The sequence below is a fragment of the Triturus cristatus genome, chromosome 6 (genome assembly GCF_964204655.1).
Source record: "Triturus cristatus chromosome 6, aTriCri1.1, whole genome shotgun sequence".
In the NCBI taxonomy this organism is placed as follows: Eukaryota; Metazoa; Chordata; class Amphibia; order Caudata; family Salamandridae; genus Triturus; species Triturus cristatus.
In genome coordinates, this window is record NC_140589.1 from 1,325,861,568 (window position 1) to 1,325,933,656 (window position 72,089).

Consider the following 72,089-nt stretch of genomic DNA (forward strand, 5'->3'; position numbering starts at 1 on the left):
TAGCTATGGTAAGTTTTAAATGAGGAATACTTAGAGGTGGGCATGACTAGATAATTTGGCAGAGCCATACCTAGGAGTACATAATACTTGCTTAATAAACTTTATAAAGACTACAATGTGTTCCTTATAATCAGGCTATTTTTGTATGAAATTCGGGAGTGGAGGGCCACCTGGTTATATTCCTTTTCTTGCTCCCTATTTGAATACTGAAATCCTGAAGAGACAAAAGGGAACTCTTGAGTATGGCCTTATAATTTGCATTCTCAGATGCAGCCGCCAGTGAATGGGGAACAACCCAGAACACATTACACAAAGGAGGGTCGGACAGGGATTTGCCTGACAACTACTAGAGCCCCGACCTCAAGGGGAATTGTGTTGTTGCTGGTCCTTTGCCTTTGTAGAGTTACAAATAAAATGCTATATTTTCATATAAAAGCAAGTATTTGGCTGGACACTGATTTATTGATCGTACTGTCTGCATTTTTAAGTTATGAGTTGTGTTCACTGACCTGTATCTGCATCCCCCCAGAGGAAGTCATGACTGCTTGACCATAGCTACCATTGAGAGTCAACTACAGAAGAGGTACTTGGCCCAGTTGAGGGAGATCCATCGTAGGTCAGGCCCCAGGACATTAGGAGTAAAAGACCTCAAAAAGCACAGTTGGGCCCAGTATACCCTGCGTGTCCCGTGGCCTTCTGAAAGGGGTTCTGGCAACACTGATGCAACGAATTTGGAATCAAAAAGAAAAAAGCTTTGTTATTTGTGGAGAAGTGTAAAAATGACTCCATCCCAGGAGATGTGTTAGGAGTGCATTAAATTCATAAGTTGTTTGCACTCATATATATTCCATGTGACTAATGTTATTAAAAGAGTAGGGGATATAGCATACTTAAAATATCCCTGTAACTAATGCAATTTATATGTGTGTTCATTGACATAACAGATAGAATTATAATGCTTACGTATTGGCATTTCATGTAAAAAGTTTGTGAACGTGTCATGGATAAGTAATATAATAATTTGTCTACTAAAGGAGCATTCATGTGCTTAGAATCTCTGATAGAATAATCATGTTACTACTGTATTAATTACTAAAAGTACACGTTTAAAATGTTGATTTATTTATGTATAGACTAGAGAAATGCACATATGTAACCCTTGCACGTAACTTAGCCTAACTTGTGGGCCTGAGAGGTATTTGGTTTCAAGCTTGTGTCTCAGTTTAACATTTGAATTCATATTTTCTTCTTGCAGTAGAAACGTTGCATGTATTTTGTGGTTAGTGTGACTTTGTGCTACTTGACTCATGTTGAAGCTTCTTCTTCAGAGGACTCTGACGGCTGACACCTTTCGAATTGACATTACCTTTAAATTTCTGTTTTAGTTTAGGGCTGCCACTTTAGAGTAGTGTAGGGACAAACAGGAGGTTCATGCTTATTTCAATGACAAATTTATGCAATCTAACACTAAATTTGTTTCGTCATTACTTACGTAGCTATAATTAATCTGTATTTAAATTTGGAATAAATTTACTAACTCGAGGCTTAGCGGCCGATTCCGATGTTGGCCGGAAAGGCTCCAAACTGCATTTGTTTCGTCCGAATCCATGTCGGAAGCCTTGTTTCCTACCGACTCGGAAACAATTCTGACCAAACCTATTACGATGGTGGGAAACCATTCAGACTGTCCGACTCGGTTCCGACTCGTGTCTGAATGGCATTCGGAGACTCTGAGTCGATCGGAGCTGACTTGTACGCCTCTACAGAACACGTTTCCGACTGAGCGATTACGATGTCGGATTCGGACAGTCTGTCTGACACGGATTGGCTGTCGGAATCCGACTTTGGGGGCACATAGCAGGCCCCCCTTCACCCGGAGGCCTCCGGTTTGGGCCTGTGTGGGTACCATTGGAACCCCTCTTTCAAACCATGCACTGTGCGGCAGGCACCATAGGGTGCCCGCCACAGGTTGCAAGGTTTTCCGGAACCACCCCTTTCTTCAATGGTAGCCTGTGTTGTCGGTTTCAACACAGGTGTACATAGAAAGAGAAAGCAGCCGGGTAAGCTTTAGTAACTATCACATTTGTGTTGTAGCCATGCTTACTTCAGGCTACAGACATTTATTTTTCTTTCTATTTTCTCTACTTTCTTTCATTTAAGTTTGATTGTGTATTAAAAGAATTTTTTTTTTTTTTTTTACGCTTTTCCTCCATATTTGCTTTGTTTTCACAAGGGTGTATTCACGTTATTTCTTGAATTGCGTTGATCTGGGGTCACTTATTTTTTAAGCATCTTTCTTTCACACTGGTGTGATACTTTCGTATAAGGTTCTTTTTCTGACCACACACATGTTCCTGAAAAGTGGTTTACTCCTACAACCACATGGTCAAGATGGTTGTTTTTTCACTTCTTCCTCTCAGTTCATCATTCATGTACATTTGGTATTTTAGAATGATTGTCTGTTTTGTTTACTTTGTTTGTTTTTAAAGAACGGTTTTGTATTATATGCCATTTCAGCCCTGAAGAAGCCCATGTTTGGGCGCAACGCGTTGGCTGGCTGTTTTTTACGAAGTACAACAAGAACAATAAAAGACGGAAGATATAAAACATCTCTATGTGATCTGTTCTGTGTTGTATTTGACTCATCTGTGCTATTATATTGCCTCTCATTCAATTCATTTCCAGGTTTCAACACAGGCTCCAATTGAAGTCAATTGGAGTCTGAACGAACGGTGTTCGGAAACATCGTAATCGCTCGGTCGGACTCCCCGAAACCGAGTCGGCCAGAATGCTTTCTGACCAACATCGTAATCGGCCCCTTAGTGACGAACTTGGTTATTTTGTAACCACATTGGCTACACTGTATTTGGATATTGATTTGAAAGTAGTTTACCTTTACCTCTCATGCAGCACAAAAAGATTGTCGACTAATTGTTACTGTATAAGTGTGCCCAAGCTCTTTCATTTGTTTGGACAAAAGGTGTTTAACAATTTACCTGAATTAGAGCCACCACATGAAGTATTTGGTAAAGGGGTGGTACACAGAGAAAGGGTGGCTAGAATGGATAATTCGTACTCGAATGTTGTGTTGTTAGACAGGTAGAATTTTGTTAAAAAACAACAATTCTGAGGTTAGTCTGTCAAAGACTACATGGTAGCAATCCCTATTTTAGCTGCTAACTGTGAATTTGGTGAAATACGTGAGACCTACTTAAGACATCGGTTGTTTTCAACTTTTTTTCTAAAAAGGATCAGGAAAAACTCTTGGGTTTTTGTAATCTTATGTTGCATAAGTGGTAAATATTGCGAAAGGCATTGAGGTGTCCAGCACTTCTGTTAAAGTTTTAGCTGTTGAAGATTAGAAGGGGAATGGGGCTGTGTGTGCAACTGTGAGTCGGTAGTGAGTAAAATACATCAAATGGCAAGGCTTCTGGAAAAAAACTATTTTCCTACAAATGTGCATCTAAAAATCACATAGAAAACAGTAGTAATTATTCTGTCATCAGCAAGAGATACAATAAGTGCAAGAAGATTGAGAACTTTTATAGTACATGCAAGAGCAGCAGCACTAATGAGACAATGAAAATTAGTAGTGTCACGGAAGATAGCGAAGAGGTCACAATGAGAGTGAATCTTGAATGTGAGTAAGAGTGAAACAAAAAATATAAAGGGCCCATTGTCTGAGATGTGCATTCAGGAGGTTCGTATCGGTGTGATGCATAGCTCTGATCTGCCTGTCACAATTTTATCAGCTATTACATTTGCAAACAAGTGGGGTGGAACATATTGAAGGAAGCTGAAGGAAATCCAAAAGTGTATGGGGATTTCAATCCAGAAATGTTTGGTTATTTTGACTAAACTTTGGAGTTTTTGAGCAGCAGGGTACAAACTAAAGTGTACATAGCTTTACGTGGTAAGAAAATTCTAGGTTAGAGAGACCTGGCCAAATTAGGTGTGGTGCTAAGGCATGGTACTAGTTGTTTAATCGTTTTCTGAGAGTTTGTTTTCTGTGTTTAGACTGGAGTTTGTGGGTAAGGAGATGGGATCTATTCTTATAGAAAAAACTGCTATTCCCATCACACACAATTTAAGACTACCTTCCACTAAGCGTAATGGTGAAATTAACAAAAATGTCAGAGCATGTATGGTGTGAGGGGAATATAGCACCAACAGACGCATTCTTATGGATTTCTGCTAGGGGTTGATGGCCAGAAAAAATCTGCAGAGAGCGGATGTCAGCTCTTTGAACTAGAACCTTGTTGTGGATACTTACCCTCATCCCTAGATACACAAAATGCTGACTGCTAAAGAACTAAAAAAAAAATGTTCACAAGGAACTCATTTAAAACTGACAATATACGCTTATACAAGACAGTTATAACTTGCTCGAGTTAATCAAAAAAGCAAAACCGGAAAATACAGGATGTGATCTTTCAAATGATTCTGTAAATATTTAAAACATAGAAAGCCCACACAACAATATATCTCAATCTGGCTCACTTCAGCCGGAATGAGCATGATTTATTTCATAATCACAGTAATGATAAACGTACCACAAAGTGAATAAAGAGAAAGATACTTTTCAAAGTATATACAATATGTACATGAGTGATTTTAGTGAACCCCAGTGGAGCGACCATAGCCTAACGGTGGTGCGAGGAGTGTTTCTAAGGTGACTTGGAAAAGGGAGACGGTTATTGGAAGTAAAAAGAGGAGCTTGGAGGAGTGGATAATATTTATGGTATTTTCCGGCTCTCTCTTTATGAAGTCGACGACGTTTCAACCCTCTCTGGAAAAGGTGAGGGTCTTCTGGAAGAAGGTAACAATTGCCATATGGTCCAGGAGATAGGTATAGACCCAAAAATTCAACTACGGCAATCAATGGGTGCAGTTTCCACTGTGTGAAGCAGGGAATTGTGCAGTATTTAGGAGAGTCTTGGCCGGTCCACTCTACTCAGTTATCGGGAACGCCAGACTGCTTAGGCATGTATATTGTAAATCGATAACTTCCGTGATCCGAGGTAGGCTCTCGATAGTCCGTAATTAAATTACGTGGCAATCAGTCACACGAGTCGATCTTCGTGCGGCGCTTCGTTGTGGGCCCGGGTCCTGTATGGCCCGGGTCCTGTATGAGTAAAATTTTCGGGTATATCCCTATCTCCTGGACCATATGGGAATTGTTACCTTCTTCCAGAAGACCCTCACATTTTCCATTCATGTCTGACTAATAAGAGAGAGCCTGAAAATGCCATGAATATTATCCAATCCTCCAAGATCCTCTTTTTACTTCCAATAACCGTCTCCTTTTTCCAAGTCACCTTAGAAACACTCCTCGCACCACCGTTAGGTTATGGTCACTCCACTGGGGTTCACTAAAATCACCGCAATATGTACATATTGTATGTACTTTGAAAAGTATCTTTCTCTTTATTCACTTTGTGGTACATTTATGATTACTGTGATTATGAAATTAATCACGCTCACTTCAGCTGAAGTGAGCCAGATTGAGATATATTGTCGTGTGGGCTTTCTATGTTTTAAATATTTACAGAATCATTTGAAAGATCGCATCCTGTATTTTCCGGTTTTGCTTTTTTAATTAACTCGTGCAAGTTATAACTGTTTTGCATAAGCGTATATTGTCAGTTTCAAATGAGCTCCTTGTGAACATTGTTCTTTTGTTTAGCATTAATACCCAGTTCACAAGGACGTATGCGGCGGTCTTGTTGCTGTATGGACTGCTAAAGAACAGCATTTTTTTTTTCTCCAAAATTGACCGTAGATCCGCATATATCATCAGGTGAAGTTATCAGAGGAACCTCAAACACTTATTAACTTTACTACATGTATACTACATTGATTACATCATTTTTGCTGTATGAATATTTACAACTACTGTTTGGGGTCGCATCAACTGTGAGTGTTTTTCAGAAGTTAATGGATACCTTGTTTGGTTACATCACAAGGGTTCAGGCATTCTAAGATGATATTCGGGTGTTTGCTCCTACAATTGAGGAACACAACCACATAATGTTTAGTGTTCTAAAAGAGAGAGGAATGACTGTAAAAAGTGAAAAATGTAAATTCATGACTGAGAGTGTGGGTATTTGGAGCACACTCTTTCATCTGAGTTAATACGACAAAAGCAGATTTGTCTGAAGCTATAATAGTATGTTTGTGTAAAAGTAGAAGAGGTCATTAAAACAAGTGGAGGGTTTGATCATGACTATGTCAGTGTTGAAGCCTTATTGAAGCGGATGAAAATGTGCATTGATAGCGTATTGTACAGAGGGAGGCGCTTGCATGCATTTGGGCCAATGAAAGTGTACAGCTTTTATGTGGGTGTCTCACAATATACACTATTGGGGACAAAAATACCCAAAGAATGCACAAACACAAAATACATCTCATAGAAATTATAAAGCCTTGAGTGTTAAGCGTAACAATTTTAACACAGGCTAACTATGCACAAGACCTTTCTGGCTAACCCTGGAGTTCATTCCCTTTTCCCTAGTGTTTGATCTACACAAGAAGGGGTCCATTTGTGAAATGGAGAGTGCTTCCGAAGTTGGTATTTTGGGTGGTGTGACAGCTGGGGTGCCACTGTGTGCCTGGGCAAGGTTAGTGAGAGTAGACACAAACAGTGCAGTATGAGTAACTTGCTAAAATGATGAGCAAGAACAAAGAGATAAGCATGTCGGTCCACGCAATGCACACCATCAAATAGGTGAGTGGGTAGGCAAACTGTGTCGCTGAGCAAATATTAGGCCCTCCATGACAGCAGAGGAGTATTGGAAAAATCTTAGTTATCATTATTGTGATGTTGGCAGGCTTGGTGCTGTGTGTAGGGGTGCACCAGCACTTGAGCATTGAGACGGTCTCCTTGCACCAGTGATGATGAGGGGGGGGTATAAAGACATTTTGCTATAATTCTACCTCTAGTGGTCTCTCCTCCCATGGTCCTCTCTCAGAGGGTTGTATGATAGTACAACGCATGCCACGACAATGCATGCCTGAACCACGTGTCTCAACCATGACTGCGTCTTTACCACACATGCCTTTACCACGAGATTTCGTGATAAAGACATGATTGGTAAAGGGACATGTGCTAAAGATCACACCTCTGCCACCAGCCCTGCAAACTGTCCCTTTTCCCCCACCCTGCCCTGAGCCCTAAAAAGTTACCCCAAGCCGTAAAACTAGCCCAAACCCAGCCCCCCCTGCCCTGAGCCCTAAAAACAGACTCCTAACCCTGTAAACTACCCCGACCCAGCCACCTCCAACCCTGAGGCCTAAAACTGCCCCAGCCCTGAAAATTATCCCTTCCCCACCCAACCTGAGCCCTAAAAACTGACCACACGCCCTAAAACCTACCCCAACATGAGCCCTAAAAACTGACCCCTGGCCCCCTGCCCTACATCCAACCCTGCCCCCCCCTTGAGCCCTACAAACTACCCTCACCCCAAAAAACTACCCTCCACCCCCCAAACCCCAACCCCAGGGCCACGTACCTGTACGCGTCCTCTCCCAATCCATCCTCTTCCTGCCGACCATTCCAGAATCTAGATTGCGCCCTGCCTTAACCCCACATATGCGTGGTTAAGGCAAGTGTTGTTCGGCTTGCGGGGAACCGATACACTTGGCTCAGCTCGCTTTCTTAAGGTGGTTTCCCCTCTTAGAGAAAATAGATCATTGGCTGAGTAGATCCTTCAGGTCTTACAGCTATTGCTTCAGCATCTGGGTAATCTCCTTTTAGGAAATCTGACAGTAACAGAAAAAGACCAAGACCCTCCTCAGAGAATAACCTGTCAATGCTTAAGGTTGTCTCATGGGATACGTGCATATCAAATTGCAACAAGGGTCCAAGCAGCACACCTGCCACACCTGAGCTCCTTTCCCGCATGTAGAAACTCTATCCAACTTCCAGAGATCAATGTGGGGTGGGTTACCAGTCCTAATTCCTGTGTCAATGCACAGTACGACCATGAGGCCTAGCTATCCCTCTACTGTCCTTGAAGACATGGACTCCGATAGTGCCCAATCTGCTTGAACAGTGACCCTCCAGCTTTGTTGGCTCTGCATATTGCAGCGGTAAAGGAGCACATTGCTCACTCACCAAAACCATGGGCAGACTCCCGAATCTCCACAGCCCTGTCCTGAACTCAAGAGTCTGGAGAGTCAATGTTCAATGTAGAAGTATAGGTATTTTGATATGTATGTCGATAGCTTACCCATAGGGAGGGGGAAAGATATTAAGTCCAGGGAACGTAGGTCAGGTATTTTCAAACAAGCCCACCTGTGCTGATACGCGGCTGTCCTTGCACCGGTAAAGCATAATGCCTATGTTTATCATAGTCCTACCAAAGTCAGACCTCAGTCTTAGCGACAGAATGCAGAATTGTGCCCTTCTTACCCTTGTACCAATTTGAATTCAATCACTTGCCTTCACAATGCAGAGGAGAACAGTTGTGAAACCTGTGTGTAATTGGCTATAGGGATCACTGATCATCCACTCATCCAAGAAAGAGTCCAGTAAAACCTGTGTTATTATTATTTTGGTGATTTAGGAAGATGCTCCCTGACAGGCATGCCTACAGTTATTGTCTGCCTGCCATTTACCCTGCTAACAAGTCTGTCTTGATAATAAATTACTTTTATGCCTTTTTGGATGTGTGTAGGCTCCCCTTATTTTGTGTATTCAGTCCCTCTATTATAAGTGTATTTAATGAAGTACTGTGTGCTGCAGGACCCCAAAAGTGAACTGCTTTTCCATGATTTGGAGATCTATTTCCTGTGTCTTCTTTACGTGCAACAGAGAGGGAGGATGAGGGGCAGCGGTTGTATGGTTATGCGCTCAGGTTCTGGGGTGCACTAAGGTACCTTAAGGTGGTTTGCACTGGAAGCCCACAGAACAGGGCATGGATATAAATAGCAAAAAATGTCACAAGACAAAAGGGGATAGAAAACAAATAGCACAGTCTTGTTTCGCAAATTTAGAGACATAACAGCTGTGACAATACCAAAGAAATACAATAAACAATCTAAAAACAGGCCAACTTTCTTCTGTCACTTGCGCCATGTTGTAAGGGTGCCTGCACTGCAGGGATTTTTGTTCATGTGCAGAAAGGGACACATTCCCGCACATGAAACTTTTCACCTCGTATCGCAAGCTTAAGATAGCAATATTTTCGGCTCTGCCCAATAACCTGTAAATATGGGGCAGCGTCAAAAAGCAATGGGTGTTGAGGCGGAACTTCTGCCCACTGCGGCACCATTTCAAGCCCCTTTCACGCTAAGTGCTGGGTGAATAGGGGCATTATTTATGAGGCGGCGTTAAGCCAAGTTAATTCTCTTAACACCACCTTGTAAATAAGGTGAAGGACTTAACGCCACCAGAACATCGGAAAAAGTGACGTTCGAGTGGCGTTAACTTCTTGTAAATATGCCCCTAAATTTCTACAATGGGGTGAAGTACTTGTATACACTGTAATCATTACTGTCTTATTCTCCACCACTTTTTTCTCATAGCTACCCCTAAAAGACGCGGTCCATATGTACTGTATACTTTGCTCTGTACAGCGCTCTCAATCAATACTCGAATAGATTTAACCTTCAATTTCGTAGCTACGTTTCGCACTCTTTCGCGGAAGCGTAACACTGATTTTCGCAAGGACATGCCCCCTACCGTGACAGTTGATTTTAGCACACTTCCTGTCAGTAGCCCTGGAACTAGGAGTGCGGGAAGTGCTGAGGCATGCCCACAAAACTTGAAAAAAATGTGATGGAAAATAAACAATGGAGGGGCATCGAAATGTGTTCACCCCGGCAGAACTAGTGGTGTTTTCAAAGACAGACTGCTGCATATCCCCTACTTCTTTAGTGAGCCCCCAAACATAAAATGTATTCCAGCACCACTGCTTCCTGTGAGGTAAAGAAAATTCACACTTGGCATTGGCTCCAGGCTGCCGGTTGCCTGCACACGGTCTATCCTGCTCTCATTGTCAAGAAGAAGAAAAAACGTTCCCTCGAGGGGTGGTAGCTCGGAGCAGAATATTTTGTTTTCCCGATAGCAGGGCCGTTTCTAGATGTTTTGCCGCCCTAGGCGAGAATTGAAAAATACAGCCCCCTCCCTTTTACTACCCTCACTCTCTCCCCGTCATCCAGGCTAGAAGAATTAATGCATTAGATAGTCCCAAACTCATGTCTTTTTCCACCCTCCCCCTTTTGCCACCCTAGGCGGCCGCCTAGTCTTGCCTAATGGTAGAAACGACCCTGCCCGATAGGTTACAGAAATATACGAGGGCATATAATGTAAGTGGTCTACTTTTTTTTACATTTCTTTATTATAGTGACTACAGTAAGTTATTGATAAATGTGGCTGAGGTATTTGTAGCTACCACATACATTTGTCAAGTCTTATTACAGCCTGGGAAGCTATCAAGGTGAGAAAGGTGTGGTTGAATGTAGTTTTGCCACAACATTTGCTTGTGAAAACATCTTTGCTTTGCTAGCACTGTTTTCATTTGCTGGTGGAGAAACATAGTGTTCTGACGCGTCTGGGACATTTAAATGACACTTAATTATACACCGATCGCTTGCTACCATGGCAAGGTGGCAACAAGATGTTTGTCTTTATCAGGCTGTTCTATAAATAATTATAATTTCTGGCTCCTCCTGACATCGGCGTTTTCAAACCAATAATGACAGTGACGTCCCACGGCTCGGTTTGAGAATTCTTGTTTCACCACAAAACACATAAAACAAAACCGTAGAATGAATTGGGGGTATCAAAACGTTTGGGGTGGTGGGTGGACTTTTTTTCCCACTCATTGTGATTAAGATGTCAAATAATATACGCAATTTCTCAAAGAGGCTTTGACTGCCTACCGAGAATGCTGTGCTCCGGTTCAGGGTCTCTGTTCAAAAGTCTTTATGCATTCTGGAAGTTCTAATCTTGGCTAAATTACCCGAAAACAATGATTTGTACAAGAAACGTCCAGGACTGCAGCACTGCGTCCTTAGTGACGTGGAGTCATCTGGTAGCCATGTTGGAAGGACCTCTGTTGTTAATCCAAATGTGGAGGCCATTTGTTTTTCTGCCGATCCTGTTGCATCATAAGTGTTTCTGGTTTTCGGATTACATAAAGCTGAAATGTATACTGGTTAAACAAAAATCCAATGAAACGAGATGTCCCTATTAGAACACAATAACCAATCCCAAGATGCAGCGGGTATCCTCTCCACAGGTGTTTGCTTGGTGTCCACAAACTCTTATGGCAACAACTGTTTGCAATTGGCCAGTTCAAAGTGGCACCACAGACGGGTGAAATAAAAGTGACAAATGTAAAATGGTTAATAATTTAATAAAATATGATTATACAGATAAATGGTAAGGACCTGGTTGCTCATGTGCCAGGGATCAAGTATCTTGATCATTCTTCTATGTAGCTTCTGCATTTGACAGTAAACACTTTACATTGTTTTAAATGAAGGGCCTATCCTGTCATCATTTTAATCTTTCAATCTACATATAGGGGAATTGATTGCATCTCTTCATGGTTCAGACTTGTTTGTAGCACTTGATAAAGTTGTCTTTTTCCTTCCTCCCCGTGCTCTGGTGATATAGTATTCTTAATGAGAAAAATATTGTTATGTTTAAAGCGAAGACATTTTGACTCGATTAAATTAAAGTTCACCTGTTGGGTTCTATCGGCGTCCTTTAGACCCATATGCAAAATCAGGTGCAAAAACTCTCCAGGGCAAATCATATATGAGCTGTGTCTCTGCTGTTTTGGAATCTGACTTACACTTGACCACGCTCCAACTTCTATTGATGTGTCATCAGGCCTGATTTGGAAGTCGGTGGAGGGAAAACTCCATCACAAGCGTGACGGCCATCCCGTTCTCAGTGTTACAATCCCCATTGGATAAAATGTGATCCTCATATGGTGGATGGGATATACATCATGTAAATTAGGCACAGCATCTTAGATGAGGGGAATCTTCTAGTAATTTAATGGGTCCTTTCTTCTTCTTAGTGACAAACCCATGGAATATCGAGATGAGCCATGCTCCCCGCTCCAGACTGACGATTAGCAGAACACCCGCAATTCTAACAAACTGTTCTAGCAGGATGTATGATGTTACAACGCATGCTTTTACAACGCATGCTGTTACAACGAAATTTTTACAACGCAAATGCAGTGACAACGCAAGTCTTTACAACGCAAGTCTTTACATCGACTTGCACTAGATGGCGTGCTAACATTAAAAAAGTGTAATTTACTATTCTAACTCCAGTCCACGTAACAGTAGGGAAGGTGTTTGGATAGTAAACTACACTATTTTTAATGTTAGCATGCCATCTAGTGGAAGTCGATGTAAAGACTTGCGTTGTTATGGCATGCATTTGCGTTGTAACAGTTTCGTTGTAATGGCAGTGCGTTGTAAAAGTTGCGTTGTAAAGGTTGTTCCCCGTTCTAGCACATTGGTTTTGTCATTTTAGCTTGTAAATTTCCTGGACAAAATTGAATTGTATTACAGGTACTAGAAGACTGGAATTCATATACTATATATATTTTGTTATTGTTTAGCCCTGATGAAGCAACCAAATCATTTGCAAAACAGGTTAGTTTTGACGATTCATTAAGTAATTGTTAGAAATGGGATTTCTGGTTGGCTAGGGCTTGCGCCAAAGCCAGGCAGAAACCACCACTCTAGTCAGGGCAAGGAAGTTACACGCCAAAGATAACCCCTGCTCACCCCCTTGGTAGCTTGGCACGAGCAGTCAGGCTTATCCCGGAGGCGATGTGTAAAGCGTTTGCGCGCGCACCCAGCAACAACACCCAAGGCCCACCACAAAAGAAACTCCACATAAGGTATTATATAAAAATAGCCTTTGTATTATACCAAAACACATTAGATAAAAACACACACTTTACAATGTGCCAACAGGCACGGGCAGAATTTACAGGGGATATGTACAAGACAGGGCCACCTGGACCACTGTCAGGAATAAGCACTTTTGGAACTAGAACGTTGTAGAAATAACACTTTTAGAACATAGCACATACAATCACTGTAGCACCAATTAGAAGATATAGCGCACAACCAGTAACCACTGGTAACAGGTAAGTACCACCTACGCAACCCTAACCACCTTAGGAAAATATTACGCAGGGAATCATGAACACATCAGCATAACTTACGCTAGGGAAAACCCTCTCCTACGCATAGGTATAGCTAGAAATAAACACAGTACAAAGGCATTGCGCAGGCACAAAAGTGCACAGGTAACAATGATCAGGTACCCTAGGTGAGGGCACAACACAGCAAAACTGTCCCTAGGCCAACCTGGCCTATCAGGGGCTTCAAACGCCCTTTGTCCAGCAGAGTCAGGGCAAGACTGCGCAGGCTGCGCAAGCCAGGAGTAAATGAGCACAACCTAAACGTCGCAGCTGCCCACTAAGTGCTGGGCAGCTGGGGAAATGCTGGGGTACCACTGTGCCTTCTCAAAACAATATACAGCACTCATGTGGAGCCTCTCTGGGCTCTTACAGCAATGAGGGGGCCAGACGATGGAGCCTCGTGGGCTCAAATGGAAAGAAATGTGCCCCAGTCACGTGGAGCCTCGTGGGCTCTTTCACCACCAATATGCCCTGTGACACGTTGGAGCAGCCCGCTGCCTTCCGGGGCCGCTCTAATCACTAAGAAATGCCCCTGTCTGCTGGAGCCTCCAGGGGCTCGAAAAGAATAATGCCCCCGGAATTGGAGCGTACTCGCGCTTTGGTCACCCAAGAAATGCCCCCGACGTTGGAGCCTCTCGGGGGCTCTAGAACAATTGCCCCCTTAAACGTTGGAGTCCCCCTCGGGGGAATCGGCAAGATAAAAAGGCCCCCTCTACATTGGAGCCTCACGGGGCTCGGGAAACAACAATGCCCCCAACGAGATCCGATCGGAACCCCACTCACCGGGTTTTCCGACGCACCGACTCTGCTCCGCTCCCTGGTGTCGGCTGCAGCATCCGCGGGGCTCTCCTCATGGTCACGGGAGCCCCGCCTTCAAACCAGCTGCTGGCTTCTCCGGAGTGGCACGTCCCAGAGCGGGGTGGGCTCCCGCCTGGGCCTCTTGACGCGGCGCTCTTCAGTCACGGCGTCTGTCTCCCGGGGCTCAAAACAGCCGCGAGTCTTCGGTGGGAGGCGGGGTAGGCTCCCGCCCTCCTACTTCCGGTTGTCCCGGAGCCCCGCCCCCAGCCTGCCTGACTTCCTGGTCGGGCGCCGGAGGGACGATTTCGCGCGATTTGCGGGCAACTGCCGGGTAGGCACCGGCTTTTTTAATATGCAATAAATCGAGGTGGGCACTCGATATGGGCGGCAATGTCCCTGGCAGGGTGGGCACCTGCCGGGGGACTTCAGGATCGGCCACGAACGGGGCAAATGCCGGGTGGGCACCGGCTTTCAGAAATAAAGTGCTCCTAGCGCTAAGAGTAAAAGTGAAAGCGCTCTCAGCGCTAAAGGCAAGTCCAGCGCTTCCAGGTGCTGGAGGCTTCAGCAAAGCACAAAGTAAAGCGCTCCTTGACGCCGGGGTCCCAAATAAAGCGCTCCTAGCGCTATAAGTCAAATAAAAGCGCTTCCAGGCGCTTAGGGGAGAATAAAAAAGAAAGTCCAGCAAAATTCTCCTCTGTGTGCAGCAAGGCAGGGGGGGGCAAGGCTGGGCCCAGAGCCAGCTCACTGGGCCTCCAGGCAGGGAGGTAGTCCAAGTGGCGGTCCTCTGGCCCAGCAACAGCAGCAGCCCCCTCAGGCAGGATCCTGGAAGAGAACAACATTCATGGGGTCACAGCCCCTTTTTATACATAGCTTTCCTTTGTCTCAAGGTGCAGGGAAGGGGCGAACCAGTTATAACTGGTTCCTGAGCACTTTGTTTTGCTCAGCCCCTCTCCCTATTCACAGGACAGGCCAGGGTCATCAGTCGCACCACAGGGGGCGGAGCCAGCATTGTGTGGGGAAAGCCCAGCCCTATTCAGGTCCCAGGTGTACTCCTCCCACCCATCTGGCTGCTGATCTCCCTATTCACCACTGGGTGGCTCCTCCTGACTCTGGGGATTCCCTAGCCCATCACATGACCTCAGCCAGCCAATCGCCAGACAAGGCACACTTTTCACACTGCACACAGAAGTGCCCACTTCTAGAAGCGGCACTACCATACTAGGTACATGCACGCCGCACACATCATCGAGCAGCATTTCATCACACGAGTCTGTACATACCAGTCTCGACCCTGCACTCCCCATGCATCAGGAACTACCAGGGACACATACATTCCCCCATGCATTCCTATGGGATGGCAGGCCAACCTCAATACACGCACGCACTTTACCCTGGGACACAGTGGTAAAGTGCGCAGAAGCCAAAAATCACTACACCAGGCCACAATAAAAAGCAAAAAGTTTTTAGGGGTGAACCTGCCAGAAGGGCCAAGTCCAACAGTAATTAACTGTATACAGTTATTACAATGAACAAGATTCCACCCTAGGAACAGGGTAAGGCGGTGGTGCTGTTTTTAACTAAAGTAGCGAATCAGATTGTCAACTGCCCCCCTCAATTTTGTGACTGTGGACCCTGCAACATTTTGTCTTGCACCTTTAGTTTCATTGACCTGGTTCTGCAAACAAGGCCACAGTGCTGCATCTGACAAATAAGATCATTTGATTGACCGCTATTAGGTTGATATTGCGGATAGACTCAATGTTATTTTAAGAATTGTCCACTTACAGGTTAAGTGCTCTAAATACATTTAGGGGCATAGCTCTTCACTACATGTGTACAAAACAGAAAGTAGCATTCTTATTGAACTACAACACAATAAAACCTGAGGTGCTGAAACACCAGAGTTAAATGTCAATAACCCAACACAGACAATGAGACATTTCTCACAAAAACCTAATACCAACTAGTATGAATGCCTGGCATGGAGAGACTTCTCACTAGACTCTAGGGGCATGTCTCTAGAGCTCATGCTGATACAGAATGGTGAAGATAAAGATACCGGGAGCACCTAACCATCAAAGGTGTAGCTTCTTCCCAGCCGGGGTGCCTGCCAATAACTACACCACACACAGAGCTTTGTATTACACGTCTTTATTTTGCTGCGTATAACTGTGAACTCAACACTCTAAAACAAGCTTATATGGCATTGCGCTCTGACACCTACATCACTGCACTACGGAGTCCGTTTCTAAAATATCGCAAGGCACTACATCTCCCCATCTGTTAAATAAAAAAATGCTTCCCGTATTCACGGGTAAGTTCCCATCTTCACTTGTGATTATCACTTGGCTGTACCTCCTCCCTTCCCCCCACCTCACCTTAGGGGGCCGCAAGCACGTATATGTAACGTTTTATTGGCCGGTTACTACTACGCCACCTCATGTTCTTGATAGGGGATACTCACCAATAGGAAGTTCTCCTCACTTGACCAGCCCTTGGGCGAGTTCACGCTATCTGCAATCCTTAGTATCACGGGTGAAATAGGTGGTCGATTAGATCTTGCTCCCTATTGATTGCATAGCCTGTGATGAGCAAAACCTCGACTTGCAGCTTACCTGTAGCTGTATTTCTTCGATCAACCAAACCATTTGTGACACGTGTCTGTGCATGTCAGCTCATACTTGTTTGCCTGTGACTAGCATGCATCATTCCTCACCATGAAGTCCTGTTATCATTTTACTGGTGGTTCTCCTTTATAACTGGATTGATATATGATCATGAACACCTGTTTTTAATGCCATCTCTGTACCCTTTTGTTCCCCTCTATCTAGGTCCACCCCCAGGAGATGTTCTACATGTCTATGTAAAGTATTCAGGGCATATTTTGAATGTCTATTATAAATTCACAAGGTATGGTGCACACATTTTTATTGACCTATCTCTGTGAAGAGTAGATTAAGGTCTTCCTTGTTCTGATAAAATGCCAATATCCGCTAGGGACTGTAACAGGCATAAAACATGTTGACCTTTTTGACTCACATTTATTGCAGCTAAATAGACCATTATATCTATTCTACTCTCAAATCAAGTTTTTATCCTTGACAAAGGGACCCTAGTATTAAAAATGTGTTTCCTTTTTGGATCCCGTTAGTCAATTTTAGCACATTTCACTTTCACCCATTCTACTTACACTTCATTTTACGCCCATGCAACATACATCAGCTACAAAGGGAAGATCTACGGTAAAGAACCCCCTCGAGGGGCCCGTTAGCCATTGCAGCGCCAGCCCAACAAGGAGCTGCCCGGTGATGGGGCATGACACCTCCTGGGGTGTGTGAGGGCCCTTACTCCTAAAAGGAGCACTCCCCTTCACTTAGCATCTGCTAGACCTAGTTATCTACATAGGAACAGTACTCTCTGTGTTCTCATATCTGCAGGGGCCCGTGTGCTGGACCCACTGGCGTAACGAAAATTGAGGGGGCCTCCCTGCGAGGAACGTGTAGGGGCCCAATTAAGAGCTCTCCGGTAAGAGTGCTGTGCTGAGGGGGCCCCCTGGAGCTTGCCCCCCCCCCGCACCGCGGGGTCTGCGGGGGCCTGTGTTACTCCCCTGGCTGGACCTTACAAAAACCTCAGTCCCTCTACTCTTGTTTTGGGTGTAGCTCAATGAATTTACAACTGGCTGTATGGCACATCAAATGACGTCTTGGAAACGTTCTGCAGCCCATAACACAACAAAACGGAGTATTTTATATCGAAACGGACCTACATGTGTAGAAAAGATTGTAATATATCTGCAATCTTCTCTGAGTTCCATCTGATAATAACCTTTTTTTCAAATCAAGGTGAAAGAAAACCGCTGCACCTTTTATTTGCATTATCATGTTAGCAATATGTGGATCTGGATGTAGTTCTTGTTCAATTGCCTTGTTTGCTTGGCGCATATCAAAGCATCTGCGTACAGCTCCTTCAGTGTCTCTTTGGGCACTACCAGAAACCGATGGCGTTGGACCAGTTGAACGCTCAATAATGTTATGTTTAAGTTATGATTCAAGTTCTTTTTCAACTGCTTCTTGTAAATGAAAAGCAATTTGTCTATGTCTCAGAGCAACAGGACGAACATCATCATTAATGTGTAACTTTACTGTCATAGCCTTTAACTTTCCCAAACCTTGAAATAATGAAGGAAATTGACTTACTATTTCGTGGTGAGCAGTCAGGTTGTAATTCACAGAAATCAGTCCCATATCATCAGCAGTACTGAAAACTGAGCAGACAGGCACTTGCTTATGTACCTTGGAGAACATGGATGGGTGCTTGCACCTACGTTTTCTTGTGTTTCAATGCCACTACAAATGAACCTTGACTTTTTATTGGCATCATTGCAGCGAAGTTTTCACTTTGGTTTTCAATGGCGTAAGTCGAGTTAATGGAGACAATTCATGATATTTTTCTTCAGGTATTCTATTTATCAATGAGCCACTGTCAATGATGAAAGGTAGTGAGCAATCATTTCTTTTTAAAGTTATTTTCGGACAAAGTTTGTATGACTTTGATGCTTTGGCATGTCAACTTCTCTTTGACCGACATTTTTCCTTGCATGTGGCCAGTCCGACATGGGCTCTTTTCTCTGAGGTAAAAATTGACATGGCCCAACTGTCTTCCTCATTTTCACTGGCTGCTGAGGCGGGCTAAATATTTTACCACAATTTAGATGACAATTGACTTCGTTTAGTATCAATTTGCCTCAATTGATGTCGCAGCTTTGCCTTGTGGGCTTACGTCGAATGTTGCCTGTGGAATGTTCTGGTGGAGATTTTGTCTTCATGCCATGACGCACTTGCTTTTTCCTTTGCTTTACAAACTCTCACAAAATGGTTCACTTTTCCACAGTCTTTACATATCTGTCCAATTTGTAGGACATTTACTTTCATGTGGGAACGAAAGTTCACGTCTAAAACATAACTTCTTTTTACTTGTAGACAGCACTTTGTGTCCTTCATTCTTTTGCTTACTTTTTATACTCATGACTGTTCACATTGAGCTCCTCCAGCCTCCATGTCAGTTGCTTGTCTTTCAGGCATGCTCCTCAGCTCTGACAGCCATCAACACTCGCTCCAGATTAACAGTGTCTTCAAATTCATTGTCTGAATTAATCTGACAAGCAGTCATCAATAACTCTAAATCACATCCTTTCTTATCATTAAATTCCTTGAATTTACAGTTTTTGATGAGCGTATCAAGTCTCTCCACAAATTCATCAATGGTTTCACCAACTCTTTGGCATTTTGTACTTAAAATGTATCATAATCAACGTTTGGTACTGGATTTAACTTCAGATTCATTGTTTCTTCAATCTGACAATATGTAATTTCTTCTTCAGTTCTCGGCATTTTCTTTATGACTTCTTTCACACCATCTCCTGCAAGATTTTTCAGATACTTGACGATCTTCTCTTCAAGTGCATCAATGAAATCATCAATTGTCTGTATCCACGCAGACCATCTATCACCAATATTATTCTTTTTGGCAGTATTCAAAGGTGGTGGTGGTTTCAGGCACAGAGCAGTAATGTAGACCAGTGTGGAACTTACTGACACCGTGGGTGATTCCTTGTGACTTAGTGTTTGTGGTACGTCTGTGAGACCTTGAGACATGCTGGCCTCCGATTCCTCTTTAATGAGAGCTAAAAACTTGACTTTCTTTGCAGCCATCTAAAAAATTTCACTATTACAAAATTTGTTCTCAGATATTTATTCTTCGGAGACCTGTGAAGTTGTTCTAGGCCCCACTTGCTAACTTTGTGAGCCACTTCGGGTGCTGAACACTTCTCCTTTAGTCACCTTAACTGAGTGCGGTATTATGAGGACTCTCTTCAGGGCATTCGGTAAGTCATTGTTTATTTTGTCTAAATGTCAATTTTCTTTTTGTATCACCTGGTTGATCTCCACCTTGCAGCGCTTCTACTCACAGCGTTATTTTGTAGGTTATGATTATCAGCGGCTGTACTTCGTAAACCAGGTCGAATGCGATTTCAGCGTTAATACTCCATATAATGTATAACTTTATCTTGCGTGGCAGCGCACTACCTTTATGTATGGCTTGACCATCAGGTTCTCGACCATCAAAGTGTACATTTTGTGCAATGCTTCTGTTGTCTTCATGTGCTTTACAGCGGCTGGAGTTGTGCTTTGACTCCACGTCATGAAGCTTCAACTCCAATCTTCAACAGTGACACAGGTGGCACGCACAAGCAGTTTACTTGGATTACGGCAAACTCTCTGGGAAAGCGTGGTTGTTCTTCAAGTTACTTATCTCCTATCTTGTCATCATCTGGAACGTCTTCCCAGCTGGGGTACCCGCTAATAACCACGCCACACACAGAGCTTTGTATTACATGTCTTAATTCTGCTGTATGTAACTGCAAACTCAACATTCTAGAAACAAGCTTTCTGGCCATTGCGCTCTGACACCTACATCACAGTTCTACAGAGTCCGTTAGGAGCTAGAAGGGTTCGTTCTAAAATATCGCCAGACACTGCAAAAGGCACATGGTAATTTGCAGGGGTGCAAAACATCCCAAAACACAATTTATCTTGGATAACGTCCCTGAAGGGAGCAAATGTAAATTACATTACATATGAAATGCACAAGTTGCAAACATTCTTTGCCCAAATCTGCATGCCCTTTGCTCTCTCCAATAATCTTCTGAAAAAGTGCAGCAGAGCGACCTAAGTACCCATGCTTAAGCAACAGTAAATTCAGAAGGTATAAACCCATCAATAATACAGATGAAGAATCAATATTGAAAAGATTATAACCAATGAGGCCTGTCAATACTCCTGGGAGAGATAAAAAAAAATGTCCTCCCAGAAATGTAGCATATCTAAATTCATATTAGAAAATATTTAGCAACTTCTTCTTAGGGGAAATCAGAAATCAAGTTGCAGACCTGGAGCCTTTATTAGCTGAGAAGTGCCATCAGCCAAATGAACTTTGAATTAAAATACATGAAATTGAAATCAAGTAAGCAATAGTCTTTTAAGAGACAAGAAAATTTAGAAAACCATCTAGACAGAACTATCTCTGACTAGGGATAACATCATTGACGATAGAAAATGAGTTGCCGGAAGAATATGTCCCTAAAACCCAGCATTCCGGTTTAAAAGTCTATAATAGACAGCACAAATCTATACCTAGTGGCGGAGATGTTGATGTTTTTGCACAAGCTTTAAAATATTTGGACCTACACTTTTCACCTAGTATATGTATTGCTGTGTCCATATTAGAGTTTTTCCAGCGCAAACAACTTAAAAAAGATAGTGTTGAGGAATATATTGGAGCCCTTTAAATACTGGAAAGACCCAGTTTACCCTCTTACATGATGAGCTGATTTGAGACTAGGCTATAATGCACACTAACATGCATAGTTTCCAGGAGAAACTGAGGATTTGTGGTGATTCTGATATGAAGGAAATTGTTGCTCTAGTGTTAAAAGCTGAACATTCTGATAGATGTGCTAAAGCTTTATTACTTCAAGATGACAAAGTTTCAGAAAATTCAGTGAATGAAATTTCGGACAAAAAAGTAGGCGGGGACAAAGACAAGATAAGGATGCATGTTCCACAAGAAAAAAAAACAATGCTGCTTGTTATAGGTGTGGTAATGCTCAACGCACAGCCAAATTTCCTAAGTGTCCTGCAAAAAACCTTAAGCGCTTGGAATGTGGCATTGTGGGACACTATGCCAGAGTCTGTTAGAAAAAAAGTGGTTAAATGTGTCAATGAAAATGAAAAAACACATTCTTTAAGTGAGGAAAGTCTAGAGAATGTGAGGTGACATAATATAGTTCTTAACATCACGGGTAAAGGATCCAGTAAACCATTGTGTTGGGTAACAATTGGTGGAACTTCTTTACAGGGTGCAGAGGACTCTGGTTCCTCTCATTCCATTATTGCAAAAAGTATATGGGATAAAGAATTGTAGGAAAAGTTTGAGTCCATCTTAACCCACCTAATATTAACTCTGAAAACTGTGTCAGTGATTCCATTGATATGGTGGGTTACAGAAGGTTACTATTCAAGTTCAATAGCAGAAAGGCTGTATGCAAATTATATGTTGCTCAAGAGGGTCCTTCTGTTTTAGGGTGGAAGAATCAATGCTCATTGAATATTAATCTTGACTCTAACAGTCCAGAGCAGGTACTCGCTGTGTGCGAGGATGAGAATACTAAAAAACTGTTGAGTTTGAAATTTCCATCTGATTTACAAACATTGTTGGGAAACTTAAGGGATTTACACATAAGATTGTTCTGAAATCTAATGCTTTGCCTAAGGTATATAAAGCTAGAAATATTCCATTGATTGTGAGGGATGAGGTAAAATCAGAACTCAACAAGTTACTTGATGCAAAAATTAAAGAATGCATTGCACTATTGGTAGTTGCAAGACGTGGGGGCGTGGCTTGGACGGCAGAGCTCATGACTGCCTTAATACATCGCTCTGCTCAACGGGGGTATGATTCTCCTTCGTTCTGGAGTTTGCCGTAAGCGGAGTTAAAACAAATCGAAGATTTCTCTCCCTAAAGTGAATCGGCACCTGATATCAAGTTTTTCAGCTGTCGGAAGCCTCGAATCAACTGTAATATGTAGGAAGGTGTGCCGTGATTCGAGGAAGACAGCATTTTAAAATGGTGGTGAAGGAGCCCCTACTGACTCGGCTGGAGAAGCCGTGCCTACTCTTGGCCAACTGCATGTCGGTCCGCTAGCTTAGCAGTGAACACTACCAACCAACACCAAGTAAGATTGGCGGATCTATGATCAAAATCGGTATGATTATACCGCAATAAATATATTGTCACGTCTTGCCTGACTTTAAAATGGTGACAGTTTTGCTCGTTGCGCAGCATCTCGCGTTTTACTCTGTTTAAAGCGGAGAGCCTTGGCGCAATTTACTGGGACCCTGCCCTGAATTGATGGACTGTTGTAGTGATGTTCAACTGTCAAATGCACACTTGGAAGCACCTGAAGCCCTGAGACATGTATGTAGTGAGTCCTCCCGCAAAGCCGACCTGACCTTAAGATGGCAGAGCCACGATCCCATTCATCACAATCTCATTTCCCGGCGCTGAGTTATAGCCATCTGGCGGATTGTGTTGGGAGCCCTCTGGTATGTCACAGCTGCTAAATAACATTTAACCAAGCATATTTGGGGCCGAAGTTGTGCCAGTTTTGAGAATGGGAAATTTGTGAAGCCTGCAATTTCATCAGGGTCTTGAGTGTACTGGGGCCAACAGTGAATGAGATCACAAACACTGAGTCAATAAAGCCTTAAATAAGAGCACAGGACATATAGAGCATGAAACGCATAGGGGTCACGGAAGCCGCATTATTCAACACCTACACTGACAAGGGGTAGGGTCTGACATAAGCCCCCTTTGCTAACCATTCTCTTTGTTACCTACTTAGTGCGCTTTGTGTCTCCATGCACCTTATTAGCTCCAAAGTTCTATAACCAACCTGTCACCAAGAAGTAACCACCGACGAGCACCGCTTTTCTGGACTCTGGATTCTGTGACTACTGTATGGGCTCCTTGCCTCTATGTTTCAGTCGTTCTCAGCACTATAGTGACTGTTTGGTCCATCTAATTTTTGCCATATCGCCCCTACGTATCGCTCAATATAGAGACAATACAGTTCAGAGATATCACTGTCTACCTATAACCTAGCTTAAGCCCAGCCACTTTCCAAGAACACTTCAGAGCGGATCGACATTGCTATAGCGTGACAAAATCTGATTCTCATACGTTAATGGTTGCTTAGCCCGGTGCTGAATCAACTAAACATGGTGGATAAAGAACCCAGGACGCAATACAAAAAAATCCAAAGCTGTCCCTTCACTGTCAGACTCACCAATCAAATCTAAACCAGATGTGAATAGCACAATGGAAATGATACTTAAAAAGTTAGCCAATGTCCATGAACTGGCAAAATCAATGAAACAGAACACAGACACCACGCAGCTTGAGCTAACCGCCATACGTGCTGACATGAGCACTATCAACTCTAAAATTTTGGACGCTGAGCAAAGAATAAGCGACATTGAAGATACTGCATCTCAAGCCAATAAAGAGATCAGAACCCTTCTAGATATCTCCAGTAATCTTACAAGAAAAGCAGCCGACCTTGAAGACCGCAACAGGAGGGGCAATATTAGAATTTTTAGAATTCCAGAGGGCTCGGAGGACTCAACGGAGTCATGTGTAGCGTTCTTGGAATCTTAAATACCTCTGATCACTTGCCTAAAATTCCATCAAAACTTTGAACTGGTCAAGGCTCATAGAATTCCAACGTTTAACTTTTCTACACGGAAAATGACCCGTCCTATCATCTGCAAGCCCAAGCGTTACCAACACACAGAAGCCATCCTTAACTTTGCCCGTAAAGCTCGCCAGGTCACCTGGGAAGGTAAAAAAATCCCACTCACGCAGGATTACTCAAAAACCACAGTGGACACGAGAAAAGGTTTCCTTCTACTAAGGGATAAATTAAGAGATAAAAATATCCAATTTTCCTTTGCTAGACCTGCGAGGTTTAGAATTTTTGAAAATGTAATAATACACTTCTTCACAAACCCGAAGGATTTAGCAAAGCACCTAGACTCTACAACAACTCAAGGCATGGACTTAACCACTTCCGCTTCGAATAAAAGGACGCCCTGATATCCTTTTTACAAACTAGTTTATCCAATAAGTGTATGCTAAATGCTAAAGTTTAAAAAGGGCTGATGGTTGATAATGTTTTCACATCCTCTCAACAGTTTATCTTGTTAAGGGTGTTAACAATGTAAAAAATTATGGTTCCCCATGAGCAGGAGAGGTTACTCATCAGGGAATAGACTTATTGTTGGATTTTCAGTATTGTACTCTCTTCATTATTGTTTAGTTAAGTAGCATAAGCTTAGTGCCTGCGTAGCACTGTGTAACAAATTAGATTTGTGTATCACCGTTACCTTACTTCTTCAGTTTAGTCAAAGGGTTGTAATATTTGGTCTCTCCACTGAGTTGGAATCAGCAGTATTGCCAAACCTTTAGACTGTAATTCTCCTTGGTTTACCTGCTCACAATTAGGCGATAAACTCTCATATGTTACAGTCTACCTATATACACATACAATATAGAATAATACCAACCACGACTATTGTTATAGCTGTGGGGAGTGCCTATTAGTATTCTTTCTTCTTTTGCTGCACTCCAGATAGTTAATTATCATATTATATTCCTCCAAGTTGTCAGACTGACATTCCTGTCATCGCACCTCCGTTATTCGAAACCTTCAGGTATGGGAGGGGGGAGGGAGTCATGAGGGGAGGTGTGGGGAAGGTTTAGCTTTAGTTTTTCGTGATTTTTTCTTCTTTTTCCTGTTCTTCTTTCTTGCTTTTTCTTGCTAATTTGCTCAGAGGTCATAAGTATTGCTCATTGTATATACACTGACAGTGTCACTTCTACGATTATGAATAAAATAAGGCACCCACATATGTTTAGCTCCCACACAAAGTATAGCTCCCTAGTGCGCCTGTCAAACAACATACCATACTTATCTTACAAGAGACCAATCCACTTCACATTAGTTGGCTTATACAATGACTCAGAATAAGACTTATAACATTGCAGAAGATCTTAACATTTTTTCCCTAAATGTGAAAGGACTCATTTATCCAATTAAATGCCGGGAAATATTTGATTATCTAGCTAAAAACCAAGGGATATAACACTATTACAAGAAACGAAATTATCTGAAGAAGAGGCAGTCTTTATTAAACATAACTGGATTTCACACGGCTCATGCTCGCCTGCAGACCATGAAAAGAAAGGAGTAATCACCCTTATAGCAACGAGAGCTAACATCTCTCTTGAATCACATTCACATGATGAGGAGGGGAGAATATTAGTTACACATCTGAAAAAGGTGAAGACCTTATACATGTGGTAAATATTTATGGCCCTAATACGGATTAACCTAACTTCTGGGAAAGTGTATCACAAACCATAGGTAATCTCCCCCAAGATGACCTAATAATAGTTGGCGGTGACTTTAATATTCCATTAGACCCTATAATTGATCGCCAATCCTCCTGCGATTACCATGTCACCAGATGACATGGCATAGCTCACAAAATATGTTCTAAATTTAATCTCAAAGATTCCTGGCGCCTCCAACATCCAGACTCTAGGGATTATACTTTTTACTCAGCCCCACATAACTCATATATTAGAATAGACTACACCCTTATTTCTGGCTCTTTCACACACCTAATGGATCAAACAGAAATGTTGCCGAAGTTAGCATCGGATCACTCATGTATCAATACCAAACCAGCTGGTAGCCACACCACACCTTCACCCAAAAGATGGAGGTTTAATAATGATGTCCTTTCAGATCCGGATGATAAAAAGAAAATTGAAGATGCAATCACAGACCACCTCAATCATAATGATCTCCCTGAAATCAACATTAATACCCTCTGGGACGCCTTGAAAGCAACCATTAGGGTAATCCTTATTGAGATCAAAACAAAAATCAATAAAAAGCTAAATACTGAGTTAATTAGATTAGAACGTGAAATTAAACTCCTGGAAATTTCTCATGCTAACTTGCTCAACAAAAATAATATCCTTAATCAATTAACACAAAAAAGTATGAAAACAATAAAATTCTGAGCAATCGTGCTGGAGTATGGATAAATAAATTTAAGGCCCTCAAACTCTGCGAAGCAAATAGAGCAGGTAAATTGTTAGCTTCCTATCTCAAACACAAACAAAGACAATACACTATCTCATCAATTAAAGATTCTAATAATAATACGCGGACCAAACATAACGGAATTTTAAACACATTCAAATCCTTCTATGAAGACTTGTATAAGAACAATCAAGACTATAATTCAGAAGAGTGCTCCCAGTATCTAAACAAAAAAACCTCCCCGACTGACTGAAGCAGATAGATTGGCTCTGGGGAAACCCATAAGTACATCGGAAGTGTCGCATTCTATTAAATCCCTGAAAGACAATAAAGCCTGGGTCCTGATGGTTTCTCGGGCACATTTTATAAGAAATTTGTAGAGTCTATACAACCAACCATGTTGAAAGTATTTAATAATGTAGCTAAGACAGGACACACGACAAACTCAATGACACAGGCCAACATTATAGTTAACCCTAAGGAAGGGAAAGACCCATTATTATACAAAAATTACAGACCGATTTCTCTCATTAATGTTGTTTGGAGAATCTATGCAAAAATACTAGCCACAAGACTCAATACTGTCCTCCCACATCTTATAAGTAATTCACAAGTAGGTTTCCTTAAGAATCGCATGTCTAACGACAACACCCTCCTACTTGGTCATGTTTTAGAAAATGCATCCTTTAAACCACTTCCTTCTATAGCAATTACCCTGGACGCAGAAAAGGCGTTCAACAGCGTTTCCTGGCCATTTTAAAAACATTGTATGTATTCATTTGATTTGGGAGAACACTATATAACTATGGTTATGTCCCTTTATTTGGCACCTACTGCGCGTATATCAATTAACGGGTCACTTTCAGAATCCTTCACGCTCCAGCAAGGCTGCCCTCTGTCACCATCACTTTTTTTACTTGCCCTAGAACCCTTAATACAGGATATTATACAGAATACAAACATTAAAGGAATAAAATGTAACGATATTCAAGTTAAATTAGCCGCTTATGCGGACAATATACTTATAGTAAAAGAAGACCCGGGCTCCTTAATTAATGCTCTGATGCTAACAATAGGGAGATATTCTACACACTCTGGATACAAATTAAATAGGGACAAGTCGAAAGTGAATCCCCTAAACGTTCATTGTACCAGAGACGTTTTAGGTATTTCAGGTCTTGCATGGCAGCCAGGATATATAAAATACTTAGGAATAGAATTCAGCATCAATATAATCAACACTTTACTACATAATGAATGTAATACACTGGAAAATATTAAAACACTTTTAGATGCTTGGTCTCCAAAGTATATCACTTGGTGGGGAAGAATTGAAACTATAAAGATGATGATTACAACCCTGATTAATTATTTAATTAACATGCTCCCTCTCATATTAACTGACGACTTTCACCGTAAACTTGATATCCTCTTATCTAAATTTATATGGCAAGGTAAAAAAGCTAGAATTTGACTTAAAAAATGGAGGCTCGACAAATCCTTAGGTGGAGTCAACCTAGTAGACTTTAAATTATACCAAACCACTTTCCTGGTTAAACAAAGCTCTTATTGGTTTTCGCCTCCCATCAACTATACTCCTGTATGGCTAGAAGTCAGAAAATCCATCCTTAACAATCTTAACCCTGTAGCCCTGCTTACCTCCAATCATACAAATCTAATCAGATCAAAATCTATTCTCAAAATTACAAAGGCAGCGTTGTTAAAATTAGACAAGCAACTTGACTTAAGCATTAAGCGCTCTATGTTGGAATCCATATGGGATAATCGTAACATCTTATACAAATGAAAACTATACATTATGATACCTGGATTGATAAAGGGATCTTCTTTCCCCATCAACTAGAAAGCTCCTCCTATCTGATTACCTTTAAAGAACTCCAAGCTAGCTACAACCTGGACAATATGGAATTTTATAACTTTTTAAAGATCAGAGCTGCACTGTCAAAAGCCAACTAAATAATGCTACTCCTTTGTTACCAAACTTTATATAACAAACTAGGCCACCAGATTTCAATTATTTATAGACTACTTCGCCCTAAAATCTCATCTCTTAATAAAATTCTTATTATGTTCTGGGAATCACACTCTTCTAATCCGAAACGCGAAGCTAAATGGCGCCAAATATGGAGCTCTTCTACCAGTAACAAAATAGCTTCGGTCTCATCTCAAACAAAACTTTGGCTCCTACACAAAGCCTTCTGGACACCGGCCCGACTGCATTCACAACACCTCCGTGAGGATCCTCTTTGCTGGAATTGTAAGGAAGACACAGGCAATTTAGCCCACCTAATTCTACACTACAAAGCCATATCGACCTTTTGGGACAATGTATTTGACTTCCTATCAAAATTATTCAATTGCCAGCTAAAAAGAGAATTCTCTACTTCAACAACCGGGTTTTTAGATGCTGATATGCTAAACGATACAGACAAGGCCCTACTGGACCTATTATTCACATCGGCTGGATTGTCCATTTCAGGGGTGCAGATAATATTGCTCTTCAAAACTCTCCCTGGAAATCTTCTACTAGACACTTGTAGGACAGACAAGATACCTATTTCTGTACACATAAACCACCTTGAACGGAGTAAGATAGTTGCTATAAGATTTTACCCTTCCACATCTCCTCTTAACTGTAAGTAATAGGTCAGACTTAATAGAAGGAATATGTTCGGACCTGTCGAAGTTCTTATCTAGAAAGTTTCTCCCCTCAGGTCCTCCTTACAACCATTCACATTTGACATGTCGTCTATCATAAAATTGAGCAGGTCTCTGCACTGTTATGACCGATCCACCTTCTTTTCCGATATTCTTTTCTTTAGCTCACATTAGTTATTACTATTCTTACCTCTTCTTTCTCAGCATTTTTCTCTGCTTCTTATTTCATAGACTTTTTGAAGAGTAGTTGTTAGTATACAGCTTGTGGTGTCAGCTTGCAATATTTTCTTTACATTACATTATAATATTGGGGATAAGGTTCTCTGAATGTCATTACAATTGGAACTGAGATTTTTTTCCCCCGATTTATGTATCAAAATAATTTAATTTGGCTGTACATCGTTTATTGCTTGATGTATTTTTGTTCCTTCTTTTTTTAAAACAACAAATAAAAATTATTTGAAATGATAGTTGCAAGACGTGCAAATGGTGAAATTTGCATATGTGTTGACCTAAGAAATTTAAATAATATTATTATAATTGACCAATTCCCATTGCCAAGGATTGATGAAATACTTTCTCTCACCAGACATTCTAAATGGTTTTCTACAATAGATCTATTTTCGGCATATCACCAAATTCCACTCCATCCAGACAATGAATCCATAACTTTTGTCACTCCTTTTGGTTTTAATCCATTTTGCCATATGCCTTTTGGACTTGCTTCAGTGGCTGTGGTTTTACAGAGGCTTATGAGTGAGTTGTTTGGTGGTATGTCAGGAGTAGTTTGTTTCCAGGATGATATTCTGGTCATGGAAAGGAATAAGAAAGAACAACTCTAGACTGCTTATGGTAATGAGTATATTAAACTGTAAGGTTCTTCTAGCTGGGGGGCGCTAGAGTGCCGGCAGACAAGATGGATGCACCCTAGGTAGGTTCCGTTAGGTCAGGAGCACAATCCTCCAAAATCCTTCATCAAAGGGCAGAAAAACCTTCCACAACCCTAAGGTACTCCACCAGTGCGCCACCGGAATTCGCCAAAGTCCAAAACGAGGTCGATGACAACTTGCTAGACGCTGATTGCTGCGAGACCCTAATTGCGGCCTGCAACGGAATGCAAGATGGTGGTGATGGGAGCTGGATAGCCGACTCAGCGAGGGCCGCTGATACAGGTGAGGAGGGCGCAACTCCCGCAGACCCCTGCCTGCAGGGGCGTCCAGCTCTCCAAGGCGATTCGCCAGGGATCATGTACAGTGACGACGGAGCCCCGCCTGATATACTGCTGCTGTGGCGACCAGCAACCGAATCGCTGGGCCTCTGAGAGCCGGCCGGGGCCTGCTGTGGTGACATGTGGCCCCAGCACCCTACTAGCCAGACCAGAAAATACCTTGGAGTCTTCGAGGGGAGGACTGTGGACTGCCAGAAATAGGCAGAGCTCACCGTGAACTTGCCTGCGGCTGGTGGGATAGAGATCACAATATGGCCGTAAATGTAGCCTGCCATCATGGAAAGGTGTGGCAGAGTCGAAAACGCATACAGTGTGTTTTGAAAGCACTAATAATATAGGAGAGGGCGAAGTCCCGATCTACGGGGCGAAGAGCTGCAGACTGGGCATGGAGGTGGAGGAGCTCGGCCCAGTCTGACAAAACTTCTGAACTGAGTTGTTGTGGCGTAGGCCTCTGAGGGTCAGCCTGGGCCTGCTGTGAGGGCGTGAGGTGTATCGCCTGTGAGCCGCCAATTGCCCCGACCCGAGTGGGCGTTCAGACCGGACCCGGGGGTGCTGTGGGGGAGTCCCGGCTTGGGGGCGCCTGACGGGCGGCACGGACGGATTTCATCAGCCCAGGGCACTGAAGGTAAGTGGGCTGTGCGTTGACACTGCTGCCTGTGATCAGGTGCTGCTGGGACAGGGGGCCACTGGTGTGCTGCGGGCCGTAGGAGACCGTGTGGCCGGGCGAGGGCCAGAGGCCCTGCACCCACGGATCCAGTCGCCTTATTGAGGTAGTGTCGGTGATGGAGGCCTGCACATGGGGGCGGCAGAGACTGGCCATAAAAAAGCACGCTGAGGAACAGAGGGGCAATGTAATTTGGCCTTAACTCCCAACCCCCCCACAGTACAGTCAGACACAGTGAACAATCCCTGCTGGACTTCTCGAGGGGTCTGTCTGCGCCTCGCAGCGGAACACACCATGGGCCGAACAGAGGGAAAACAATGTAAGCTGCATTTCTCCACTCGGAAGAACGCTCCTAGCGAGACATAGGATGCAGCCTCACAAAGAGAAGAGGGAACCTCTGCCTCTATTCCCACACAGGACTCAGATATAAAGGCATTGCTATTAAATATGCGCCAAAGCCTCACATCCATTGAATCCAAAATGGACGCCATGAATATGCGCATGGACTTCATTATACAAAGACTAGAAAAACATGACACGCGCATATCGGAGATGGAGCTGCGCATCTCTGCACTTAAGGACCACTCTTCTGCCAGCAGTGAAAAGGTACTAGGCATGGAGAAATTGCTTAAAAGTATTACTGCAAAAATTGAGGACTTATAGGTGCGCTCGTGCAGAAAACATTTGCACATAGTAAGGGTCCCAGAGTACACTGCCATGGGATGCAGGATTATGTTGAAAACATTTTGCTGGAGCTCTTTGGTGCGGAAGTATTCTCTAAGGCAGAGCTTTCCAAACTATGTGTCACGACATGTTACTGTGTCGCCGGAGATGTGTGGGTGTGTTGCAGACGACTATGAGACTCGGTCTATTCATCATGCAGGACAGTACTGCGCACGTTAGTGACGCAGTACCTGTTCCCGCAGAAGAGGAGGAGCATTGCGCTGCTTTTTCTCCCTTCCGGATGTAGCTGTAGCTGAAGTATAAAATACACTGCTCACGCTCGTTTGGGTTTTATTTTTAAGTATTTTGTTTTCCTCCATTTATTTCCAATATCTTCGTCAAACTTGAGATGAGCTGCAAAGGTCCTTAATTCTGCTGATTTTCACGCAGCAGTATTTCATGCCCGAAAAACAATCTATCCTTGGGCGCCATTTGTCAATAATGAACTCGGTGCAGTGTATGTTAAATCTCAAATGCAATTAGAAATGCGGTAAGTGAGAACAACATGAAATAACAGACAAGGACGGCCACGGGCAGAGGGCAGATAACTCACACAAGGTTTGATGAAGAGACGGAGGAAGGCAGAATTCGGTGTGTCAGCCGTCGCATCGATGTATGGCACAGCAGAGATAATCTTCTATTACACAACAATGGTAGGTGGTGATCGGATACATCCGCCTGATAAGGAAGGCACACAGCAGTGTGGAGGCCCGCCTGCCTCCTGCCCAACCGAAGAAAGACCCTCGTCCCTATTGCAGGCTGGGCTAGGCACACCAATGAAAGTAACGCATATTGGGGTCCAAACTGACGTTTGCTACCCGTTCTCCACCATCCTTGATAGAACCAGAGCAGCCCTGCCAAATGTCACTTATCTGCTGTTAAGCTAAATCGAATACCTTGTAACGGCATTCCGGCAATTAAATATTTTGTCACACACATCATAGCGGCAACAGTTGCTCAAATTACTTTTACCTTACAAAATATTTTTCAGCTGCTCACTGAGCATGTCGACTGATCTGGTCTTTGTGACTCAAGTGTTTAACTTCTGCTGCAGCTCCTGTGACAATGCCAGGTCCGAGGAGAGGTCACAGGTTGTCAGGCTTAAACTGCCAGAGACTGGCGTTCTCCCAGTGCACATGAGCATCTTATTATAAGACTGAATTTCCGTGTCGCGAAAGGATGCATGTCTAAAAAGTGTGTCACCAACATAAAAAGTTTGGAAAGCACTGCTCCAAGGTGTTGGTGGTAGAAAGGGCCCATCGATCCCTGTCGCGGCTACTCAATTACAAGGATCGAGACACAACATTGCGGCTAGCCAGAGAGAAGCAAGACTTGTCTTATGATGGTAACAGACTCTCGATTTACCCAGACTTTACCATGGCGGTGCAGGAAGTACGTAAATAATTTCTGCCTGCCAGAAAGAAGCTACAGCTAGCTAATATACAGTACTCCATGCTCTACCCTGCTAGATTACGAGTTTTTCACCGAGGAAAAACACATATCTTCAATAACCCGCAGCAAGTCTAGGACTGCCTAAAAACTGCTTTGTGACGCTCTCCCACACCCCGAGATGGGGACCCAAGCTCCAGTTGATCCTCACAGACTTCCGAAGAGGAATAATGGTAAACCGCTTAAATCCAGAACCTACGTCTGAGACTGATAAGGCTGTGCATACTGATAAATCTCATGACAGAGGAAATCATGAATGGGCTTACATGGCTCCAATCTTGTACTAAAAATGTTGGTCTCCACAAAGGCGTCATTAACTCTGCTAAGACTGCCATATAATAATATTCTCCTGGGCTCCTTCGCAGTTACAAGGTGCGCTGACAGCCCTCTAGTGCACATCCTCAGCAGGAACCCCCTTGACAAATTTTGGGTATTGCTAATATGTGACTAATTGTGGTTGTTTTTCCACTGCCGCTGGCCTTAAATAGGTCAGATAGTGATTAGGTTGGGTGGGCTTTCATCCGCCTGTGGGATTGGGCCGCAGATGTGGGAGGGGGCTGGGACTAGTTTTTTATTATTGTACGTGAAGGCATTGCATTACACATTCTAGCATATACACGGACACAAGTGTACATGCCTTATGCCATGCAGCATCATAATGTAGGCACCAAATATACATCTGCCCCCTCTGAGGCTCAAGAGAGGATATGGCTACCGTAGGTCCAGTTAAAACCCCTGTTATCCATTGCCTGACATGGAATGTGCGTGGACTCCAGGACCCTCGCAAGCGTAGACAGGTTTTAGGATACCTGGACCGACATCAAGTCCAGGTGGCCAGGCTGCAGTAGACACACCTAGACCCTCAAGCGCCAATTAATTTTAGAAGGAAATGGGCAGCGCATAGTTGCTTCTCCTTCTACTCCACATATGCCCGAGGCACAGCCATCCTCGTTAAGTCTGGCCTGGGATACTACCCATTAGGAAATTTACAGGACACTCAGGGCAGATTCAGCATCATATGAGGAAAGATGGCTGGACACACAGTTACGCTAGTGAGCTACTATGCGCCCAACACTGACGATGCGGGGTAGTTTGACAAGCTATGGGGCCACATCACGGAAATAGGATCCACCTTTATTATATGGGGAGGAGATTTCAATCTGACACTGGATCCCCTGGCTGATCGCTCCCCCACTCATTCACATTCACACCCTCAGGCGACTAAACATCTTTCAAGTGTTATAACTGATTATCAGCTGTTTGACGCGAGGAGGGTTCACCTCCCAGCGCAGAGAGAAGGCACTTTCTTTTTTTGCTTACACTCCAGCTGGCGGAGGCTGGATTACTGGCTACTTTCAGCGGGGCTAAATACGTGGCTTAGAGAGGTGTCGCACTTGGCGCGAACCCACTCAGATCACTCCCCAGTACTTATGTAACTCTCACCGCCAGATAATGAATCCCCCTACTGGTCGTGGAGGCTCCAGCCCACAGCTTTGCTAGATACTGTCGTTTGTGAAGAGATATGCCAGGAAATCCCTGAGTTCTTTCCTCGCAATATAGCTAGTGTGTCAACGCTGGCTTGCGTGTGGGAGAGTTTTATGGTAACAATGAGGAGATTATGTATGGCCAAGAGCGGGGGATCCTTCGGTCCATAAGAGGAAACCTGCACAGATTAGAGGCAGACATCAAAAAGACAGAGGAGACACTTGCCTTCTCCCCTACTCCCCTACCCAGCACATAAAGGCGAAACTTAAGGAGCTACTGACTGAATATTCAATTCAAGCAAAACACAAATCTAAATTCCGGTCAAAATACCACACCGCCAGGGTCTACGGGGAGGGTGAACTCCCTGGTAAGGCCTTAGCCAGGTAACTAGAGTCCCCAGATTCACTAACCAGGTCCTGGAAATACTGGACGAAGAAGATAACAGACATACTGACTTGCAGGAGATTCTCAAGGTTTTCTCCAACTATTATGCGTCATTATACCACACGCGTGAACGTGGCACACCAGACATAGCATCCTATTTTGAAGATACCACACTTGGGTGGATGAATGACTCCCGTAGAGAATTTTTGTCTGCTGAATTTGAGGAGGATGAAATTCGGGCTGCAATAATGGGCTTGCTCTCGGGTAAGGGCCCGGGGCCTGATGGTCTGCCTGCAGACTTTTAAAAATGTTATATTGAACAGCTGGCCCCCTTGCTCAAGCACGTCTTTGAAGAAGGAAGCTAGAGAGACTGGTACTCTTCCCTTGTTAATGTGTCAAGCTATGATTATATCCCTGCTTAAGACGGGCAAGGAGGCCATCAACTGTGAAGCATATAGACCCCTGTCACTGATCAATTGCGAAACCAAGATTCTGGCTGAAGTCATCACCAACAGGCTATCCCTGCTGATGGATGGGCTGGTGCTCCCAGATTAGGCAGGCGTTGTGCCAGGCAGGGCCACCTCTCACAATCTGAGAACCACCAAATTTGCGCTACTACATGACATCGATCCAGAAATCTCTGCGGCTGATTCCCTTGAAAAGGGACTACATGTTTACCATACTGGGCAGAATGGGCCTCCCCCAGCCGTTCCTAGCTTAGGTAAAGCTGCTATACTCCCAGCCTGAGGCAAAAGTTCAGGTTAATGGGCTATACTCCACTCCAATTTCTATTACGAGGGGCACACTGCAGGGATGCCTATTATCCCCGTTTCTCTTTGCACCCTTGGCCGCCAAAATCAGACAACATCACATAAACTATGCAATCCAATATCCTTCCCATCAGATATTGATATCATTGTATGCCGATGATATTACCCTTTACCTACGAGACCCAAGCACTAACCTTCTTCCGATCCTTCGGGAGTTCATTAGGCTCGGCAACCTCTCTGGAATAAGACAACTAGAGCAAATCTCAGTTTTTTCCACTCACACCCATCACTGCTAAAGCTGGCGTGAACACGAAATAAAATATCTGGGCGTGATCATCACTAGGGACAGAGAGGCAACTATGGTACTGCAGTTGAAACTATTCATAATTGGGTGGACCGCTGGGTCACACTGCCACTCTCCCAGAGTGGCAGAGTGGTGTTGATGAAGTTGAACATTCTGCCCAAGCTCCTATACTTATTTATCAATATACACTGCAATCCAGGGTGCCCCTTCTTTAATAATCTTTGGTCCTTACTTATGAGGCTGGCATGAGGAGAGAAGCACCCTCGGTGGGCTGGAGGGTCATGACACAGCCGTTCTCCAGGAGGGGATCGAGGCCCAGGATATGGAATTGTATTACCTCAGCGTGCAAACCCATCATGCAATATATTGGCTCCTACCACCCCCTTATATGCCGCACCTGGCCGTTGAGCAGGGGTATATGACGCCCACACCCCTAAACTCCATTTTGGGAACTCCGGTCCCTGGCGAGTGAGTAACCCACCACACGGTAAGCTGCACTAATCAGGCATGGAAGCGCTTGGCTAAGTTAATGAACAAACCAGTGCTATATTCCCTGCTAATGCCACTACCGTATCTACCGTTTGCTCCTATCACCCAAGAGGTTGCCTGCCGGGAGATGCTTCGTAAAAGGAACCTTAATGTATGGGGAGACCTGTACCCGGAGGGACAGTTTAAAGACTGCTGTCTGGGGATAGGACTACCCCCCTGGAGGTGTTTCTGTACATGCATCTCAAACATGAGATTAGGGCCAATGTCCCGGGATTCCCAGCGGAACTTCCCACATTAGAGGTCCTGCACACAGCATTCAAAATACCAGGATTGGCACACGCTGTGTCCCATATATACCGAACCGTGTTGACAGAACAGCCTCAGATGACGCTTGGGGTCAGGGAAGTCTGGGGAAATTATTTGAGGACGTCATTGACGGATGAGCAGTGGGCTTACTGTTGCTCACAGACAGAGGCCATCACGGTGAGTAGCAGACTGTGAAATATTCATTTTAAATTCCTGAACAGAACCTACTATACTCCTACACAGCTATGTAAATATAAGCTACGAGACAATGACCATTGCCTGCGTGCCGGCATGAGGGTGCAGACTTCCTGCACCTTGCGTGGCAGTGCACTGAGGTCCGGGAGTACTGGAGGGAGGTGCTAGATGCACTGTCCAGAATCATTGGCGCTCCTGTCCCCGACCTCCCTTGATAGCTCTCCTGGGTTACACATCTGACATACAGAAACCATGCAGGAAATTTGAGGCACTGGTTCTACTGCTAGCCAAGCACAGGTTGGCTTGTAGATGGGGTAGAGGGTGTGCCCCTTAATTTAAAGAATGGCTCACAGATTTCATATATTGTAAAGATCAACTCACGACTTATGCAGATCTCCTGCTTCCCCATCTCGCCCCAGAGACATTTGGGAGCCCCTGATAGAATACCTGAGGGAACATTCGGACTGAAAATATGCATAGCCGGTTGATCACATGGGATGATTTGCGAAGGGACAAGTCATGGGGTGGGGTGGTGGGAGGAGGGGGCAAGAAGGCCCTAACAACAGGTGAAGACTTATGTATTAGAGGGGGAATACTGTTAGATGTAACACAATGTATTTACAAAATGGAATACCGTGTCTAACTAACTATCAGTACACTGATGTGTGCCAAGCACTAAATATAGACATTGCAAGACTGCAAGGCAACTGTATTTATGTTTCTTATTATGCATATTGTACATTCATGTGTCATTATATACTGTGCATTGCCTTTATTTTCATTTAAAAATGTAATAAAAACATTTTAAAAAAAATGTTCTTACAGCTGACATTTGAAGTGTAAATCTGCTGAGCGTCAAGTTTCTTATTTAGGTCATTAAATTAATGGGGAAGCCATCAGCCTAAATCTAAACTTGTTGAGGCCATCAGAAATGCTCCTGCATCACAAAGCAAAGATGATGTTAGATCATTATTTGGTATGGCTGAATACTATGCCAAGTGTGTGCAGCATTTTTCAAGAAAGACTTTTCATTTAAGGTGTCTGCTAAAGAACAAATCAAAATTTGAATGGTCTAAGAAACACTGAGAATGGTGTCAAGAAATCAAGGAAGCTATAAGCAATGCGCCTAATTTACATTTAGCACCATGCATGCTAGCAGGAAAGGTCTTGGTGCTGGTTTAACCCAAAGGGATGGCGAGGGTAAAGAAACAATTGTGGCATTTGCTTCTAGATCTCTAACACTATGTAAATGACAGTATTACATTATTTGAAGGGAAACTTTTGCATGTGTTTGAGATATGAAATATTTTTGTAACTACGTGTGGGGACAAAGATTGTAGTGATCACAAACCTCTCACTAAGGGCCCGATTCACAGAACTAACTTAAGACAAAATCCTAAACTTACTACCATTTTGGTATTCACAGAAGGCACTTACTCATTTTGGTATTCACAGAAGGCACTTACTCATTTCGATATTCACAGAAGTTAGGAGTCCTAACTTTAGGACTCCTAAATGCCTTCTGTGAATACCGAAAGTCTTAAAGTTAGGATTTTTCTCAGTTTAGGAGTAGTAAAGTTAGGACTTTACATAATGTACCTAGAGCCAAGAACGTGACTGCTAATTGTTTTAGCAAGAAGTCAGTTCCTTTAGTTGAAGTAGGTGATAATGAATGGAATGATTTTAGTGTTGCTTGTGTTTTGAATCCTCGTGATTGTAGGAAGGCAATCTCAGAACAGGAGTGAAATGTTGCTTATGAGGCTGATGTAGTTTTGAAGAAAGTAAAAGAGCATTTGTGTAATGTGTGGACATCGGAATATAAGCAGGATCATTTTCTTAAAGGGTTCTGTGAAGTTAGAAATAGAATAAGTTTACGTTCCCCGTTCCTTAAGAGAAGCTCTTGAGCTATCATATACACAGGGTTAAGGTAATGTACTGGTGGCCTGGTATAGATATTGAAACTGAACTTTTGTCCGAGATTGTATTGACTGCGAAAGTCTCAGAAAACCTTAAATCTGCCGTTATGTCCTATTAAATGCCAAAGTATACCATGGGATAGCGATGCTTTGGCTCTTATGGGACCCATTTTGTGGAACGATGAATCTTATAAATTTATAGTTGTTTTGGTAGACTTCCTCTCTAAATGGGTAGAAGTAAGAGTTATTGATAAAATTGACACAAAAGACAGTGACTAGATTTGTGTGTGCTATGTTTTCTAAGGAGGGGTTGTCAGTAACTTTATTGATCAACAATGGCTTTCAGTTCAAGTCGCACAAGATGTTGGAGTTTCTTCATTGTTCTGGATTCAAGCATAAGTTACCCTTGTTTTACTACCCTAGTGCTAATGGTGCAGTGGAGAGAATGCATTGCAGTATAAAAGCTAGGTCACAACTGCCTAAAGTTACTGGGAAGGACTTAAGTTTTGAATTGGGAAACATTTTATGGCCACATATGACTACTACGTTGGATTCTACTAGGTTGAGTCCCTTTGTGGTTATGAGGGGGCGTATTTCACATTCCAAAAGAAATCCAGGATGGGTTAAACTAAGCTATAAAGTTAAATGGAACTTAGAGGATGTTAGTCATCTTGAAGTAGCTCTAAGTAAATATAAGAATTATTATGATGCACGTCATGGAGGTACGAGGCCAAGTTAGGTGTTGGTACACAATAAACATGTCAGAAAAGTAAGCAAAGGTGAATGCTCTTTCGGGAAAAAAAAAAAAAAAAAAATTGCGAAAGTCCTTAAGAATGACGTGGTACTGGATGATGGAAGTGTGTGTCATATGAGTAGTGTTGCGGCTGCCAAGAATATGAATTGACTATTGTGTATCTTAAGAAATGCTTTTGGTGGTTAGTTGACGATGATGTCATTCCTTCTCGTTTGACTGATACTGGAATGAATGACGAGGATATGTCTAACCAAACAGAAAGAGGAAGTAGGAATGTTAGTGGGTTTATGAGCCCTAGTAATGAGCATTAAAATGGATTTGAAGATTCTTCTGCTGTGATGGGTTCCCCTTTTTGTGAATATATCTGACAATTCTGGGTCAGATGCTGGACCCAATGAAACCAACCAAACTATTTTTTCTCACACAGGTAAGCAAGTTTGATCGAGATTGCATAACACCAGTCAGCATTGATGATTATCATGTGCAAGTATGATGTAACATTATTAAGTGTGTCCTTTGAACATGTAATGTTTTAATTTGTCCTCGCTGTGTTATTGCTTTTACTTGTTTCTCATGTAATTTGTTTTACTCTCTTCTCCCCCTTTTTATTAAAAAAGGGTGTGGGAAGATATTTGCAGTTTTGTAGTTATGGTATTTCTCTTATGTTTTCTCAAGTGGAGCATCACATGTTTGGAAGCTCTGTGTGAGACTGTTTGAAGGACTTTGGGAGGAGAGGGAGCAGGAAGCGGAGGTGCGGGTTAAGTTTGCTGTATTATTACTGTTGGCTGCCCAGAAATAAAGACACTTAAACCAATTTGGTAGTTTAAGCCAGCATTACATGGCCCAAACGAGAACAGCTGGTAAATACAAATAAAGGAAACTATTAGGAACACTAGAACACCACAAAGAAACAAGGGAATTCCAAACAGAACAGGGTGTAAATAACTAGATAACTGAAGCACAACATCCTGAAGATTCTCTGGAGACCACATAAAAAGTCCTTAAGAACACAAAGGATTTTAAAAAAAAGAGAAGGCAAACCAACTTCCTCAAGAGTCAAGTCTACAAGATAAAAAAGAAATATTGTATTGCTTGAAACAAAGACATCATTTGCGATTCAGAGGTGAATGATTAAGACTTTTCTAGAAAATGAAGAAGTGCCTCTAGCCATCGCCTGCATGCAATTACTGTTTCATAATTAGGGCTCCCGGTTTTATGGTATTTATTTTTGGGACATTTCCATCTGTATTTGTCCATATTTATTTTTTGTCATCTTTATCTGTATTTATCCATATTTATTATGGGTTTTATGAAAAAATAAAGCTGAAACTGGTAGATTTCCACATTTATTTAACCAATAAATATGCAGTCATGCTTGAATACCTGCCAGGTTTCAGTGATATTAACACCTGCAGAAGATAAATCAATGCACTTATATGAAAATATGCAGATTTCAGTATAAGCCTTGTGCACATCTACAGCTGTTTAAGCCTCTTTACTAAAATACCTTTTTTTAACCCCCTTACCTATCAATCCACAGAGTTATTGGCCTGCCAGTCATGGCAAAGTGTAATTAGAATCACTCCAAAAACACCCTATTTCCGTTTTTATTCACATTTAAAAATAAATACAGACAAGAAAAGTCATTGTTTTCTGTCTGTATTTATCTGTCAAAATCAGTAAAAATGGCAAACAGGGAGCCTTATTCCTAATGCGCCTGAGTTCCAAGCTTACTACCACCTCCTGGAGTGCTCCACGACTGCTTGAGGAACGTAATCTTAAAAAGAACATTATATAAAAGTAATACTATTTATCCAATTGGAAATGTAATTATGCCCTCACCATTGTCTTTATCCAGTAACTATTGACTTCCCCGGTGCTAAAGAAACCTCTTCACCCCCATGCACACAGACAGCACATTCAGAGGCACAGTGCTTATGCTCAACACCCATATAGACATATACAACCCGCATTTAGGCCCACATGCACCATGGTGTCAAGTCATGGGTGACACGTTCTAGGACTACATTTCTAGGTTTTTACAGTATTTACTATGCCAGTATTTGTAAGCCCAGACTGATAGGGGTAAAAGAAAAAATAGAAGTTCCAGAATGCAAAGTTCTGTTGGCCACAAAATCAGAACTGACTGAAGGTCACACCTATGCCATGGATCACTTGGCAGCAATACACAGGCACACATAGATTTATTTTATTTATTTATTCATTGAGTTTTATATAGCGCTGGCTAGACCCGGAGGTATTAGAGCGCTTTACATGAGGAAGAAACATTGTTTCAGAACATAGTTACAAAGTTACATCAGTTACTGGAGCGGAGTTACAGTAATTACATGAGTACAAAGGCATAGCATAATCATGAGGAGAAAAAAAAAATGTAACACAATTTAAAAAAAAAACCCTGCTTCAAGATATCGTACCCTTCCAGTACAACACCATCTTGCACAAAAACTCAAAGTTTCGCACCAACAGGCTCCTTTATAGGACAGCTTTTATTGGGTCTGGCTGCACCGTGCCCCTGCTACTCAAAGAGGACTCTCCCCTAATTCCACTCCTGTTCGGGAGATAGACATTTTCAGACCATTCCATTTAGTGGTGGGTGAGCTGCTGAAACCTCAAGCCAGGCTCGAGTCTGAACCTGGCTCTTGCTCAGTTTGACATCCCGTTGGAACCTTGAGCCTATAACAAGCCAAGCGTTCATGTGGTTTCTGTCTGCCACTGCCACTCTACCCTCATGCGCAAAGAGAAAAAAACACAGTATTAACGTTTTAGGTAAAAATAGATACCTATTTAATGGCTGATTCGAACTAAGCAAAACCAGAATACTTAAATGGATGAATAATAAAAGTCACACATTTGAATCCGGATTTAAAGTTTGGTTATAATGGCCAATTCTAAATCCAAAGAGCAAAAACCATCCAAACTTCCACCAACATATTGATAATATGATTAAGGAAATTCAGATGGTGCATTCGCTGTATTACCTCAATATTTTGATTTGAACACTTTAAATTAGTACTTCAAAATTAACAATTTCAAAGAATACATTTCTCCAAGCGTTTTCTCTCTTAATGCATTTTCAAATTGAAGGAAATAAAGAAAGTGAGCGTATATATAGATAGCAAAAATCCCATTTATATAGAAACTAGATATTTATTAAACATTTTAATACCACTTCTAAAACTGGAGTCATAGCTTACAATGTACTCTTCTACTGTGTTTGTTCTTCTGTTGCATTTCCAAGTGTCCACAGTCCAAGTACTGTAAAGAAACCCTGTTGTTTATACAATGATGTGCGTTTTAAGATTGTTTGCATTGCCGTTATTAAAATCAACAAGTGCATTCGTACCTTGGAAGTACTTTCATTAAGTCGGGTTTTCACTTGGCAGCCTGTAGGATCGTGTACGTGTTCTTGGCTTTGGCAAAAATATATTTCTGTTTGTCCTCTTTTCTAATAGTTCAAACCTGGTGTGGTGTGTCTGGGATTCATTTCTTTGCCACGTTTTGTGAGAGAATGACTGGAACATTGACTTGTTTTTCATTTCTGTGAAGGTTTTTGTAATGGACTGTGCAATGATAATAATATGACATTAATGTTGGCCAATTGCTTCATTTCAACAATTCTAACACATCTTTAAATCATTTATGTAACACAAAATTGTTTCCATTTCTTTTTAGCCACAGTAGAAAATGCTTTTGGCTTAGGCTGTGTAAATGTGATATAACATTATTTGTAATTTTTGCTTAACTCTTTTAAATGGGTTTTCATGGAGCAGATTAGACTGTCAAAATAACAAAACAAAAAAATGATAAAATCAAACCGATGCTATTTGGAAGAAAACATTTTGATTATACACTATACTTTTAGAATCTCCTATACAAGACTTCATCGTGAAATTCGACCATTTTCCTTTACCACATATGTTGCCATTTTACTTTTATTTTTCCAGGCAACCGGTTCTTTGTTTTTGGTACCTTCTAGCATGAACAAAACGCATCCTTAAGAACGGGAGCAAAGCTTCAAATCAGAATGCCCAGCCACAAAATTCAACAAGTCAATTTATCTTGAAGTGCAAGTAAAAATAATGATTTTAATGTGAAACTGTTAGACCCCATTTGGGTGAAGAGTGCACCGCATCTTAGATAAGGGCTACTGGACCCCAATGTTGTGGTCAAGGTTGTTTGCCACTAGTGTTATGGTGTCCGTCGTAAAATGGCTTTGCAATTGCGCCAAGTACAACCCGTTCCACCTTTGACTCTCAGGGTAGCAAAGGCGAGAAGTTACAGACTTTTCAGGGCACAGTGGGTTGGGGGCAAAGCTCAGGACTCATCAGCCAAATACCAGACTCCATAGTGTAATGTCATGGCTAGTGCTTATCTTTAGGAAAAAGAAAGTACTTTTAACAGAAGCTGGTGGGGGGTTTCCTGCTTCGGCTATGATTCAATCTCCTACTTGTTTGCATGATATGCAAGGAGTGAGAATAGGCAATAGAGTAAAGTAAGAGAGTGTGTGTGTGGGAGGGGGTAGATGAGTGAAGGGTACCCCAAGCTAAGGGTTCCCAGGACATCCAATGCCCCTGCATGTACCTGCACTGTGCAGCCCTCTTCCTCTCCATTGTAGCCAAATTATTGTGTGCTAAGGTCTGATTTCCAAATCTCTCAGTGGATCAGAGATGAAAGAGCTTTGTGTTTACATCCCTGCTTCATACGAGTTGTGACCTATCTGTTTGTTTTCAGGAGGAAAACATCATCTTTACAGATTGTGGTCGAGGGTATGATCTCGCAAAAGAGATATGTCATAGGTCTATCCATTCCCTTGTGGTCAGCTCTGGCAGAAAAAGCACTGAAGCCCAGCAACATGTACCTGCTTGTCTGAATAACTAGGTTGAACCCACTAACCATGGCAATATTATGGAACGTCTGCCATCATTTTTTGCAAGATTTATGGGGTTTGTTTATCGGAGGATGAGTTCAGGTTTAAACACAATGCTTTTGAAGTCGATTGTATCCCCACAAAGTTCTCTGCCAGACCTGATTGACTGATTGAGTCACCACACTTTTAAGTCTCTGAAGAAATAAACTGACTGTGTGAGAAAGAATCAGAAGGCCAGCCCCCAACTAGATAAGAATTGCACCAGGTGCATGAAGATTGGCCTTCCTCCAATAATGAGTTAGAACCAGTTTGAAAAGACTGTCAAAAGCTGCATTTATGATGATTGCAATAGGGAAGAATGTAGACTGCCTTTCCAGCCTTCGAGCCAATCTCCAGCTGCTTGTGTGTGACTGCTGTGAGGATCATTAACCAAAGCTTGGAATGCTGCTGGTATCAGGGACCAATGCTGCTGCCTAGCCCATTCCAAGAAGACCGGTGCTGGGGGCAGATAACCTCATTATCACCTCCTACTAGGACTGAGATGGAAGAACTCAAAATATTGTTATAGTAAAATGCTTTTTCAGCGTGACTTGCCTGAGGTGGTCTTCTTCCCCCACTGAGGAAGGCGTGCTGCTATGTGTAAATCACAGTATGAAAAAAGTCTGTAGCAATGCTTGCATGATATCCAGAAATCACCTTGTCAACCATGAAGATCATATTGTGGCCAGAGGGCTGCATGTACCATGTTTACCATTGAGAGGGACATTAAACTATGACATGGTCTACCATGACATGCCATTGCCTTTCAGAGAGCCTGACCAGCCTGCTTCAAGAGCTGTGTCACTGTGTATGGGAAGCACACACAGTTACCTGGAAAACTTCTGACTGCATGCATCAGAAGCACATGTGGTCTGCCAAAAGACTGAGGCACAAGCAAGCATCCATCCTAGAGAATAGTAGCACTTGTAATAATTGTCCCCTGATTCCTTTGACTTTGCCCAGCAGGTCAAATGCCTCATCTGTGATAGACCCTTCAGGTACCCAAGTTTGCATCCATAGTTATTGTAAATGCATACAGGACCCTCTGCTATTGTAAGAAAGTCTGATTGTCCACTAGAATAGTGTTGAAGCTAGAAAGAATAATTACATTACATCAATATTTACCCTTTAGCTGTCAATTTTAATGATTTTTTTAACCCTACAGCGACAATATATGTATTATGGTACAGTACGTCATCTTAATCTGATTATCCAGTCCCACATCCCCCTTAAAGAGCAATTCTTAACTTCTCTACATTACTACCTCCTGACAGTCTAAGCCAAAAAAGGACATTCTTTGTGATTTTGCGATACAATCTGGTTACAGTGGTTCTGGAAACAACAACCAGTATTTGTTACAAGGATTGTTCAATTTCTTCGGGGTTCTCTATGGCCAGAAAAACTGCCATGACATAGGTAGTAAGCAACGAGTATTGCCAATAAAGATTCTAGAGAAAGCTGAATAGACCATTAACTGCCCTTCAATCCAATCCTTTAGAATGGGATAGGTTAAGTATGCAGTTCTAAGACAGGGTTGGTATTGAAGATTTTGAGATTCAAGGTAGCTAATAGTATGATCAATAAGCACTCTGAAGTGTGTGCATCCTCCCAAACACCTCAGTCCTCCTGCAGTTTACTAGTCCCATCCTTAAATCTGCTGCAGCCCCTGTTCCCATAGAAATATCATGCACACATTCTGAAAGCTAGAGCTGGAGACTGAATTGCAGAGAGTTAGGAAGAATGGATAGTTTTAGAGGAAGGAACTCAGGCTAGATGATCAAAACCTTGCTCTTTGGAGAAAAGTCAGGGAGCAATAAATGATGCAATGGGTGCTGTCCCTGCATCCTCAGAAAACATGGGGTTGGATTATTGTGGTCCACAAAGAAACTCTCAGCATCCTTAACAACTTTGGAAACTCTGGTGGTTGGCAGACACAGAGACTGGGTTTCAGGCTCGTACAGCATTGTACTTTTTGCATTGGGCCCAGCCAAAGATGGTGGCCACAGTGGACTTGTGCCTATTACCAAGGTGAACTGAGCTCAATCCAAGAATACACTGACTGGCTAACAGAAGTGACAAGCAATGCTGATTCTGGAGCCTGAATTATTGAAGGCAAGTGGACTAGACTAAAAAAGAACAGTGGTGTAGAGTCCTCCCCACCCCGGGAACATGCGTATGACCCCGACACACATGGAGCTCTTTAACAAGCGTCTGTATTCCACAGCATAGAACCATAATCTATGTGCATTGCATCATAACTTTATTGAGCACACCCAGACACACCCAAACCAATGTTGTAATTCTGGTGAAGAGTCCACATAGTAAAGAGTCTGCATAGTCCCAAAAGAGTCCCAGTGCACATGAGCTCAAGACACTACATCTTCCCCTTTGGTAAATAACAAAATTCAGACAACATAAATATCATGGCTCTTCGATGAGCCTTCGAGGGACTCGCACAAGTCTGCCATATCGAGTGGTATGACGTATATGAGGTTCACCTTCATCAAGTGGTGCTGATGTGGTATCAGACACTTGATTTGGGCACTCAGGTGGAATGACTCCACTCGTGGCATCAGGAGCCGACAAACATCAAGCCAAGGGCTTAAAGTGTGACGAGTCCCTTGTAATGGATTTTCCATGACATTGAGCAGTCACCATATGTCCTTTACTGATCTCTACTCTTAATGGTTCGACTTCAAATGGAGCACCGGTCTTTCTTTTTAGTTTTTGTTTAACTAAAACCCAGTCTCCCTTATTAAAAACTGTGTCTGTAATGCTTCAGCATTTGACAAGATATGTTTTCATATGGCACTTTTGAGAGGTGTCCTTGCTGCAAATCTTCTCTTCATATTCTGGACGATTCGAGATCCATTGTGGTATCTTCGTTCCCATAGCTTTCCCAAACATCATGATGGCAGGACTCTCACCCGTTCTGGAGTGGTGGATCTATAGATATGAAGGGCTTGGCACAACACTGATTTGAGATCAATGCCCTCCATTGCGGCTTGTTGAACTACTTTCTTAGAGTGTGCAAGAATTGTTCCACAACGCCATTAGCCTGCACCCAGAGAGCTGCGCTGTCACCGAGGCAAGGAACTCCTTAAATTCTTTTCTATTAAAAGGTGGATGATTGCCCAATTTGAGAACAGCAGGAAGCCTCCACACTGCGAAAATGTCATCCAGCCTATCGATAACCTTGTGATGAGTGGTTGGCGATACGTCTTCCACCAGGGGAAAACAAAAGTACTCATCAATGATGACCATGAGGTGATGGCCATTGTTTAACGGTCCAACAAAATTAATGGCAATCCTTTCCGATACCTGCATAGGAAGGTCAGACATATTGAGTGGATATTGCATTGTTTTTGGAGACAGACAATTGCAAATGGGACATGCTTTTAATTCTTTCTCACTTAATCATTTGGGTGGGGGAACCACACCTGATCTCTGAGAGCTCTCTTGGTGGCTACAATGCCACGATATCCTTCATGTGCCAGTTCAATGACATGCTGCCTTAGGCTCTCAGGTATCACAGTTCTCACGCCTCGCAATGCGACACCCTCCCGAGTGACAGAGAGTTCCTCTTGCACATTTCTAAACTTTTGGCATTCAGCGTCAGTTGCATGGCTTTCTACCATAATTGCTTTATAATGGCATTGTTGATAGTAAGCAAGTCTTTGACAGCATTAGTAGCAGTGATGATCTGTTCAACAGAAAGAGCAGCAGGTGTACTTGACTTCACAATGAAATTGATGTATTCTTAAGCTTCTTTGGACGTTGAAGTGTGATGAGGCAACAGCACTTGTGAAAAGTAATCTGCACAGTTTTGATCCTTTCCCGCTTTGTGCACAACACTGTAATCATACTCTTGCAATTGCAACCCTCACCTTTCAATTCAAGGGGGCATCTTAACTTTCAGGATTCTGAAAGAAAGGGAGCAGTGCCTGATCATCAGTATCAATAGTGACATGCTTTCCATAGAGAAACATGGGAAAATGCTCACAGGTCCACACCACAGCCCGGCTCTTGTTTTCCGACACGAATAGGCACATTCTGTCTAAGACAGACCCCGGCTGGCCTAAACCACAATGTGTCTCTGTGCAATTGGATGTCCGATATGTTGAGCAAGAATGGCACCTAGCCCCACCGGCTTGCATCCATCATAATCTCAGTGTGTAACTTTAGATAAAAATAAGCCATTTCAGTTGCATTTTCAATTGCATGTTTTATCTTTTTGAAACTTTTGTTGCATTCAGAAGACCAGTGAAATGGAACATTCCATTTAGTTAGCTTTCCCAATGTGGCACTCAATGTGGCAGTGTCACAAATGTATCTGGAGCAATAGCTGGCCCTGCCTGCGAAGGATCACAGCATGGTTACATCTTGTGGGGGACAGGTAAAGGACAATACTAGTAGTTTATCTGGATCAGGAGTCATCCCTCTTTTAGAAAAGATGTGTCCAAGGAATCTGAGCTTTTCTTTGGTAAACTTACTTTTTTCAGCATTCAGTGTGAGATCTGCATCAGCAAGTAGTTGGCATACTTGTACAAGGGCTCTGTCATGCTCTTCTTTCATTGCCCTAAACACCAGAATATCATCACCATAATTGAAAGCATGTGACAGGTTGATAGATTTGACTAATTACATCTTGAAACAGTTTTGCAGCTGACAACACACCAAAAATTAGTTGTTTGTATCGAAACAAACCGACATGAGTTGAAAGAGTAGTGATATATCTACTGCTGTCTTCCAGTTCAAGTTGATGGTAACCTTTTTTCAGATCAACACAAGAAAAGACTTTGGCGCCGTTCAGCTGTGTGATCATGTCAGCTATGTGAGGACCTGGATGTTTTCTCTCTTGATTGCCTTCTTGGGTTGACGTATGTCAACACAAATGTGCTCTGCACCTCCACGCTACTTTTTTGGCATGACTACTATGGGCGAAACCCATGGTGTAGGACCGGTGGAGCACTCAATGATGTATTGCTTTAGAAATGTTTCAAGTTTGTTCTCAATGACCTCCTGTAGATGGAAAGCAATTTGGCGATGCTGCTGAGCAACAGGGCGATCAGTTTGAGGTTCCCAATGCCATGAAACAACAAGAAGAACTGGCTCACAAGTTCAGACTGTGCACTGAGGTTGTAATTAATAGATATTAGTCCCATGTCAGCAGCAGTAGTGAAACTGAGAAAACATGCACTGGACGAAAGTACCTTGCAAAACATGAATTGGCACTTGCACTGCCGTCTTCTTATGCCACATGGTTACCAAGAATTATCCTTGACCTTGCAAGTGGTTGACAGAGTGAGGCATGGCACAGGGGACAATGCATTGAACTTCCCTGCCAGCATGAAGTGGATCAATGCACCACTGTCTATGATGAAAGTTATGCGACATCCATTCAACTTCAGCGCAATTCTAGGACACCATTGAAATTAGTTTTGTTGCTTAGTTTGGCAGTTTTCCTTAGTTTGCACTCCTTCTTGTAAGCAGCCAACCCTATACGTGCATGTCCCTCTTTAGTTGACAACATCATTGCACACCCATCTTACTCACTGTCGCTTAATAGTGAAGAGCCTCTACAAGAAGTATTTAAAGGAAATGTACTTCATTTAGCATCCATTTTTCGCACTAGTTGTTGCCGTTTGGCTTGTGGGTCTGGTGAGAATGTTTTCGGAGCTTTCAAGCATCAATTTTCTCTTCTCACTATGAAGCAATCAGTTTCTCTCTTGCTTTGCAAACTATTATGAAATGATTTCCATTCTTTGCATTTTGTCCAATGGGGGGACATTTGCCCTTCATTGGGAAACGAAAATCCACATTGGAAACACAATTTCTTCTTGTTTGGCGATGTCGATCTTCAAGCCTTTACCTTATCCTTCAGGTTGCTTTTCATGATCAACGCTGATTCATTCTGTGCTGTTCCAGCTTCCATATCAGCAGCTTGTTGATCTTCATGTTACTCTGCTCTTGCAGCCATGAGTACTTTTTCTGAGGTTTCAAAAATGCGGCGGCACCGTATTCCTTGTTTTTTGTTGCAGCCACTGAAAAACTTCAATGTCTTGAAGACCTTTTGAGTTGTGCTGAATGCCCCCAGCTGTCTCTTTGGTCGTTTCTGCAGGGACTAACGGCTTAGTAAATACAACACCCATGCTTGTGCTCAAGTTGCCTAGCCGGATTTTGTCTGTTTTCACCAGCGATCATATTTTCATTTCTTGTACCTGATTATCACTGCCTTTAGCATTTGCTTTGTATAGATGATGGCTATGTGTTGGGCTGTGGCACAGTATCTCTTCTTTTGGCCTTGCCAGTGGGTTTCTGGTGATTTTCCGGAAGTACTCCTCTGCAGGACCTTCAACTGTGTCCAGAACCATGTATGGGCTGGAGGAGGGCTTCAATTCCATGCATGCCAGCTTCGAACTGCTTCTCATCGAAGTAGGGACACGTGGCACAGACAAGGAGTTTGCATGAGCTTTGCAAATTTTCAGGAAGAGCAGTTTTGTTTCTTCGGGGAACAGATCCCCATTATAAGAATGACCACAACACACACAAGGCTCTTGTCTTGTCTTTTTTCCTCGGCATACAACCGTAATCTGCATGCATTGCATCATAACTTTATTGAATACACCCATACACAATAAAACCAATTATGTAATTCCCGTAAGGAGTCTGCAAAGGACCAAAAGGATTCTAATGCACACAAGCTCAAGACACTACAAGCAGGATCAAATATTTTATTGACTTGGCCAGAAATCCTAAGGTGGCTTACCATGTAAACAGACTCAAGCCATATTACCATGGACTTCACTCCAAAAGCAGAAAAAGGCAAGGAGGCGTGGTCCTACTTGCTGCAAGGAGACATCCTCACTCCAGACCTGAAGGCTATTCAGGAATAATGTAGGGAAATGCCGAGGCAGATCTCAGGTTTGTCCTCACAAACCTCAGGCTTGACGTGGTAATAAACACATACTATATCATCACAGGGAACAGTCTTCCTGTGAAGAGTGGGAGATACATAATGTCACTAAAGGTCCAGGCCTGAATCAAAGCTGAAGTGCCTTAGATGTTAAGCCTGCGGTTGACTGACGGTTCATGGATTTTATGGGCAAAGCCATCACAGTTGTTTCTAAAGCAAGGCTCCACAGACTTCTTCTTTTAAGTGGACATAGGGGGAGTCAATAAACTCACCCAGACGCCACCAAGGTGGATGTCTATGTTATGTTATGTTATGTTATGTTAATATGTCTTGTATAGCGCACAGCTGCCTCAGCAAAGAGGCGTCCCAGCGCTGAAGCAGAACCTAGAGGCTGGAAGTCAGAGAGAACATTAGGCTACAGGGAAGAGATGGTTTTTAATGGCTTTACGAAAGGCCAAGTAATTCTCCATGGCGCGAATGGAGTATGGTAGGGAATTCCAGAGCTTGGCAGACAGAAGATGGAAAGAGAGTCCGCCCGACCGTACCCTTCTCATACGAGGCACCATCGCCAGATGTTGTCCAGTAGAGCGGAGCTATCGCGTAGGATGGTAAGGTGACAGCAGATTGGTCAGGATGGCCGGAGAGGAGAGTTTAAGGATTTTAAATCCCATTGCAAATGCAGCTGACTGATTGATAAATTGGGTACCTCAACATTTTGGTAGTACCTGTGCTGTGATCAGTGTTCACTGACAGACTCCACTAACACCTGAGATAAAGGAAAAAGTTTAAACAAAATAAGGCTACCCCCTGTTCTGAAAAAGGAATATGGGCAACTGATCTTGCCCGACGGGGGTGCAGATGGGATTATTTCAGTTCCACGTAAAGGTATTCCAGACTTTCAAAGTACACTTTGTACTTTGCGACACAATGATTTCGGTCTCAAAGTCTGTGATTTTGCAAATTCCAGACTTTGTCAATGCAAAATAGTTTCATAGATCTGGCCACAAGGAATGAAGGCTGCATTTCTTCTGCACAGGGTTTGAGTTTCTCGCTTGATTGTGTATTTTGACTTCCCTTTACCTGTTGGCACTCAATGAATTCTTGCGTGCCTTTGTTTCCAGTTCATGTACAAGTATCATTACATCGCTCTGTGCTGTAAGGCAGATCTTCGGATGTGCTCTTTCAAAGCTGCAGCCGGTGTGTTTATTCCCATTCCTAGAGCGTTCTTGGTGAATGCATCCTCTATTCTTTCATGGGTCGCTTGATTTGCTTTCGTACAGTACGGCAATATGAAAGGCTCCGTGGTGTTGGTTTAGCCTGAGCGAAATTTAATTTACACCAGCGTAATTTCTGGAATTTCACATTACGTGTTTTTACCCGGAATTCCTGAAATCATGCCATTATACCACAGGAAATATATATATGTGTGCAATTATCAGCAAACCTTTACTGCGGGTGAGTGGGAATAACGTGAATGGCAAGAATGCAAGTGACTGTTGCTCACAGCATTTGTTTTATTTTGCCCTAATTTTTACTTGGAATTGGTCAGCACAAATTACGTGGATACATATATCGCCAAAATATAGCACTAAATGATGGAGTTGCAGTCCAACCAATCATAATTTTCCAGAAACTTTACGTGATCAAGCAGAAGCAAACTAAAGGAATTCCGCACACCCCTACTGTTGTTGACCCTGTTTTGCTATCAATGTCAAAGCAGTTCAGTACCACTAGTGCATCCTGTCTCCTGTTATTTTCCACGACATTTATTTTTGAAAGCAGGCCTTGTCCTGCTTAAAAAATATATAGCATTCAGTAATGCAAATACAGGGATGGAGACTAGCTTACTTGCGAAGGGAGCCATTGCAATGCGTTGTAAGTCCCCACTACCTCCACAATTGGGCTTATGGAGGAAGGACTTGGTGCTCTGAGCAGTGGCGGAAGGTGAAATGCTGCGCAGAGAGGAGGTAAGAGGCCTGCCCAAATAGTCCATAGGTGAGTACTGGGAGACACTGATCCAAGTGTCACACCATCAGGAAACACCTCAAGACCTGGCTATTCAAGCAGTAGCAGCACCCCCCATCCCAGCGCCTTGAAACCCTCGCGGGTGAGTAGCGCGCTATATAAATGTACTGATTGATTGATTGATTCACGTATCTCAAGAAGAACAATGAGATGCGGCATGAACTGCCCCGCCAGGGATGTGGCAGCATCGAGGGAGTAAGAAGTCTAGTGGAGAGTAGGCACTCACTGATCTTCTGGGTCTTACAGTTTGCAAAACCATGAACCAGGCGGATCAGTGTATGGCTCACCAGCTTGCCACTAACAACTAGCACACTGTCAATTACACTGTACATGCTGCTCTCTGTGACCCCTCATGCATGGTGGAACATCACTGCCACCTATAGAATCACAGGAACTATGGTATGAGGAACAGCTTTGGTGGGGGGGGGGGAGTCACAAGGCAGAAAGGTAAGAATAACCCCCTCTGCAGTCATGCGGTGGGTCCAGGCAACATTATTACTCAACTGCACACATGTAACATGCTGTTTGAAAAACTCAATAAAAAGATTTTTTTTTAACAGAGATGGAGGCCAGCTGTACCGCGTATCCCTCACCCCTGCGTTCACAGCTATTTGCTTCATGAATATAAATGAAGCAGGAGTTTTTGAGACTCCCTACAAATCAGCATTTTGTGCTGCGAAGAAGTTAGGTTGGAAACCATATGATGGGTCCGGATGTACAAAGCTTTTTTCAGCTTGCAAACGGCCCAATTCTAGTTCGAAAACGGCCCCATTCACAGATTAGGGCCGTTTGCGAGCTGAAAAAAGCATCTTTAAATGTACAAAGCCCTATTTGCGATTCAGTAAGCTATAACCGAATCCCAAATTGGGTTTGCAAGTCGCTATTTGGAAGGGGTATGTCAAGGGCATCCCTTCCTAATAACAAGCTGCAAGGGAATGTATAAATGTTTTGCAACCAAAATGCAGTTGCAAAACCTTCATACTTTGCTGGCTCCGTGAAGGAAGTGGTAACCCATTTGCAAACGGGAAGTGGTCCCCAAGGGACCCCTTCACCTTTGTGAATGTGGGAGCCAACATTTTTTAAGAGCAGGCAATGGTCCCACACACCACTGCCTGCTCTTAAAAAATGAAAAGGAAACTTTAATTTGTCTTTTTTAAATGCATCCCGTAAGGAAAACAGGCTGCATTTCAAAATTAAAAACTGCTTTACTTAAAAAGCAGTCACAGACATGGTGTTCTGCTGACCCCAGCAGGCCACCATTCCTGTGAGTGACGGCCATTCCCAATGGGTCGCAACTTGCGACCTGCCTCATGAATATTAATGAGCAGGTCCCTTGCAACCCATTAGGAATCGCAAACAGTGTAAAACACACTGTTGTACGTAGCTGTTTGTGATTTCCTAATAGCTAATCGCAAAGAAAAGTCTATGTACATCTGGCCCTTAGTCTGCAAAAATCATGCACTGATTTGCGACCGTGTCTTAGCGCATCGGACCCTTGAGTTACCGGGGCCTATCAAGCACCAGGGCCTGACATACATCATAGTTATTCAGGTGCTTCTATTGGTTGGTACTCACTGAAAGCTGTATCACATACACATCACCCCAGGTGAGACAAAACACCTAACAGACTGCGCTTCATTTACTCTAGGAGCTGACGCGAACAAATCAGCACAGGGCACCAGAATGGACTAGAACGAGAGGAGGACAGAAACTGCATGAAAAATGAAACCACCTTTCGCTTTCTCACCTCCAACCACTGAGTCCAACGTCAGATGTCATAGTACATGGGTAGCAGACAGTGGTTTGAGAAATATAGAACAAAAACTACAATACCTAATTAAAGAGACAAAAGAATAATACGAGAAAACACTACCTTTGTCTAGAAAGCCAGCTCTATGTGTAAATGACCAAGAGCTTAGCCCTAAAACACCAGTACCTAATGCGAAGCATGCCACATGTAACTAACCACCGAAAAAAAGAAATGGGCTTTAACAATATACACTGTAATTCTTCAGAGGATTGACTAAGAAAGGAGGCTGCAAAGTAGGTGTCACCCAAAACACGAACAGAACCACAAAACAGAACACCTGTATTGATGCTAAATACAGCGAGCATTTAGTTGCTTAAACAAACAGATACACTGAATGACTGCCAGGTCACAGCCGGCAGCGGCTGAGCAGCTACAAAGTGAAGGCATCAAGTGGGACTGGCGAGCTGGTCAGTTGGGATCTGGCCTCTGGAAAACACATGATCCAATTTAGGAGGCTTCAGAACAGGTAGGAGACTGGAGAAGATGGCTCCTGCTTGTTCTCCTGACTTAGGTCCTTTGGTTTGTTTGCTGTCAGGCGGCAGACATTGAGAGGTAGTGCCTGAGCGGGTTAAGCAAAACTTTGTATACCCACCCCATTTTGCATGTCATTTTATTAATTAGATCTCACACACGCACACTATCCATACATTCGCTGGTGGGTCCCATAACACCAACAGTAGCGTAGGGTTACTTACCCTTAGGACTACATGATATGGTGAAACTGATGCAGGCAACTCTCCCACAATCACTTTCTGCACTGGCATCACTTTGTGGGACAGCTCCTGTCTTTGGTAGACTCAGTATGCCATCTCCCACGACATCTGGTTTTTAGAACTCAATGATCTCAGAGCATCCGAGCAATTGTAGTGTTGATGACACAGGTAAGAAAGCTAAAGCGGAGTCTGTGGCTTGGTGCTACCTCAATACAAATTCATTGATGGGGAATCGCACCCTTATATCTCAGGGGTAAGTCTGAATCCGAGCTATGACAAGGAAAGAAGAGCCTCATTTAGAGGTGGCTGATGTGGGGCAGAGGCTGAAAAATAGCAGATGCAGACATCAGCCAAACTCATCAAATTTTCTCCTCCCAATATGGAGGTAGGGAACCTTAAGACTTACAACAGTGGCGCCTCAACTGGCTCGGCCATCAGAAACCCTTGGCCAGAAAGCCCATTGGCTTCTGGGCCGCAAGGTCACAGTAACAGCTGCCCCAGGCTTGGGCAAGAAAACTCACAATGGCCCTCAAGCACGGAGAGAAAACTGTTTGGGAGTTTGTGTAAAACATAACAGAAAGGGGATCAAAAATACATGGAGCGCCCTTGGCATTTATCTGCACCTTCAGCGCATCCACCTCTCCCCTTCCCCCTTCCAGATTTGAAGAAAGTACCGGGATCTCGCCAGGCAGGTAGGGATCTTTAATTATAACAGGCCGTCTTCCACTTGGGGAGCAGAGGCCAGGTCCTTCTCTGACTTGGCGATCTTGTAGTCTACCAGCCAAAGCCTACATGATGCTGAAAATCACATGCGAAATCGGTATGATGGAAGCACAAACCATCAAGCTGCTAAGCAGCAGTGGGCAGAGATCCTGCTGCTCAGCCAATGTATATATGAACACCTGCTTACCCTGTAAGAATAACAATCGATATTCATAGTAATTGTGTGTCTGTCCACAAGAAACCAGCGAAGCACATAAATGGCTCTGTGTTGCCCATATCATGCAACACCACCACATACCATTTCACTTTCAATCAAATTTGGAAAACTGCAAGTTCTACAGGAGACAAACATAAAGGAGAAAGTCAAAGGACCAAACTTGAGGATGTCCTTGATACCAATCACCATACAACTGAAATAAATGGGTTAGGTGGGACTTGTGACTTCTTAATAAAGACATAAAGTGGAATAACATTTAACCCCAAACCTAGATGACATTATGGCTGATATCAACCAAGCACAAATGTTTTCTAAACTCGACCACACCATTAGATATCATTAGGTACCACTCTACAGAAATGTAAGGTACTTTACAACAATCTCCACAAATGTGGGGTTATAGCAGTACAAAATGTTAAGTTATGGGGCATCATCTGAAGAGGAGGGCGAACACGCATGCGCACTTCTATCAAGCTGTACCCCTACGGCGCGAGGAAGAGAAGGAGGGCAGCTCAGGGACGCCGCGGTAAACAGGTAAGTGTTTTAACTTTTAAAAAATTACTTATATCATTAATGGGGGGTGGAGGCCGGCGGCGTAGCGGAGCTCCACGAAGTTTGTTTTCAACTCCGTGGCCATCCGTGTAGCCCCGCTACACACATTACGCCCAGGGTTAGTCATGACTTGTACAGTTACTGTTACTGTATTATTATTGTTCTCTTCCTTTTACTAAGCCGCCCTGTCCGCGTTCTTCCCTGCGTGCATGTACACATAGATCAGAAGGGACTCAGAGCTTATATGGGTTGACTGGCGATTGCTGCCCCTGAGGGACAATGATCACACATCCTGATCCCATAGACTAGTTGTCTTCATTTGGGGCCTCGAGTTATCAAATTAGTAAGCACCTGTTTACACTAGGCTATCAGGCACCTCACATGGCCAGTAGGCCTCTTCACAATTCGAACATTCTCTGGTGCAATGTTTAACTTGACGCGGCCGGCTCGAAGTGGTTGTAGGCGGCTTGCTGTGTACTTATACATTGGTAATACTGCTATACCTGTCGTTTTCTACGCTGCCGGCCCGACCAGGGTTGTAGGCACCATGCCGTGTTCAACATTACTTACTTACAATAAAGGCTTTTGAAACTTAAAAAAAAAAAAATCTATATCTCCTGAACCCTGAACCCTTTGTTGGATTTTGCTCATTTTGTTATCTAAATATTCAGAAAAATATAATCTATTTTTATATATTCGTGTTGGATTTCTTTTGTGTTGTGTGACTTTCTTATTCTGTTGTTTGGTGTGACTTACTGCTTTACGCTAGTTTCTTTGTTGAAGGCTTGCTGCTCGAAGCCACAGCTTCCCAGGGATCAGCTAGAGGTTTTACAAATGAGCCTGACTGGATCCAAGACAGTTTTGTGAGTGTATTGCTCAGTGAGGTCACACAATCACACCATATTATACACCAGAATACTCACACAAAGCCAGTGATTCACAAAATCATGGGGTGTGCGACCACAAAATATTTAACTATTTACAAAAGCCCTTTTGCAAATCGGCACATCCTTTCAGAATTTACAAAAGTGTTTTGTAACCCAGTTTGAATCGTATATAGGAAGGAGTGTGAATGGTATTCCTCTCCTATCTGTGAATCGGAGAGGAATGTATCAACAGTTGGTGGCTCCAACTGAGGTCACAAATCTTTGATCAGATACCAGAAATTCAAAGGGGATGGTATTTGATTCACAAGGGAAAGCTTTTCCAGTGGGACAACTTCCCTATGGAAATCATGATGGTGGCTTTATCGGGAGCAGACAAGAAGTCCACTGCCTAATCTCCACAATGTCTTCTCAAATGGGACTTTTTTTCATTTTTTCGTTAAGCAGGTCTGGTTCCTTTCATGGATGCAGACTATTTTAAAAAATATATATTTTTGAAAATAGAATTACTGGGATGGAGGTCTGCTGTCCTTTTCAAACCTCCATCACTGCATTTGCAATAAATCACAAAAGATTCTAAACTGTCATCTGTCAATTTAATATTCATTAGACAGGTCGTTTTGTGAACTTCTGCAAATGTGTAATTTGCAACGTGACCTACTAGTACACAAATCACATCGAAAATGTAATTCCCATTCTCAAACCAGTCTGTGTGCAAATTGCACATACCTGTTAGACAATTGGAATAGTTCATATGGCCCTTACAGCCCTCATGTGAGAATCCGAAGATCTAGTGAACGTATCAGTCAGATTTTATTTGCCACTGAAATGTTCTGTAGGCCTCATAGCGATTTCAGATGAGTACCGGTGCTTTTCAATGAGTTTTCCAACCAACCACTCAAGCAATCAACCAGTGCTTTTTGAACCAACCAACCAGGGCTTTTTCTCATAAGACATTGAAAATGTAAATATAACTGTCTCCTGTTAGTACTATCTCAAAGATTCAACATTGTTCAGGTTTACGACGCTAGCTTTCGAACTTGCAGATCAGCCTTCATATACTTGACACTACTACAGAAGGACTTGGCGTGTTATGCACTTGGAAAACAACGGGAAGATTAAGAATTGAAATGAGGGGTGGAAATTAGTAGAGTTCACCACCACAGTGAGCTTATTTTTATAGAATTGTTTTATCTATGGATTTTAATCTGTTGATCTGATTAGGGGTGTAGCTACGACTGGTGCTGCTGGTGCAAGGGAGCCCACTGGGGTGAGGGCAGGGGTGGATTTGTAGAGAAAGAAGTGCCAGGGCCCTTATCAGGAGGCCGTTGCAGCTTGAACCACTCCCCTTGCCCCTTACAGCGCTGCCATTGACATGTGCAACACAACTACTATCCCACTCCTACAAGTGTGACAATTCCGACTTTTAATATACATTCCACATAACTAATACCTGCCAATCAAGCTACTCCTATTATTGTGGGTGGCAGGTATTAGTCATTTTTAATGTATATTGAATTATTAAAGAATGGTTGCACTCATCACAAAATTAGACTAACATCGCCACCGTGTGGCAGACTGTAATAAATGCCAGTGTTGAAAATTCAGTGCCAGTGCTGAGCACCGGAAATCCCCGGCTCAAATTAAGCACTGGGTGGCAGCTGACATTATAGCAAACGTAGATTTGTATTTTTATGTGCCTCTATATGCCTGTTGTCTGGATCTATGTTTACGTTTATGTGGGGTGGGTGTCATGGAAGGCAAAGCAAAAGACAAAGGCTGCAGGCAGCGGAATGAGGCCCATGAATTCAAAGGCTCTGTATTCCATGGAGGGGCAGTAAATAAAAGTGAGTTTTAACTTGGCCCAATACACACACATGTCTACCTTTTAAAAGAGAAAAGCGGGAGATTTAAAAAGAAAAGAATCTGGAGAATGTATTTCTCCCATTGACTTCTACCGAGGCCTGAATCGGTTCTGTTGTCATGTACATGATTTGTCAGTGTGCTGCTGCAGGATCGGATATCAGAAATGCAAATATAAGTTAATTTTCATTACTTGTCAGGAGCATGAAGAAAGTGCTATGGCAGGCAGTGAGAGCATGACAAAAATGTGCTGCACTTCCCTGCAGGAGCAGGTTACTGGCAGTGCATACTCAACACTAACACAAAACTAGTCCTTGTCTGCGCCCGAAGCCCAATTTGGAATCAGGCTTTTGCAAACCGGAATTGAGAGACGGGTGACGCGCCTTGATATCGGTAGTTTCCCGCCTGTATCGGGAGAGTTGGCATGTATGCCTATATTCTTATCCTAAAATATACAGACAAAAACACACACTGATTTCCCGACAGTGATTGTAAAAACACTTGAGTTAATCCATGTCACTGATGCAATCCCTATTTACATTTTGCATGTTTTAATTTATTTTGCATTCCCTTAGATTATTTCTTTTTTCAAATATTGTTTTCTGTAGATTTGCTTTGTATCCAACATATGGCTCGTTCATAGTGCATACTCATATCTGAGTTGCGTTTATGGCCCTAATTCCAAGTTGCGCAGTGTTGGTGGGAAAGTAAATTTGCATGCACATTTACCATTACCTATGGAATGGGACCAGATTTACCTGTCATAAATCCTCATGGTATTCCCAATTTCATAGAGTTTAACAGGTACATTTACCAGGAGCTCAGAAAAAGTGGTGAATATATGCTTCTGTGTGGGATGCAGGGGGCAGAAGGGACTGTGCTGGGTAAGGGTGGGAAAGGTAAGTTAAGTTCTGAGAGGGGGGACATTACATGCTCCTCACTGTTGGAAAATAACAGGGGACTAGGTTTGGCTGCTACTGCCAAAACCTCATGTGATTTTTTTCATGGGAAATTAACATAAAAATTGTGTCTGGTGTTCCAAAACCCAGGAAAACTAGATTCTCTAACACCGGTCCTCTCTGACTGAGACAGAGTCGGAGCAAACCCATGGAAATGTAGGACGACGCGCTGAAACTTTTCAGACACTCACATTCAGTCACAGATCTGGTTTGAATCCATTATCGTTCTTTAGTTCACTTTGCCACCCCAGTTCAGATCCAGCCATATGCAAATCAGTCTTGGCGCTGTTCCTCATGGGAACAGTCCAGCAGGAACTGCAAAGCCAAGTCGTCCCTGGACAGGAAACAAGCATCCTGGGACCAGTTTCGCGGTAACACTCCTCATCAGCCAGGCTAGCTTGAATCCAGTGGTGAAGTGAGCAAGGGACCCAAGTCTTGGCATACCCTTCCAACTAAGGGCGAACAAAGCAAACACAAGGAGATGATGGACAGAGCACTGAAACTTTTCAGACACTCAACCCCAGTCACAGATCTGGGTTGAATCCATCATCGCTCTTTAACTCACTTCGCCACCCCAGTTCAGACCAAGCCAAATGCAAATCAGTCTTGACCCTGTTCCTCAAGGGAACAGTCCAGCCTGAACTGGCAAGCCAGGTCTTCCCTGGACCGGAAACAAACATCCTGGGACTCGTTTCAGATTGACACTCCTCATCAGCCAGGCTAGTTTGAATTCAGTGGCAAAGTGAGGAAGGGACCCACGTCTTAGCATACCCTAACTCGCAACTGGGTCTAGATGTCTTGGGGCCACATGTACGAAGCTATTTTGCATTAAAAAACAGCCCGATTCGCAGAATTTACCTGTTTGCAAACGCAAAAAAAGGCTTTTCCAATGTACCAACTGTTATTTTGCTATTTGGTAACCTGTTCCTGTATTAGGAAGGGGTGTTTTAAGGGCATCCCTTCCTAACAGCGAGTCGCAGAGGTATGTAGTAATGTTTTGCGACCAAATACCGGTTGCAAAACATTCACAGTTTGCCATCAGATTTAATCTGATGGGAACCCATTCGCAAATGGGAAGGGGCCCCTAAGGGACCTCTTGCCCTTTGTGAATGGTGGAATGGAGCACTGCCTGCTCTTAAAAAAAGCTTTTCCTTTTTTTTCCTTTTAAATGCATCCCATTTTCCTTTAAAGAAAACGGACTGCATTTTTCAAAAAGTGATTGCTTTATTTAAAAGCGATCACGGATATGGTGGTCTGCTGACCCCAGCAGCCACCCTCCCCGTGATTTTAACAATTCTCAATGGGTCGCAAATTGCAACCTACCTCATTAATATTCATGAGGTAGGTCGATTTGCGACCCACTAGGAATCGCTAAATAAAACTAATAGAGTTTCACACATTAGGAATAGCTATTACCTAATTGCAATTCACAGAAAATCGCAATTAGGTAATTGCTTTTTCCAAAATTTATATATGTGGCCCTAAGTGAGGTCAGGGTGTGGATGAGTGTCATGACAGAGCACAACTGAAAGCATCAGAGCTGAGACTGGAGGCAGTGTGCGTTTCTCACGTTGTCTTTCAATGGGTCATAATGTTTTCAGAAAATGCTCATCCAATCTCCCACCTCACAGAGCATTTGCCACCTATGTGCGAATTTCAATTAGCATTCTATAGGTAGTAATTTACAGACGAATACCCGGCTGTGCCAAAGAAAATGAAAATGTTGTGTATACAGGCCGGGAGACAGAATGATTGTGCGTGACAGACAGAGCCAAAGAGACGAGGAAGGGGAAGTGACATAAGGAAGTACATGCAGAAGAGCAGAATAAAAAAGACAGCGACGATGAGGAAAGAGATAAAGTGTGAGACATGCAAATGGAGGGATTATGAGGAAGAGCCATGTGGATGCAAAAAAGGCTTTGGCTTACATAGAGTGAGAGGCCACGGTAGAAAGTGATGTAATGGGGAGAATGGGAGTGGTAAGACACTCAGAAGACCAGTCTGCCTTCCTCAGATCTTTGTAATTTTGAATTTACAAAACTCAGTGCTGACAAGCAATGACAAAGCAACAGGACTAGCTTGTTTTTTGGTGTATGGTTTAGTTTTTGCATGATCCACTACCAGAAAACTCTCATAAGCACCTTAAACCTGGTAAGGTGGCACACTCACATTGTGTGAGGCACAGGATTCTAGCTCACATGTATTAAGACATTGACTTCATCATAAAGGTCGTGCTTTTTGTAAAGAATTGTTAGCTCCACTTTTGCCACACCCCTTTTAGTCATTGCCCCTACCCACCTTCCTCATCCCTCTTAAAGCCCTGGGCAGGGGCTCTAGTAGCATTGGTATATCATAAGTGCATTATATCCTATGTCACAGTGGTTAATTTATAAAAAAATAAGTGCCGGGGTTCTCACCAGGAGGCAGCATGCACCAGCCCATTTCTCCTGTTAGCGCCGGCTAAAACAGAACTAGCTACTAACCATGAAAGTAGGGAGAAGGGTGTTGCATAATGGCCAGAGCTGCTGACTTCGGAGCTGGGGAACCATGTTTGAGTCTCGGTTTCGGCTCAACATCCTGTGATTCTTGGCAAACCACATAAGGGATTAGTCAACCCTAAATGAAAGGCACATATTGCAGGCAGTGCTCAATGGATCAAATCAGACATTCCTGGGTTACGAAGAGCAGTAGTTTTAGATCCCCATTTGGGTAAGAATTCTGGCCGGCGTGGTACTCCTATGCAGGAGGAGGCCAGCGGCAGAGATACGGGTATGGTGTTGGTCACAATCAATAACTTGTTAACAAATACACTGTTGGCCTGGGAGTCGAACTCCAATATGTTTTCCAGCGTAGTCTGAAATCAGTGACTGGGCAGAGAAGAGTAATACACAACCTGGCAACACCTAACAAGAAGGCCCTTCTTGGCACAGTGCACCCTTGGAATTTCACTCTGAACTGCGGGTTAAGGAGAGAGCAGTTGTTTCAATTCCAGCAGGCCATCGAACATGCCTATGGATGGGTAAATAAAACTGTGGTTAAAGCAAAGAACAGTAGTTCCCATTTTCGAGTGGAGGCCATCAATCTTGCCTACGATGGGGTAAATAAGCCATGCACAAGCCCACCAAGCAGGAGGGCTTGATTCAACTTTATTCAAATTCAAATAAAACAAATGGGCTTCGTAAATAAGGCGTGGTCTCTTGAGTGCATACGCCACACCTGCGGACTGGTAACCTGTCGGAGATAGATAGGAATTGTCCAGCTAGAAGAACTTGTAACCTGTCAGAGGTAGATGGGAATTGTCCAGCTAGAAGGGCTGGTACCCACACGTTGCAGGAGGTTATGGAGCATGCCATGGTGGGAGGGGCCCTAGATATGACGGCAGCCACATCCAGGGCATTGGTGGATTTACAGTGTGATCTGGAGGCTGATTAGTATGAGGGGTACCCTTTTAGAGCACAATAAGGGTGAATTATGCCAAAATCCCAGGAGTCTTTACGGGAGGACCCTGCTTGAAAGCGACGGTGCCCCGCTAGTCCTTCAGACGGTTGTAAGCCTGAGCACCCGGGGTCTTGTCTGGTTACGCTCCGCCCCTAAAAAGGTGTGAGTAAAAAGTATGGACTGGTGGTCCATGATATGTAAGGGGATAACCCCCGTGAAAATAGTAGCACCGATTGGATTGGCCATGGTGCAGTTTGGCTCATCAGGCGGGCAGGGCAGCTAGGTGAGTCACCGCTGCCTGCCCTTGGATCGCCCGTAAGTTAACCCACCAAGTTGGCATACTCATTGTATGCAATAAACCTGCAGCAAACTTTCTCCAACAAAAACTGACAAGAGTGGTAAACGTGATGCAGAAACACAACATGCTGTAGCCTCCTGTTTCGGGTGTAAAACTGTGTGCTTCCTCATGGGAAAATGAAACTAATTGTTCCAGTGCGGGAAACAACCTTTACAATACAGTCATTACATCGCACTACCTTTACATAGTAGTCATTACATCGCAACATCCTTTACATTCCATGTCATTACAATGCAGCCATTACATCGCATGTCACTACAACGCAGGCATTACATCACAAGTCATTATAATGCATACCATTACAACGCATAGTACCCTTACACTATCCATCACTTTCCCTACTGTTGCACTCACTGGAGTTAAAATAGTAATTTCTACCCCTCAACTATTCAACACTTACCCTACTGTTGCACTCACTGGAGTTAGAATAGTAATTTTTACCCCTACACTATCCAACACTTACCGTACTGTTGCACTCACTGGAGTTAGAATAGTAATTATTACCCCTATACTATCCAACACTTACCTTAAATGCATTTTAATGGTATGCATTGTAATGGTATTCGTTGTAAAGGTATAATAAGATGTAATGGAATGCGTTGTAAAGCTAGTTTCTGAAAATGCGATGTAATGGCATGCGATGTTGAAGAATGCATTGTAAAGGATGTTGCGATGTAAAAATTGCGTTGTAAAGGCGGGCATTGTAAATGTATGCGTTGGAACGTCATACATTCTTCCAGTGCCCGGTGCTGTGGTAATAGTATCTCGGTCAAACAATTAAGAGTTTGCTTCATAAGACTCCATTAAATAGGACAAAATATATGTCAGTTTAGCACTGTGTCGTGGTAAAGTCGATGTACAACAAGTATGAATGCATGAATTACTGCTTTTACCTCTCAAGACAGGATAATGCTCATACATTTAAACCCATAGGACTACAACCATGCATGGGTGTAGATTAAAGATTGTGGAATGTGCAAAACTTTCCAGGAGTACTCATAGAACTCTATGCCACTGTCAGCTTTCCAAGCGTAATCCGTCATACATCGTCTTCTTTTTTTTTTTTTTTTGCTATAATTCTAAACTTAGTGCAACTCCGCATTGTGGAAAATCAGCATGTCAGTGCAAGGGCACAAATATGTTCTTTTCTCATTTTTCTCCATAGAAACCCCTTCTCCGACAATTCCAATTACGTTTGTGAGCGTTCCTTTCTCCTGAGAAAGAGATTTACTCCTGCTCTTTTTAGAAGATAATGTCTGACCATTTCCAGTGTGTGAAGAGTTTTAAAGGAGTTTGGGAACAGCCAGAAATCATGTTTATCGGTAGTTAAAAACTATCAGTATACACCTTTAAATCCCCCCATGCTAGTATTTGATCATACAACAGTATAGAAAACACATGATATGTTGTAAAATGGCATGTAAGTCAATCATTTCCATATAGAATGACTGATGGGTAACAGTGAATTACAGGGATGCTTGTCACCCAGGATTCTTAATGAGGTCAAATAGATAACGGAGTTGTCTCTGATGTCCGTCAGATACCCGAGGTGAAAAACATCCCCATAATTCGCTTTTTACCCATCTATAATGTTATGTTATGTATGGCCCCCAAAATCGTCCGCTCCGTACTTTCAACTGCTACGCAGGAGCAGAGGAGTCTTGTGGGAGTCATACATAACATGACCAAAATGTGAAAACATATTTATCTGTCATCCTTAACTAACCCCCACCACCTTCTCTGCCTGCTTTCCTTTCCTCCACTGTAGCTGAGTGCTTTCAGTCAAAGCAGAGAAGCAGCGTTGCCATGAAAAACAAGGAAACCATATATTACAGTGCACCTACTTCTTGGTGACTATTGCACACAGAGGACAGGGCTGAGTTGCAATGTCACAGGGGCACTGTAGACCAGTAACCCTCATCAGACTTCTCCACGAATATTCTCCTGTTCAACTATCAGCATAAACTCTGAGCAAGTAGATCCAAGTGACCCACCCCGGGGCATACCCGGCAGCCACATTACAGAGGGGCAGCATGTGCTGCCTCCAAGACAGTGGGACATCATCAGGTTTAGAAACACAATCCCTCTCTGCCCCAAAACACATCCATGCACACAGAAACACACACACATATCCACAAATTCATCCACAGAATCTCATGCAGAATCACAGGCATGCACAAAGGTGCCCAACCCATGCCCAATCAAAGATACACTCATATTCATATACGCACATTGACACACACCAACAGTATACATCCATGTCCAGTTGCACACAGCCACGCCCGCAGAGACATGCACTTGAGCACATACCCACACCATCAGCTGGCCAGAAGTGTACATTAATCGATGTGTGCACACACTCTCTCTTTCAGTGGAAGAGGTGTGGCACCACGGCCAGGGCAACTGACTCCGGAACCCGGGGGCTCACGGTTTGAACCCTGGTGCTGGCGGCAGATCAGCCCAGCACCATGTGACTCTGGGCAATAGCTCGCTTAATCTTCCCAAGGGCCCCCAGCGCCTTAACACCTTCGGGTAATTGTTCGCGCTTTACAAATACTGGACATTTTATCAGGAAATTACCCATCTTCTGCAAGCACACAAATGGATGAAGGTTTCAATCACAAGTATAGATAACCTTACTTGCCTTTCACGCTTGCCTTTCTGCCCTCCCTCCTCCATCTCTCCCATTTCCCCCACCCATCTCTCCAATTATTCTGCCTGGTAGTGCTGGGATAGCCTAGATCCACGTAGAGAAAATACAATGATCACTGCAGTCTGTAATTCAGGCTCACAAACTCCCAGACGGATGCTGCATGGGGCTTCTAAGCCTGCATATCAGTGAACGGCCTGCTCTTACCCAGAACCAGCCAATCAAAATGCATATTCATTTGTCCTGTTGCCTATTTCTACCATCACAGTACACTCACTTTATCTTTAACTCACTCTTGCAGATTTTTTTTCATCCCTGCATTCTCCCTTTGTCTCTTTTACTTTAAAAACAATGTGCTACTTCCTTGGTGACAGTCAACCACTGAGCAGAGAGGTTGTGATAACACAGCAGAGCTCATCACATGAAAAGGCCCAGGAATGTGGCTACAACTGGTCTAATGTCATTTTCCAGAAGTTACCAAACCGCAATTTCACCTTAGTTTCCTGTCAAGATAACTATGCCTTGAAAAAGTATTTACTCAACCACAAATGTCCAATCGTCACGTCATTCTAGTACTGTCCCCGTGCTTGCTCATAATCTCCTTGTCAGTCTGTCTCGAATCATGATAGATGTGTCTGGCGCAAGTAGCTTCTTGTCTGGAGAGTAGTCACAGAGTTTGGGGAGGAAGGTTTGGCAAGAAGCATCTCTCGCTCACGCTTTCTTAAATGTATCTGTCGCGCCTCCTTGTTGGCGAATGTCTTGCAGAGTGCTAAAAGCCGTGCTAGACTGGAATTATCGTGACGTTTAAAGCTGTAAGGTTGCTCCACTCCACCACACATTTTTTGTTAAACATCCCCACTTCAGCCTTAACTCCTGATACTGTCCCCCGTTAAGATTGAAGCAAGTCAGATTTTGCTGCCAACTACCATTGATTGAGAGGTCAGTCTTCTGTCGTTCAGAGAAAAGTTGTAAGCATTGTTGATTCACCCCCATTTTGAATCTCGCCTGCTCTTTTTATTCCCATTCTGAAGAGCAGAACTGGGATAATTCGGTAATACCGCACCTAGAAGAAAAAAAAACACTGTGGGACATATGATTTCAGTATTTCTGTATCTTTTTGCCATGCAACATGCATTATAAACCACAAAAACTCAAGTTAAATTATACACCAGTTATCTCCTACTCACAGCAAAACGCTCTTCCATTTAAAAGTAACATTTTAAAAGTACAGGCGGACGAGCCTTTGAATGATTGAGCCAAGCTTGAGCCAGATGCCTGGCCCAGCTCAAAGTCTGCTTGGGACCTTGAGCCAAAAACGAGCTGAGTCTTCCTTAGGGTTCCGCCACTCTACCTCCTACCCCCATCACCAAGATCCCTCTCCTTCCTCGCGCTCCCTCACTACTCCTGCAGGAGAGAAGAATATGTCCACTGCTGCACTGTGTTCGTTTTGCATTTGAGCGTGCTGTGAAGAAGGATGTTATGCTCATGATACTTTCTGTGCTGATTTGTGGTCTGCACTTATCTCTTCATGGGCGCCAAGCGTGTGAACGCGATACTCTGAACCGTCAGTCAGCACACATGAGGGGAAGGCTTGCAGTGTATGCAGAGTGTTAGGGAGAGGCTTCTCTGAAAGCACTAGGAGATACACCTGAGTAAAGTCATGAGAACTATATGCCCTTTGAAGCCACAGGTCTGTGAGCGGCACTTGCGGCTCCTGCAGGTATGCGCTGTGGGGCGGCAAGGCAGGGGCGCGTGGGGGGAGTCGACAGACAAAGGCATAGGGAAAATAAAATATATAAATCCTTATCCGTCATCTGTCGACTTCCCGCCGCCCTTACCTGCCTGGTTAGAGGTGACATCCATTTTGAAGTGCGAGTGCAAGGTCCTTCTTGTCTAGACCATCTTTGCTAGGCAATCAAGATACTTTGTTGTTGTTCCCAGGACCTTGATGTCAGAGTTACAAAAAAGTTTGCAAACTGTGATCATTTGTGGAATTGAGACAAGCGTCCAAACTGTATACAGAAAAGTATTCTTAGGCATCCATTCATGCTTTTCAATATAATCTCTGCTTACTAAATTACTGTTTCAGATCTACCCTTTAAAGTGCATACACTTGAATTTTCTTACACATCTTGTTTATTTACTTGGCAAATGGGAAGTATCTTCACCCCTTAAGATACTTTGATATATTTTTTCTCGTAGGACATGTATTGTATAAGGGTAGTTATAAAAGTTGGGGAAGGGATTGCTTGTTGAGAGGTGAACTCTATAACTCTAATAAATGTTAATTACATTAACGTTTTAAGATAAACACAACCTGTATTTTTGATTCAGGGAGCTTATACTCATAAAACAAAAGGTAGTTATCCGTGGTTAAAGAAGTAGAAAAGTTCTGAAAACGTTTGATATCTGATTCACATATAATATTTATGTTTCAATTGTTACAAAATTCAGAATTTTTTCAGAACTAGAGAGAAGCAAACATAGAGATATGCTGGAGGTATGTCATGTGTAGTAGAAAGTATTAGACGCTGTAGCAAGATTATTTTAATATCTTTCCATTACCCTTTCTTGGGTCTACTGCTAACCAACATATGATCTCATGTGTGGGTGGCTGTGGACTCGAGAAGGCGTGGAAATGCTAAGTGTTCCTCTTCAATCCGGAACACAAGGTTAATGCTTTCTGGCACATTCACACTACTCAGGGGGGTCTTGATGGCCAGCACATCTGAAATGCCAGCCCCAATCTAGGGGGTAATGAAAAATGCAAAAAACCTACATGGTGCAAACTGTGTATGAAAGGCTTGTATTCCTTGAAGGTTTTGCCTTTCTCCTGAAATCAACCTCTGCTTAGATAGGGGAAGAAGGTGATATCAACATTAAAATGGAAAATCATCACATCCCTTAACTTTGCAATTCTTCTAGAAAGCCTACATGTTTTGATTTGATTTAACATGTAACATGCGAGTTAAATAAACACTGCCCAAAGGGAGTACCTGAAACAGGTATTAAGGATTATGTTGTGTTATCTGATATTTCTGAAGCGCTCGTTCACCTGAAGGAATCATGGCACTAAACTGAAACTAGAACATGAGGCCAACCTAATGGGTACAACTTTCTTAAAGAGTCAAGTTTTTTTTTTTTTCTTTTTTTCAAAAACCTTTATTCTTTTAAATCAGTGACACAGCTATTCAGCCGACAACCCGGAGGTACGGCAGCTTTAGAAACACAGCACATGCGAGCGTCCACATTTCACTGACAGGAGAGTCAAAGGTTCTGTTTTAAATAAACACAAACCCAAACCTAAACACAAGCAAGGCGATAAGTACTGAAAGCACAAAAAGGGTTCCCATCAGGGGGAGCGAGCCCCATTCCGTCCAACAGACACAGGTCTATAGTAAGGGAAAGGAGGGGAAGTCAGAGACTCAAGAAGACAAACACATACCAGCAAGGAGTACAAAGCCGGAAAGAAAGCTAAGGGGAGAGCTGCTCCTCAGGCGGGTCCGGGTGTGGGGGCAGGCATATGCCCCCTCTGTACTGGTTCCATCGCCCCCATACAGAGTGCCATTTCCGAGGGGCGCCCTCGAGCACAATACACTGTCTTCTCCCTAAACATGATCCAATCCATGTTTTCCATCCACGCTGTCAATGTAGGAGGCTTAGTAGAGCCCCACAGACGAGCAATGTCGCGCTTGGCTACCATGTTCCCTAGGGTCACCCACTGAGTCTGTGCCGCGTCGTGGTCAGTAGGGCCCCAAACATTCAGGAGACAACACCGCGCCTCAGGCTGCATGACGATGCCCGTCACCTCCCCCATCACATCGTGGATTCGCTTCCAAAACTCCATAATCGCACCGCATTCCCAAATAATATGTAGGAAGGTGCCCACCATACCACAGCCTCTCTTACATAAGCCCTCCTCAGAGAAACCCATATGGACCAGCCTGGGCCCCGTCACGTAAACCCTATGGAGTATTTTAAGCTGCA